The sequence below is a fragment of the Triturus cristatus genome, chromosome 3_2 (genome assembly GCF_964204655.1).
Source record: "Triturus cristatus chromosome 3_2, aTriCri1.1, whole genome shotgun sequence".
In the NCBI taxonomy this organism is placed as follows: domain Eukaryota; kingdom Metazoa; phylum Chordata; class Amphibia; order Caudata; family Salamandridae; genus Triturus; species Triturus cristatus.
In genome coordinates this window covers 599,304,596-599,376,684 of record NC_140584.1, presented here as the reverse complement: position 1 = coordinate 599,376,684, position 72,089 = coordinate 599,304,596, and the positions used below count along the sequence as shown (strand labels likewise).

The window sequence follows — 72,089 nt, the reverse complement described above, 5'->3', positions numbered from 1 at the left end:
TTGCGTTATGACAGAGGATCGGTAGGATGGATATCCCGATGCATTATCTTGCTTTACACCACCTCATTGTTTCTATGGGCAAAAGTAAATTGCGTTATGACAGTGGATCGGTATGATGGCTATCCCGATGCATTATCTTTTGTTACACCACCTCATTGTTAATGAGTGGCTGTTTGGCTCCCAATCAGACCCGGTAGTTAAAGCAGAAAGATTGACTCTAGGTTACGGTAGCCCATTACACTATCTATACAGAGGGAAGCTTCCTAGACATACACGCAGGTTATACCCAATCGGTGATTACGATCTGGAGATATATTCCTCATGCTATTCATTGGCGCCATAAGATGACAAGGGACACTCTGCTTCGTGTTGCCACCTCTCCTACACAGGTGATGGTGCTTCAGCATTCTTAAAGTAAGGGTCACATTGACATCTATGTGTAGTGTAGTACTTTAGAGACTAGCAATCTTCATTTGAATTCCAAATATATATATGTATATATTTGCAAGTAAGACATGCCATCTCCCCCTGCTTGCAGGACTTGTAGGCTAATCCTGAATTCAACCAGCTTGAGGCAAAACACACGATAAACTCACTGTGAACAATATTTGCAAACAACATATATTTTAGGATCCTCGCGAGTGACCTGGGAAGCTGATGTAGGGAATCTTACCAAACAGGAATGAAGAAATGCCATCATGTCACCTAGAGAATTAACTATTTCATCTTTCTAGATCCAATTAATTTACCTTCAAGGAGTTGACTACACTGAGAAGAAGCTTTAGCAGATTCAGAGGGACTCTCCTTCGATCTGCATTCGGTGTCACTCAACGTAGGGAGATTTACGCGATCTGGAGTTTTTGTCAGCAATTCAGTTGTTTTGGAAAGGTGTAACCGGGACTCTCTCAGAGTGTTTGGCTTTGACTGTGAATCTTTCCCTTAAGCCAGCTAGCCTTCATATTTTTGGAGCTAAGGATGCTAATGGGTACACAAAACGTCTTCTCAACGCGGGTTTAGTGCTCACCCAACTAAATAGTGCTCAACACTAGAGGGTGGTTGATAGAGGGTTGGTTCCAGGGTATGAATTAGCTGTGATAGCGCTGAGAGACCTCATCTGGGGTTATACGTGCGTGTTATAAGTGAATATTAACATAACATAACATATGAATTAGTGTGCGATTTTAGAGAATCTACCTATGAAGCTCTGGGTTTCACACAAACACGAAAAGATGTGTGGTGCCTTGCAATCAAGATTAGTTCCAGGCAGTAGTTCAATGTAGTAGTAATTGCTGCTCGGGATAGCTGGAATTAATTAGGCTGACTGAGGGGTAAAAAGGGACGGCATCGTGGCTCCTGTTACTATAGCCGAGGTTTATCTTTTTGCAATATTATTCTCCGGGTACGATTCTCTTGCTGTGTATCACTGGCCTTGCTTTCTGTTCTGTGTTGATTTATGCTGGCCATTGTTTCCCTGCTGATGTGCAATGCACCAAATTGTCAGTAAAGAGTCAGACATATTAAGAAGAGCCTCCAATAGGTTTCTAGACAAGCCCCTCCACACCCGTGTCTGTTCTGTCAGCTCTGTACAATCACAGACACAAGACACATTTTTTCATGCCAGGGTCCCTGTGTTCCATTGACCTACCCTTTACATATCGAGGACACTCAGCTGTGTATGACCCGCACCGCTCTGAATCCGGATATCTACCAATTGGCTCCCGTTCACAGAGAGGTCGGCGCAACCAAGTCATGGAAAGCCCTGAGCTGGCAAAATCGGATTCCAAAGGATGGGAGGGTGGACACAAAATGGTACAGACCTGAGACCCCCACAGCTGAGCAGCAGCGCCCCTCTCACATGCCCAGTACAGTTGAAAGGCAGGCAGTGCACTAGTTTACAAATGTCGTGCCAACTTTTGTACTGTTTTTTCAGAAGTATGAGGCTATGATAAATGTCAGTTGAGTTTTGTTCCCAATAAATTTGGAAGAAGGTGAGGTCCTCTCAGAGTTGCTGGGCAGAAAAGTAGGCCCTTGTCACAGGCGTAAGAGCGTGGCAATCACAGTGGACAAGGGTCTTGCACTCGACGCACACACTAATGTGGTTGTCAAGGCCAAATTTCACCAATTACGCCTGATGAAGATGATTCCATCAGTCCCTGGCCACTGACGAGCGCTGCTGTCGAGGCGCTGATTGCTTCTGGCCGGACTACGCGCGCCTCTGGTCTGACCAATCAGGTACTTCTCCGGCTCCAGGGAAAGCAGAAGATGGCTGCAGGCCTGATTGCCAGGCCACAAATAGACCGCAGCACTCCCACTTCTCTAAAGTATAGAGCATCTTATAGATTACTATCATTAGTACAGAACGCTTTTTTTAATTGTCTGGTGCTTGCAGCTGATAGAAGCCGCGGCTAGATGCTTCCATTTGCTCTCAGCCCTGCTGATACATTTTCGGCGCTTTCTCCAAGAGTTCAGGTTAATTGAGAGCTGTCTGTTATCATCTCACCCTGATATTTTAGAATAATCTAGCTCTTGCTTCACACTAGTTAGTATTAGGCAACGAGTGTTTTAGTAATTGCGAGTTTCTCCGCGAAAATGGGGGAATACAAGTCATATTTTGGTGTTTACCACCAGATTCTGCACGTCCCATTCACTGGGCTTTTTCCATCCAGTGCATATTGGCCGAAAATTCAGACTCCCTTACAAAAAGTGGTTTGCTGGGGTGTTGGAACTGCATGAGGTCTGGTTCTCATGAGCGAGGCCTCAACCCTTTCTTCTAGTTTTTAAGACAACTGTCAAAATAGGTTTTTCTGAGCTACATAATAATTCAGATAGATCAGAAGTCTTCAAACTTTTTGATGCCGAGACCCCCCTGTCAAACATTTTTAGGCATAAGGACCCCCTCCTGACAAAAATTTCTGGAATCTGGTACTCCTCATCCTCGACAACCATAAACGTCCCCAATTCCCATGGCAAAGCAATTAAACGTTTGCGCACCGAATACCTGCAACTAGAGACTCTCCCTGCCCTTTTTTCTTGACCTCAATTGCGGGTTCATGTTTTCTGTTTGTGACTGCTGGCCGGTTTTTCCCTCTGTCTTCCCAATCTATGGGGGTCATTATGATGGCGGAAGGACTGCCACCGCCAGTGGCGTCCTTCCGCCATCACGAAGCGCATTACCCACCTCCAAATTAGGATGGCTGTGGGTACTGCTGTGGACGGAAAGTCCGTCCGCCGCTTCACTGGCAAAGGTAATCGTCCCGATTGCCTGGTGGAGGGTGCAGGGCGCCTGAAATGGTGGTGGTGCCTAGCAGGCTCTGTCCGCCATATCAGGATGTGGGTAAACAAAGGCCTTACCATGGCGGTGATGGAAAGGCTGGCAGGGATTGGGTTTGGGGGCCCGTTGCGGTCCCCCCTTGGGGGGGGAGGGTGGTCTCGCTGCACTGGGGGGTACCCATGGTACCCCCCATCATTTCCATGCACCAAGTGGCAGGCACCACGTGGTGCCTGCCACGTAGTGCAGGGAAATGCTGCATACGCACTTTTGACATTGCGTGCGGTGCTGCAATGTATGGCGGGCGCATCCTAATCTCAGTGGTGGGACCACTGCATGTCCGGCGGGCGGTACCAGCAACGCAACGATGATGTAATGAGCCCCTATGTTTTCCCTCTCTTACTTGTAAATATCTGTAAACACCTGCAATAATAAAAGGCATTGTCATTTGCAATACCAATAGGACAAAGTTTCTAAAATGAGAGACCCATTGCATTGCAAATGCTTGTTTTTTTTTGCTCCTTATTGGCCTTCAACACCTCCTCCGGGATAGCAAGCGCTATGTAAATATATTTACAATTAGAAGCACGAACTTCATAGCTCCTCACTAAGCTTCCAGTGATTCAATCACTGAAAGCCAGTACTGGCTCCCAATCATTCTTTACAACTGCAAATTGCCCTTTGCATTTTCAGATTAACTCATAGGGTATATTTCCATCCCTTTCAGGCAAGCATCCTGGAAGGAAACCTTGTTTAGCTGTCTGACCAGTTATGGTTTCACAGCACAAGTGAACACTTCTTGAATGGCATTACAGCTTTAAGTACTTACATTTTTTATAATGAACTGTCCGGGCCGTTTTATTTATCCTAAGAGTCCAAGAAGTGAGGCCCGGGAATGCGCGACCCCCTTACCAGGGTTCCACCGCCCCCATGGGGGTCGCGCCCCACAGATTGAAGACGTCTGAGATAGATGCTGGTGGCTGCAGTCTTAACTCCGGTCATAAATATATTGCCTTTTACATTTTTAGACACAAGCTATATTTTATGGCTTTGAATAGAACCTTCTCAATCATTGGCATGTATTAATGAACCAACTAATTAATCAATTACTTTTTTGATATATTTATTTGTTTATTCATTCATTCATTCATTCATTCGTGGTTTTGTAGAGTGCCGTCTTTTAGCCAGTAATCTGTTAGACAGTTAGAGGGTAAAGCCAGTGCAAGATGATATATCTGGAAAAAAGCATTACCCTGACAATCAAGCTAAATCTTCAGACATAAACCCTGCCTTCAATATGTGATCCTCCAGTGGGCTGATTGCTTCTCTAGGGCACTATTTGAAAATAGAAACCGAAGAAGGAAGTCTGAATGGCTTTCTCTCCGATAAAGTTTTGACAGTTCATCCCCGTGATTGAGGCTGACAATGGGAGCTGCAGAAACACAAAAGATAATTTTGCTTCTAATGTCGAGTATGAGATGAGTCCTACTTCTTAAGATGTCTGGAGGCTGCTCCTAGCATGCCAGTCAGCCCATTCTCTGCACCGACTGTGCTTTCTAAGAGCGCCCCCAGTGGGCGGACGCGGAAGCACTATCGAGCTGGACGAGCAGCAAAGTTAAAGGCGAAACTGAAGTCGCAGAGATGAAGATACTAGATTCAGGCCCTAGCCAGAAGTATAAGGTTTGGGGGCAGGGCTTTAAGTGGGCCGGGTCGCGCTCGTGCTCAGTACCGGCAGTTCAAGAAAGCACGTGCTGAGAAGGGCTCTCTGTTTTTGCCCTCACCCTCAGGGTGATTTTTTTTTTAGATCTGCTTCAGTACCACCCTTCACTGCCTTTGATGTAACTTCAAAGAGACTGGTTATAGTTCTTTCACAGCCTCATCATTTCAGAACTGAAGCATTATCGCTATCATATCCAACAAAGTCATAGTTGTTCCTTATTAATATTATGCAACCAGCAACCATTGACAAAGCCAATAGTCTTGGATTGTTGTTGGTATAATGTCACTTGTATTATATATCTGGCTGCAATGACAGAAACAGCTAAAAACCAGTCTGGCAGCACACTATGCTAACACAGATTTTTAGTTTAGGTGTTGTGAAGCCACGCCCTTAATTACATCGGCTACGACCCTTTGAGAAGCCCCCCCCAGTTTTTTCATCCTACTTAAAGCCCTTTTTGGGTGGCCTGGCCCCACATAATGACAAGAGGTGGTTCTGCTGGAAAGTAATGGTTTCTATTTACAGAATCAGTTTTTTTTTTAAAGTGTTTGATTTTGGTGATATTTGAAAACACAAAGCGGGGCTGGCTCAGGTAAGCGCAGGAGGGCGGGGCAGGGCGCGGCAGGGGAAGAAGCTGACAGATGATGGAATAGGTATTATTTATTCATTTAATTATACCTATTCCTTTGTCTGTCAACTTACCCCCTCCCACTCCGCCCCACCGCCCTAAAGCATTTATCTGTGCTGGCCGACAGTGACACACAGTTTATTTTTATTTTGTATATTTGGGTACAGTATGATCCCTGAGGGTGTTTGGAGGAAATGAGCGACAAATTGTAAACAGTGGGCTGTGGCTATTCCGAAAGATTGCTGAAAATATTTGTGCCCAGTCTTACCACTTAAGCACATTAGCTAACAAACTTACACAAAAATGAATAAGATTTAAAGCCAGTTTTACAAAAAAATTACGGGTCCCTCACTAGGGATCCTTGTGATAGTTTGTGTGCATGTTGAATAAAACATGTTAGAGTGATCACTTTAATCAAAATGGCATCTAATTTAAATATGATTTTACAGCAGATTTAGGGTCATTTACATTAATTTTTGAGCGAAATGATGGCATATGGCCCGTGGTTATATATGATTTAAGTATTTCATTAAAGGTAACTTCGCATGTAGGGTTGCTGTAGGTCCGCTAAGCAATGGTAGGGGTTATGCCAGATAATCTCTCTGAAGCGTGGGTGTAGAACAGTTCAACGCTTTTCTGGACAAAAGCATCAGTGCACTATGACCCGAGTTTAATGTTAACACAATTAAACAATTGAACTTAATGTACATAAATGGTTTCAACTGATACATATTGGTGTCATCATTATGAGACCTAATGGCTATGCTTATACTCAATAGGTGTCCACCAATAATCCTCCGAAAATCTGACCATGACAAATTATTTCAGTCCTCAATCAGCTCCACAAATCATTGCCAATCTATACCAATTACAACAATTATAAGCCTGAAAAAGATGTACATTATCAATAAATAACAACCCTTAGTTTACAACATACAAACGCGCACACACACGCACCATGTGCGCGCGCACACACACACACCCTGTACTGGACCGAGCATACATTGTAGACTGATCATTTATATGCTTTCAGTGCACCGTGTCCTTAATTTTGGCTCACTGATGCCATTGCAGATTTGAAAGACCACAAAAGAGTACTCCTTCCCAAACACGTCCCCTTTGTGCTCCAGATATATAGAACAGACATTAATGCAGAATGGCGTGAGCTAGAACAGAGGGAGGCAGTCTTTACGAGAGCAGTGAAAACAGAAAATGTTTAAATGTTTAAAACCAGAGCAATGGTGTCTGGTGATGTTAGAAAGTGCCGAGCATTGCACTAAGCAAGCAAACAAAGCTTCCAAACTTCACTTCCTATATAGTGTTTGGAGAGTTGAGGAGTTATGCCAGATAATGTCTCTGAAGAGTGGGAAACTAAAAATGTGAGGCATCTCACAATTTCATGCATACACAACATACATAGCAGATCCACATGTTTACAGGATGATACACAGGGAAGAGGTGTGGTGCCGCGGCCAGGGCGACGGACTCCGGAATCGGGGATCACGGTTTGATCCCCGGCACCGGTGGCAGATTAGCCCAGCACCATGTGACTCTGGGCAATAGCTTGCTTAATCTTCCCGATGGCCCCCAGCGCCTAGAGACCCTTACTGGTGATTGTTCGTGCTTTACAAATGTGGATTATTACAGTGCTGCTAATTTACAGAGCTCTTACCGGTTTCCAGAACAGTGTCAAAAAAGCAAGACGAGCTGGTACCAGCTCTTTCTTCTGAAGACGTGAAACTGTTTCTTCCAGAAAGCGACCTCATATTCTTGCATCTGGACAGCAGTAATGTCCTGTTCCATTGCCTCCGAGACCCCACACTGGCATCCTACATTCTGCAGCACATCTCATCCACAGCTTGAAGAAATATAATCACATCATCTCCAACATGATGGTACTACATTGGCTCCATTTGCAGGCCTGCTTAATCTTTACAACTAGCTGCATCATTGACAAAATCATCAGGACCAACACCCCCACTAAAATTGCAGACCAGCTCAACATCTCTCGCGGTTCTCACCCACTGGTAGCTCAGACATGACCAGACTACAGACTGAGAAGTGTAAAAAATAAAAGCAAAGAAGCAGGGCTTATTCACCTGTGCAGCCAGGATCTGGAAAAAATTGTCTTATCCTCCTGAACCTCCAGAACGCTGCTTTAATTTGGGAAAGAGTTAAATACTCGCCTCTTAAAAGAACATTGCATCACAATGCATTAACCATCCACAACCCACCTACCAGTCCTATCACTCATTGATTTTATGCTTCTCTTTGGTCACCAACAGTGTGTTGCTGCTATTGGCTAGGGTTGTGCTATAGAAATATCATACACATAAATACATAAAGGTTACATCAATCATTCAGCCTATGTTCTCAGGCTGCAGTAGTGATCGTCATTAGCTTTACTTATATCATTGACAATGCTAACAATTTGTTCCCATTGTTCCCAAACCTCAATTTGACAGTTTATGAAAAATATGCACACTTTTACTATTAAATACATGCTTTTTATTGTAGAAAAATATAGTGACTGGACGGTGTTCTTAGGGGTTAGGATGGCGGCCGCTTGAGACGGCCGTTTTGCAGCTTCCCGAACAGGTGACAAGATTCCTCTCATACCTAATAGATTTAAGCTCTGAGTATGCTTGGCATAGTTGCAAATACCTGCGTAATCAGCAAGAATGAAATCGAATGAATCCTACCTTGCTTAGAGATAATCTTATGGGGCTTCCCATCATACATAATGTACCTAAGCCACTAACTAAATTAATTTCTTTTTCTCCATCCCTTTTAATACCAGAAGACAGTATTTTTGTACAATTTTCTAAGATAAATAGTACACTGTGTTAACCAAATACAGATAACAGGTTAATCTGCTACAATATCTAAAACAAAAAAAAGTTCATAGTGTAAAATAAAAGAAGGCAGGACACCACATGCTAATATAACAGGTTTGTTAGACATTATGTAGCTATTCTAGAGGTGGTGGGGGATCACTGAAAGCTTGAGCCAGCCTCGAGCCTGAAGTCTTCCTCTGGTTCACCTCAAGGTCCTGTTGGAACCTCGAGCCCATAACAGGCTAAGCTTTCATGTGGCTTCTGCTTGCCTCCCTTCCTCTCTATAACCAGGATGTGTTGTTAGGGCCAGGGCTACCGACTTTGAAACTGGGGAAATAGGCTTGAGTTTCGGCATCAGCTCAACATCCTGTGATTCTGGGCAAACCACCTAATCTCCCCATGCCTTAAAACAATGAATATGTACTTGTGATGTTAGTGGTGCTCATGTAAAGTGCTTCAATACCTTTAGGGCGAGATTACGCTATATAAAAACTGCAGGAAAAGGCACAAAGAAGTAAAAACAAAGTCTTAACACAAGAAAAGGTGAATACAGATGCATTTTCTGTCTGATCCGTAAACGTTAAAGGAGAAAACCTAGATAAATTGCTGCTTCTCCACTTAAATTATGTGAACTAAGGCAAATATTTGACTTCAACAAAATTATGTTTTTCTACATTAATGCGTATGTAAGCACTTTCAAATATGTGAGTTCAGAACACCTGTTGTACAAAAACCTATTGTTTTCGATTTAATAAACTAAAATGTGATGTATTAACATCAATGCTTCACATGGTAAAGACACACACTACTTTAGAATTTTTGGCAACTTTGTTATATCATAGCAAACATATCACGGGCTGTAAGATCCGAGTGAGACCCTTGGTTCGGCTCTGGCTCAGCTCTCCTTGCTAATCTGTTGGCTCACCCACCTCCAAGCTATTCAATGCAACAGTAAAAGTGCATTTAAAAAAAATGCATACTGCAATGGGGACAGGGTCAGTGATCGTGGAAGTAGAATCAAAGACATGGCTAAATATAACAAAATATTCTGTAACTATTGTGTTGATCTTTCACCATCAAATAACTACATATCAAATAATGCACACATTAACTGGAAAATAAATAAAAGTTAGATCAACCAGTGGGAAATGCACTATTTTATGTTAACAAACCTCTATTGGTTAATGTGATCACTACAGATGTATATGTGTGCAACTAGAGTCCCATACACTTGAATCCTGTTTGGTGCAGCAGGGAAAAGTGGCTTAGATTTTTTTTGCGCTAGGAGGTCCCTGAAAACACTATGGGGCAGATTTATGTTGCACTTGCGCCACTTTTGCGCCACCGTTGCGTCTCTTTTGTGACGCAGCAGCGGCGCAAATCCTGCGCCATGGTGCGGGGTATTTACAACGTGACGCATCTGGGAGATGCGTCACGTTGCAAAGCCCTGCGCCACATGTAGGCGTTCCAGGGCAGGTGGGGGCATTCCGGCGCAGGAACGCCTCCTAAAAGTGGCTGAGTGAAATCTACAAGATTTCACTCAATCACTTTTAGGCCCATGCTGCGTCAAAACCCTGCGCCTGCTTGAAGCAGGCGTAAGGATTGACGCAGCATTGTACAGATAGAGCCCCCCAGAACATTGCTGGAGCTGTGTCGCGCTTGCGACGCAACTCCAGCAATGCGCCACTTTTACGGCACAGATGCGTCACGCATCTGTGCCGTTTTTGCCCCATGGTGCGCCGCATTATAAATGCGGCGCATCCATGGTGGCGCAGCTGTGGCGCATAATAACTGGCGCATCCCTGCTGATATGCAGGGATGCGCCAGTTATCATAAATCTGCCCCTATGAATGTTTAAGTCACTGTTGCAAACGTGCATTACACACAGTATAATATAGGCTTCCACGAAATGTGAAAATAAATGTAGGTTAAAGTTAAAAGTCCTTCTAAAGTATAGGTTTCAGTACACTGTTGATTATACCTAGTGCAAATATTTTTTATAACTGTCCCTTAAAAGCACTCCACAGCTCCTCTTGTAACAACCTTACAATACACTACCAAAAAGAAAATATTTTTGTCATCACGGTGCCTCAAGGGACTCCATCAATTAACGCCTATACAGGCCCCCAAGCTGCCTTTACATTTACACATTAAACAGCTTCATACATTTGTAATTATTTCAGGAAGCAAACATCCTAACAAGAAGACTTGCTTCTTTTTAGCTCTCTGCCCCTTGCTCGGGAACCCAGCACAGTAGGCTCCCTCCCTACCTCCCACATCACTCTGGAATCTCAGTTTTGCAAATTATCTTTTGTCCTTTAACTGAAAGGCTAGTATGATAGACACTTACTGTCCATCACAAACAAAGAACAGTCCGTGTTGAAAAGTTTCTGCTTGCATATGTGCTACAGTAATAATAAACAGTGAACATTGCAGGGGTATTCATCCATTTGGCACAAGATGGCGTCTAGGCCTAGTTAGCATAAGGATACATTTCCTGGCTTTAACAAGACGTATCAAAATTGTTTTTCAAAACCAATAACATCCAATAAGTATAGACATGAAATAAATTCAGGAGTAAATGCACGTTTTGCACAATATTAACAGTGCATAATTTTATAAAGGCACAAAACCTGTACATTCCTTAAACACACTAATGATAGCAAATAATGCAGATTTAGGCCCTGGTTAGAACTTCAGAGAATTTAGGTTGGAGGCAACAGGGGGGTCAGAATCACCTTAACCTGGGGATTGCAAGTTAGTTCCCCGTAATTGGGAAATCAGACCCATGTACTGGGTCCAAATATGTGTATTTTTCCCACTTTCAGAGAAAATAACTGGCCCACACCCACATTAATTTACCGTCTGCTTGGAGCTGGTGGCAAATGGAGGCCTGACCTTTCTTTGGTGCCCGTGGTGCAGGTGGCAGGAGGGCAGAGGGTTAAAGACACTGCTGCTGGCCGAGGCACCCACAGGGGGCCACTAGAGAGGTCTGCACTCTAGTGTCGCCTGGGCACCCAACACCCGCTGCCCTCTCTGGGGGCAGGGACTCTGCTTGGAGTCCCCCCCACTATCCTGCCTGGTTGTGGCGCACAAGGGGCGTCACTTCCTGGGCGCACTGGACTTAGGGGAGAGTATATATCCCTCCCCCACCTACCTCCAGCGGCGCGCGGGGGGGGGGGGTGCCGGGCTATCACACCACAAGAGTGCGCCGCCTTCAGGGCTCCCCCTCCCTCTCGGGCTCCAAGTGCATCCTGAGCCTGCACGGATTGGCCACGGGCCAGGGCGGGCTCCGGGGTCTACTACCGGATGCGCCTGGCGATGATGGCCCGGCCTTTGCCGGAGATACAGTCGGGCTGGTGGGGGCATGTGGCGTGGTTCCCCCAGGCCAGCTGCGTCATCTCGCCCCCGGTTTCGATCCTGTTGTAGCTCCCATGAGCGGCCATGTCCTCCGCTGTTCCCGCGCGGGCTGGCGACGGCCGGCGGCAGGCGGCGAGTGTCGCTCCCCTCCCGTCCTTCCCCAGTGCAGTTCCCAGGCACCTCCCCTCCCCCCTGCTCCCGCACTCGGGGCCCTGGCAGGTCACCGGACTTTCCTCGAGTGCCCTGCTGTACAGCCCCCCCCCCCCCCCCCTTGAGGGGTATGTGCCTCTAGCAGCCTCCTCCCCCTTTGTTTTCCCTGTGCGGGGACCCGGTGGCCCGACCGCTGGGGGCCAATACAGCACAACGGGGCCCTGGGCCCAGCGAGGCCGTTTGCTGGCTCTCCTCCTGCGGGGGCAGAGGCCATGCAGACATGGCGGGCGCTCTAACTGCCAGTGCAAGCCTTTTGTTACTCCTTGCATGCTCCAATGCACAGTGTGGTGACCTCACATCCTTTGGGGTCATGAAGAAGGTTTCTCGGCGGCTCGGCCCGCATTTTTATGTCCCTGCCGAACTCACCTCAGCGTCTCCACCTGTTAAAGAACGGTGCCGTCACACAATGCATGTGAGGCGCGGCGACTGAGGGGAGAAAGACGCATTGAAAGCATCTGTGCTGTAACAGTGTGAAGTGTGCTCACGCACACGTTTATCTTGCATTTTGCAGGTACGGCGCTGTTTGGATGGCCGGCAAGTAGAGAGTTACTGTGGCCAATAGTTTTGGGCTGTGACTCTTACTCTCCAGGTTACGTGTTCAATCCCCGGTGTTCCTGTTTCTACAATTAAAGGAGTAAGCAATGGTATCTTTCTCGTCCCCGGGCCATCGTTCTGGGATCTTTGAGTCCGGATTCCAGAAAGCAGGCTCGCAATGCACGATGACCCGGCGTTGCGTTAGTGGGGCTAGGGTAGCCCAGCACCTCGTGCAAGGGTGATTATGGTACCCGTTGTTAGGTTTTGAGTCCCTCGTTTTGATGCACAGGGCACGTGGGGTCACGTGCGCCTTGCGGGGGCCAGACACCTGGTATGTCATATTTTGGTACCTTCATTTGAGGGAAGGTTCGTCTATCTAGTTTCGACCAGAACAAGTCTTTCAACGAATTTCCTTTCGCTCCACTGCGTGCTGTTAATTATTAATTCATCTTTAGCGGCCCAACAGTGGTTTGGGTATGGGTCCCTGATAGTTGTGCTTTAATTTTCTGAGCGTTCCAACATATATATAAATACTTGTCGGTGGACTACACCTTTGTCTATGCTATTTTTATCTTGGGAACAAGTTACGATGGCAGACATCCAGCATTATACATACCCGCCTTCAGGCAAACCGGTTGCCTATCTATGTGCCTACTCCACTTACCACAGGGTAATTCATCAGGGCTTGCAGTGTTGCCTGTCCCGCTTCTTCTTCATTAGCGTGTAGGTGCTAAGGCCTGGCAGAAATGTGCTGGCCTGCCTGCCTGACATGCCTCACCCCGCACCTTCTTTGTTTTTCAGCTGCTGAGGCACCTCGCAAGGTTCTAGGGGAGAAGTGCAGGCTCAAATGTTTGGAGACGAGGTTAAGGTAACAAGACGGGGGGCACAGGACTTTAGGTGGCCTCCTGGGTGGGAAGGCACAACCGCGAAGGGCGCAGGGTGTGTTATCCACAAGCCCCTTTGTGTAAGGGAGTGGACACTGTCCAGTGATCAGTATTGGAGGACAGTACTGTGCCAGTTCGTGCCTTACTCTTGGTTTTGTCTCCACAAGCAGGTCTATATCGGACAGTCAGCGCAGATAACGCCGGATTTAACCGGGGATACACGCCCGCAGCAGGTATGGGCGCAGGGGGGGGGGTGATCTTGTGCAGCAGTGTACGAAAGTTTTAGCGAGCAGTGAGATATGCATGCCCTGTCCCACTACGATTGGTGGCACATCCGGATCACAGGTTGTGCCTGCGTTTTGGGGGTGTTGGGCCTGGAGGGATGGTGCATAGGGAGGTATGGGGGAAGCTCCTTAACCTCTACCTTCATCTCCACACACAGTGACTCCGAAGCTCCTTCTGGACGGCACCAGCGATACGTTAGTTTTCCCTCTGGGCGTAAGTGCGGAGCCAAAGGGGGGGGGGGGCGAAGCGGGGTTCACCGGGACAGAAGCCGGGCAAGCCTGGCACCTTGGCCAAGGCTACATGGCTAAATATTTAACTTTTCTTCCAGATTAAGAGGCAGTCGCAGGAGACAGGATGGATAGTCAGGGATCCCCAACGCTTTTCTCGCAGAGGTCCCAAGTCGATGAGACCCAGCCAGGCACCTCTCAAGATGCGCGGATCGCAGCCTTCCTCGACTTGGCCAAGACCAAGGGATTGGCTTGGGCCACAGAACTTTTGAAGGCCAATAATCCGGAGGACTCGGGATTCACCAGCGAGGTCCCGTCCACAGAACACGAGCCCTGTGATGAGGCAGGCCCCACTAGGTCCAAGAGGACACTCAGAACCACCGTCAAAGACTTCCCGGCAGAACCGCTGCCAACCAAGAGTCGGGCCATGGCCCCCCCTCGTAACACCACCTCTCTTTTACCTGTACCCCCATCCCCGGCACTTGAACCAGTAACCCCACGGTCAGCAGCTGGCTCCCAGTGGGCTACGTGACAACTGAAGACTTGGGTAAGCTCACAGACACTTTGCGGAGCTTCATGGCGGAGGTCAGAGCGGGCCTAGCAGTGGCCAGCTCGCCCATTGGGGGGGGGAGGTGCAGTTTCAGCCCTTCCTGGTGGGGCGCCTGGGGTCCCGTCTATCACGCAAGTTTGGGAGGAGGGGTCAGCATGGCTAGCGCATCTCTTCCTCATGGTGGGGGGATCGTCCTTGGGCAGCCCCCCTGAGGCGGGTGGGCAGCAACTGGTGGTGGTGGCCACTCCGTCGCCGGCTACTGTCCCCCCCATGGTTCCGCTCCCTGTGACGATCATGCCCACCGCACCGCAGGTTGTCTCTACGATCACGTGTCCTGCAGAGTTGCCTACTGCAGCAGTGGTGCCCAAGCCTCTGGTCACAATGGCGCCAATGCTTTCCGGACGATGCTGTTTGGGGTGGGAAGTTCCTTTGGCAGCCAAAGAGGGGATTTGGAGGAGAGAGTTCATAGACATTTTTCCTCTGATCATACACGGGGCCAGAGGGGTCGATACTAGAAAGATGGGGGGTAAGGATGAGGACAAGAAAGTGCGTTTCCAATCTTGGCCAGAGAAGAATATTGCCACGTGGGGGCAATCTTTCGCCATCCTGGCGGCAGTGATAATGGAAAAATACTCGTATCAGGGGACGGGGTTATTTCAGTACTCCAGCATCATTACCAATGAGGCTGAGACAAGCAGAGGGGATGGGATGGTACCGCTGTGACTGCGAATTCAGAAGAAAATGGCCATGTGTCCAGAATTGGAGTGGGATCAAATGGAGGTGAGACTTTGGGACAAGTACATGGGAAAGCGCATATTGGAAGGGACAGTCAAGCCTAGAACTTCAAACTGTGGGGGTGATAAGCCCAAGGATCAGAAGCAGGAAGCGAAGGGCCATTCCAAGAAGTCCTTTCCGTGGGGTCATGGAGGGGGCAGGAAGCAGGGAGCAAGAACAGTGTACAACGGGACTTGCAGGTTATACAACGCAGGGTCTTGCTCTTGGGGGAAAGCATGCAGGTTCTCCCACAACTGTAGCAAGTGTGGGGCCTCACATCCAGCCACCTCCTGCACCAAGTGAGACAGTCCAGTGCTGCTACCAGGAAGACAGGATAAATAGACCAATCTCTCCCTCCAGCCCCCCTATACCACCTCCCTCCCTCCCACTCCCACCCATCAGCGATGGCCCCTCTGTGCTCTCTGGGGGTGGGTCTGCTACCCTACCCTTGGCTAAGGGTCCATCCCCCATCATCATCGCCAACCTCCTCCCCCTGATCCATGAGTATCCTAACCCCAAGGACAGACTGCTCCTAGCCGAGGGGTTTGTGGAAGGATTCAGAATTCCGTACTAGGGCCCTCTATTGAGCAGGGATGCTGGAAACCTCAAATCAGCGAGGGATCAACCTGAGGTCGTGCTGGCAAAGAGCAACAAGGAAGCTGCCCTGGGGAGGGTGGGAGGCCCCTTCCACCAGCCACCACTTAAGCACTTTGTCATCTCCCCACTGGGTGTCCCATGAAAGAGCCTGGGGCCTTTAGGTTGATCCAGCACCTGTCTTATCCGGAAGGGGATTCAGGGGATGTGCTCTGTGTCTTACTGCTCCCTGGACCTGGTGGTGGACATGGTCAGGAGGGCTGGGAAGGGAGCATGGTTGGCTAAGTCAGACATTGAGTTGACTTTCAGCCTGCTGCCGGTCCACTCTGACAGTCAACACCTCCTGGGTTTCAAGTGGCAGGGCAAAGTCTTCTTTGATAAGTGTATGCCCATGGGATGCTCCGTGTCTTGTGCCTACTTCGAGGCGTTCAGCTCATTCCTGAAGTGGGTGCTGTTGAGTATGTTCAAGGTTGAAGGCGTAATCCACTACTTGGATGACTTCCTGTTCATCGGGGGGCAGATACGCAGGAATGCAGTAGAGGCTTGCAGTGCTTTCAGGACTTGGCTAGGCACCTGGGGGTTCCGTTAGCACCTGGCAAGACTGAGGGTCCGGTGCAAGTCCTGACTTTTTTAGGCATCGAGCTGGACACGAGCAAGGGCGAGTCCAGACTCCCTGCAGACAAGGTACAGGCGCTGCGTCAGGACATTCAGGCATTGCTGGGGAAAGACAAAGCCACACTGGGTGACATCCAATGCCTCTTGGGCAAGCTTAACTTTGCAGCAAACGTGATCCCCTTGGGGAGGGTGTTTGCCAGGAGACTAGCGAGGGCAATCACAAAGGTTAAGAAGAAGCACCATTGGGTCAGTTTGGGGACAGGCTTGAAGAAAGACCTCACCATGTGGTGCGATTTCCTCACGCAGTTCAATGGGACGGTGATCTGGAAGGCACCCTGGGCGGACAGTCCGGAGCTCTGCCTCCTCACGGATGCTTCGGGTAGAGAGGGCTTTGGGGCAATTTTGGGCGCCGACTGGTGTGCCAAGCATGGCCCAATGCCTGGCGCAGGCGAAACATTACGGCGAACATCACTGTCCTTAAATTGTTCCCTATCGTCATTGCGCTACATCTATGGCCTGAGACACTATCAGACAGATAGGTCCTATTCTGGTCTGATAACATGGCGGTAGTACAGGCCATCAATGGGCAATGGTCCTCTGCCTGCTCAGAGGACCAGGGCTTGCCTACGCTGTAATGTTGAATGCAGGGCAAGGCATATTGAGGGGGTCATGAATGTGGCGGCTGATGCTCTTTCTCGTTTTCAGTGGCTCCGCTTCCGGGAGGCCGGCCGCGGGCAAGAGCACAGATGACCCCCTTCTCGGCACACCTCTGGAGGATCTTGCAGTGGACCAACGACTGAGAGCAATGGGGGGAACGCGCGCTGGCTCCAGGTACTAGGAAGCGTTATGGGGCACACCTAGCCACCTTTAGCACAGTGTCACAATCCCTGGGACTGTCTTCTCTACCATTGGAGGGCAGAGTGCAGGCATTTGTGGTTTGGGCTAGGGAGCAGGGGAGGAGCCACTCCTGGGTGTGTGGCCACCTGGCGGCCGTGAGCCATGACGCCAAGCTGATGGGGGGGCTCGACCCAACTAAATCTTTTGTCATTCGGGAAGCCCTCAGGGGGTGGGCCAGGGGCGAGCCCAGGCTCCCCGACAGCAGGGCCCCTATCGATTTTGACATTCTCAAGGGCATGCTGGGCTTCTTAGACGGGGTCACCTATTCAAAGTTTGAGGCGACTCTCTTTGCGGCAGTCTTCTGCTTGGCGTTCTTCGGCGCCTTTTGGATTAGTGAACTGGTGGCAAGATCCAAGACAGACAGTTCGGGGGATGCCTTAAGCATTCAAGACACCCTGTCCATCCGCCTTCGGAAGTCCAAAACAGATCAGGCAGGACGGCGTGTTGATGTGGTGTTAATGCCACTGGGGGCCCTCAGGTATTGCCTGGTCACCAAGGTCAGGGAGTACCTTGCGTGCCGTCCCAACGCCCCCGGCTACCTACTGATACATGCAGACCAGGGCCCCTTGACTAGGGAGTGATTCAAACACCGGTGGAATGCGGTAGCAGGGACAGGACCAGTGGCAGTCACCCGTTGGGCACGCGATCAGTTGACGCGTTTGCCATACTGAGATGGTTGCTGGTATGAGGGATCCATGCAACCATTTGGTTTGATGTGATATTTCACAAAAAGCTTGTATTTGAACTCCAAAAGCCCTGAAGAAGTTGCGTGATTTGATTGCAACGAAACATCTTGGCTTTGAAATTGATTATGGTTTGACTGAAACCATTTTTAGTTGGGACGGCTTACAGCACTAAATAAAGTTACGCCAAGCTAGTAAGTCCTACCCATTTTTTAACTATGAGAATTGTTGGTTTGATTCTCACATGGGGTCCATTGGGCACTAATATTGACACTATGCACTAACAGCTTGTTTATATTTTATTTTGACTGTTTTCCTTCTCTTTACTTTATTGGGTTGGAGACTTCCATGATAGAATACACACATTTTTTCTAGTAGGGGAGAAAGTAACCTATGATGATAAGTGGGTGGGCTGTCGAGTACCAGCCAGCAACCCCCTTGGTGTTACGACCGTGAGGTGCTTTCTCTCCTGTCTCACTTTTTTTCACTTTTTAGTCTTTGGTGGTGAGACTGATGGTATGTTGACATTTTTGGTTTATAAATTAATGCACCATGACACTTTTTGACTATCAATGAGGAGTCAATATGTGAGAGGGTTAAAAAATATGGGAAACCCCTCCAGTGTCAATAGTGAAGAGTAAGGTGTGTTTTTGGTCAGGCCACTTTTTGATGTTTACCCCTTGACTAGGTACCAGATGGAACGACTAATTAGGGCGAGCTTATCTAGGGCAGGCCTGTCTCAGCCAGATAAGAGATACTCCAGCCACTCCTTCAGGATAGGGGCGGCCAAAGCTGCTTTCAAGGCAGGTATGGAGCCAGGGAGCGTAAAGAAGGTGGGGCGGTGGGAGTCTGATTGTTACAAACGCTACGTCCGCCCTTGAAGTACCTTGTTTATTTGTAGTGTGCAGTGAATTGCAGTGTTTTCATGTAATATTTTGCGTGTTTTTGACAATCATTAAATGAGTAGAGCGTGTAAATCATGTCTCTTGACTTACTAGGGCTCCCGGAATGGGTGATCGGGCATTCATGTATCTCCAGGGTGGCTCATTGGGCGTCGCACCGGAACTGGATGCGGTGTTTCCCACAGACACAGTTTGAGTGGATGGGTTTCCATGGCATGAGATGGAGCAGCCTCAGGAACAAATTGGAGCAGAGACTGGCAGCTCAGGGGGCTCCCCCAAAACATTTAGTGATTCACTTGGGGGGAATGACCTCATTGCCATGGGTAGAAGGTTACTCTTGCAGGCCATGAAAAGTGATTTAGGTGAAATCAGCAAACGCTTGGGGCAATGTGAGGCTTTCTGGTCAGAGATGATTCCACGTAGACTGTGGCTAGGGGCGAAATCTGGGGAGGCAGTCAAGCATTCACGGAAGCGACGTAATGGGGCAATGCGCAAGTTCACTGACCAGAGGGGTATGGGATTCATCAGACACGAGATGATTCAAGAGAAGGTGAAAGGGTACTTTGAGGCCGATGGCGTTCACTTATCGCCAGTAGGCATGGACCTTTTTCTCTTGGACTTAAGTGAGATGCTAGAGTTGAGAGTTTGCAGGTAAGACCATAGCTGGAGGGCTCTGGCCGTGATGGGGCCACCTCCAGAGCTGTGACAGAGTTACAGGACGATCTGGAAGCAGGCCAGTACCAAGGGTAACCCTGCGCGGTGAAGTACTGGGTATTTTAGACCCAGCGGTGCAGGGGCACACACCCTATGACTTCTGGGTTCACCCTGTTCCAGACCTACAGAAACACAGAGTCTTCTAGGTGAAGTCAAAGATTCATTTATTGGCTGCAGACCAATTACAGGTATCCTAGAAGTACAACAGCGTGTATGTTCTCAGGAGACTGCTGAAAATCATAGAAACGGACTTCATCTTAAATACACTTTTTCTTGCCTCAAGCATACATTCCTAGGTTTTATGATACGGCAATAGACAAGTGTATATTTCAAAGAAAAGAGCAGAGTCATGATGACCATCCCACATTCCAGTTCGGCCAGCCCACAATGATTTACACAGCAAGGTTCAGATCCCACATTAGATAATCGATAGGCCCCAATAAACATGAGCATCTCCTGTTTTGGGAAACAAGCCATAAAGCAGGAACAAGCAGGTGCGAAAGTGATTAGCCGGAGGCTTGTGTGTGATGAAAGGACTTTATGGTGCGCTGAGCCCTGATGCTAATCACAGGTGGCCGGAGGAAGGGGAGCTTGTGAGACCAGTTTGACCTGGGGCAGCAGAGCCAAGCTGCCCAGGTCACAGAAGAGTCATGGAAAGGCACATGGATTGCAAGGCCCGTATTTGCTCCATTATAGCCTATGTGAGGGCAATGACAAGATGGCCACTGCTTCCAAAATGGAACCCGCGAAGTAACGTAAAACAACGTGTACACAGTGCATTCATAGCTAGAACGATATATAAAGCACTCGTACATACCGCATTAACCATTTGCGGTTTGCTAATACCAGGATAGACAGGGGTGGGGCCCGGTCCCCTACGCGGTCGCAGAGATTAAAGTACGACAGACCCTCCTTTTGCCCTTACATAGGCAATCACTATACTCATCTTAATCCGAGTCTAGGTCAATGTTCACAAAGTCATGGAGATGTTGCTGTAGCATCATCCTATTACTTAGCTCGTCCCTCGATACAGGTTTCCTTACACATAAGGTAGCACAGAGGCCACATATCGCAGGAGCACACTGTATGCACAGACAGAACAGGAAAAGAATGGCTAAGATCCTTCCAATGACCACTAGAACTTTCCAACCCCAGGCAGATATCAGTTCCCAGAACCACCCCACCAGTGACCAGTCTCCCTTATCCACGTGTATGGTTTCAGATATTTTATGGAGTTTGGAGATGGCTTGATAGACTGTTGGAGCGTTATCTGGTATGAAAATGCAACAACTGGATTGGATAACCTTACATACCCCACCGCGGTCTGCAAGAATAACGTCTAGAACCATGCGGTTCTGCAAAGTCATAAGGCGATCCGCTTGGAGCTCAGCGGTCAGATTACCAAGGGCACCAGCCGTCACATTGACAGTGGATTCAACCACACGAGTCAGTTGTCTCAGGTTCCTACTATTTACCATAGGTCCCCAAAACGGCAGGAAACCCAAAAAGAAGTCTCCTGCTTCCTGACCGGCAGTATCCTCCTTACTAATCACGCCCCTCACAACTCTGGTCTTGTGATAGTCAGCGGCAGCAGTAAATGTTGGCGGTAGCAAGTTCGCAATATAACATGTGCCCGAGAAATCAGGGGGCAACCATGTGTATGCTCGGTCATTGCAGATGAAATATGTACCCTTGGCAGTCAAAAACGCAGGGGAAAACTGTGACGGGAAAGTGTACGTTTCAGTACAGTCACTTCTTCCCAGTTGGGCTCTAGGATTCTGACCATTACCCTGTAAGCAGAACCGACCTATGTGGGGTACGACCCAGATTGGAGATGAGATTTTTCGCTGTCTTTCACCCAGACTAATACTATACCCCGTCGCGTTCCACCCTACATAAGCTCTCAGCTCTTCTTTGGGAATGGATGAGTATGCATCAATATCCCTACTCATATCGGCAATTCCTCTCACTAAGGCTTTATTATTTGTACTAGGTCTGATGGAACGCGGTTGTCGCGGGGAGTAGGCATCTAGAGCGTAGAGGAACATGGTCTGGAATGCCCATGATGATCCATTGTAACTAAAGGGCAGCACCAAATAGGGAATACCCTTGTTAATGGTATGTGGCATTAACCCACAGACCCAGCAATTGGTCGTATTCATTACTAGTTGGTGCTGGTGCAAGAGCTGGATAAACTAGTTATTTACAAATTCTGATCGTCTGGTTTGTTCGTGCTCAGGCAGAGGGTGAAAAGAGTGAGAGGAGGCAGTAGAAAGAGGTATAGGCTGTACAGTGGGCGCAATGGTCTTTTGAGAGGAGAAAAACACAAATCCTACGATGAACATTATTATACTGCACAGTGTAAATAGGCACAAAAATACAAAACATTTACTTTTTACAATTCTACACATCCTTGCTTTAAAGTTCATTTCCTCAACGGGTCTCTCCATCTTAAAAAACTCCATCCTCTAATCGGGCCGCTCGCGGCGGATGAGTTTCTTCTGCTAAGAAGTACGCCTGTCAGTCCAGGGAAACGCCCTAGACCAACCAGAACCGTTGACCTAACGTCTTCGGCCTGTACCCCAAAGTCTTGGTACCGCGACCCTGCGGCTGAGCCCGGATGGTGGTTTGAAAAACAAAAATCAAGAAAGTCCTTCAGATGGGAGAACTAAAATGTCAAAAAGGAAATAGTAAGGAAATCTTTATTTGTCCATAGGCCTTGGTCTCAAATTATAGCGGAGACGGCCAGGTGCTGTTTGGTCTTGGAACAAAAGTTCAGGCTCTGTGGTGTCCAATCGATTTGACAGTGGCACAGCCTCTTGCAGAATATTGTCACTCTCTTGGTCTGAAACTGTGCCTTTTATGCGTGCATCACTGAATGATACAAAACGAGGTACAGTGTCCGTCTCAGAGTCGGCGATACCCTCCTGGACCCACCGGTCATATGGCAGGGGCAAGGGAACTACCTTGCAGTGGGTGCCGTGGATCCAGTGTTTCCTCCCCTTCACTCGCACCGCTGATCTTGTTGATAAAAGGACAAGGTGAGGGCCGATCCAGCGAGGCTCGTCGTTGCTCTTACGCTGGAAGTTTCTAATCAGCACCCATGTGCCAGGGTCGATAGGGTGTCCAGGAGTTTCAGAAGCTTGAGGAAGAGTATCATGTACCTGTTGGTGCAAAACACGCAGTTTAACAGTCAAATCATACAGGTAATCGAGTAGTACTGGATGCTCGATTTCACTAAATTTCACTGGTCTTGGCACGCCCCATACATTAGCCGGGCGGCCAAAGACGACCTCATAGGGACTAAGTCCCACTCGTGAGTGTATGGTCATTCTGGTGGACAGGAGTGCTAAGGGCAGGGCGTCAGGCCATTTAAGACCGGTGCTCGCCTGGATTTTGGCCAGCTTAAGTTTTAGAGCACCATTGTAGCGCTCTACTAATCCAGCTGATTGGGGGTGATTTGCGGCGTGGAACTTTTGCTTCATACCTAGCCCTTCACACACATTCTTCATCACTTTACCCACAAACTCACTTCCATTATCACACCACACCATTCTTGGCATTCCAAACCTGGGAAAAAACTCCTTCACAAGAGCTTTGGCTGTGGACAGGGCAGTGTTATCTTTCAGAGGATAGGCCTCTACCCATTTCGAGAAAGCACAAACAACCACCAACACATATTTCAGGTTGTTGCACCTTTCCATGTGGATAACGTCCAGCTGCAAAACTTCAAATGGGTATGATGGGGGTGCAAAATGACCAGCTGGAGTTGGGGTTCCCCTACCAGGGTTGTATTTCAAACATAGCATGCAATTCTTGACCACATTCTCTGCTTGGAATCCCAGCATTCTGCCATACTGGAGCCAACAACTTACAAATTCCTTTCGTACTGATATGTGCCATCCCATGTGCCATTGTAACTACTGGAAGCACATATGCATCGGGCAACAACCATCGCCTATGTTCTGTCAGATCAATCCAACAACCATTCTCATCTAACTTACCCACACTTTCTCTCCACTTGCTTAATTCTTTCTCTGTAGCTTCAGCTTGAAGCGACTTCACACTCTCTATTGTGTTTTCACACATCCCAACATCATCAACCCATCTTGCGGGGCCTGCAACATACATTCTAGTCTTTACATTCTGTGCTGTTTCTTTCGCGATCTCATCAGCAAACGCATTCCCACGTCCAACATCATCTGTGATTTTCCTGTGCGCACTGCATTTCATAATCGCAACTTGTAATGGTAGGGTCAGTGATTCAAGGAGATCATTCACCAACTTGCCATTCTGAATTTTAGCTCCATGCGACGTCAGGAACCCGCGTTCTTTCCACAGTCGTCCAAAATTGTGAGCCACGCCAAAGGCGTACTGGCTATCCGTGTATATATTCACTCTCATTCCTTCAGACAACACGCACGCTCTCGTGAGGGCGATTAATTCTGCTGCTTGGGCCGAATTATGTGGCACTCGTGCAGTTTCCACGACCGTGTGTAACGTCGTGATAGCATATGCAGCAGTCGTATCACCATTAGGGAGCTTGAAACACGAACCATCCACCCATAAAGTACCATCACACTCAGTCAGGGGAGTATCTTTTAGATCTGCTCTCCCTTTCGTCTCTTCTTCTGTTCTGAACAGACAGTCATGTTGCTCATTCTCATCTAGGTCTGCTGGATTTGGCAATAACGTAGCTGGATTCAGCGTGTTGCATCTCTTTATGTGTATGTGATTTGCTAACAGTGTGAGCTCATAGCCTGATAATCGCGCACTAGTCAAGTGTTGTGTCTTGGTTCTGTTTAATAATGTGTCTACAGCATGTGGAACCATAACGATCAATGTGTTGTCCATTACCAGACCAGCAGATTGTCGGATAGACATAGCTGCAGCAGCTGTCGCTCTCAGACAGCTTGGCAATGCCCTCGCTACAGGGTCCAAGGTTGATGAAAAATATGCGCATGGGCGCGGTCTGTCACCAAAAGGCTGTGTTAACACTGATAACGCACATCCATCTTTCACGTGAACATACAATGTAAAAGGCTTACTGTAGTCAGGGGTACCCAACACAGGAGCTGAACACAATGCATTGCGCAATTCCACAAAACTTTTCTGGCACTCTTCCGACCATGGGATAGGATTCGGTGTGTCTTTGCATGTTAAGGCTAACAAAGGTTTTGCCAACAAGGAAAAATTTGGGATCCAGTGCCTACAGTATGAGGTAATACCCAAGAAAGCACGCACTTCTCTCTGTGTTCTTGGCACACTCAACTGCGCAATGGCTTGAATTCTTTCTGGGGTCAGTTTCCTTCCCTCCTTCGATAAGAGATGACCTAAGTAGGTCACTTCTTGTCGACAATATTGCAGCTTGGAGAGAGACACTTTATGATGGAAAGCAGATAAATGGCGCAACAATGACAATGTGGCTTCTTTGCAGATCTTTTCAGTATCCGCGGCGATTAGTAAATCGTCCACGTATTGAATCAGAATAGCGCCACTAGGTAAAACAAGTGCATCAAGCTGCGCTTTCAAAGCTTGACTGTATATGGATGGACTCTCACAGTAGCCCTGGGGAGCGCGTTTGAAGCGGAAGCTTCGGCCTCCCAGACTAAAGCCAAAAATGTCTCTGCTCTCTTCTGCAATTGGGATGCTAAAGAAAGCATTCTTTAAATCGATCACTGAAAACCATGCAGCAGAGGCTGGAATCATCGTTAACAAGGCAGTTATATCAGGGACAACTGGAAACTGTGGCACAACAATCTTATTAACCTCTCTAAGATCAATCACAAATCTGTAAACAGGTGGCTGTGAAGGGTCCGTTCGTTTTAAAACAGGTAAAATCGGGCTGTTGCAAACGTTGCCTCTTGTCTCTTCAATTACATCCTTATTAATTAAATCGCTGACAATGTCTAACAATGCTTTCTGGCCTTCATTAGAGATCTTGTACTGGGGAATACGTGGCAGTCTGACATTAGCCTTTAAAGTTACCACGTATGGCGGTATCTCCAAGAGGCCCACATCATTGGGACCAGTAGCCCAAAGGACATCCGGAAGGGATGACAATTCCGGCGGCATTGTATTTTTAGACAAGTACATCGGGGAAATCACTTTCCTGCCTAATGTAAGTTGTACCCCTGACGGTGAACAATACAGTGTAGCATGTAATCTTTTCAACAAATCTAACCCTAGCAAATTCTCACCACAACCTGTTGTTAGAATCAGGGGTGCTTTCAGCTCGCAAGGTCCAATAGAAAGTGACATGGGACTAGAAATCGGGTTTCTAACTGGGGCGCCAGAAAAACCTACTGAAACATTTATATCGCCAGACAAAGGTGCGCCAGGGAGTTTTGAATGCATGATTGAACTCTTTGCAGCACCAGTGTCTAGCAGAAAGGGCTCCGTTACATTTGCTGTAGTCACCCCAACATACGGTCCACTCTGATCCACTGGCACTGAAACAACTCCCTCTCTCTGTCTACGGCTGTCCTAGTAATCATTATTTTCTGCATCGCCGTCCTCTGCATAATAATCATTATTGTAGTACTGAGCTGTATTATTAGTCGCATTAGCTTGCTGGTCAAAACTATTGATGGTATTCTGAGGCGGCAGAGGACGCGCGTTCTGGGGAGCATTTCCACGCCCTCTGCCTCTAGGAGCTTGCTGACCACCCCTACCTCTTGTGCCATAAGCATTACCGTTCCGCTGCATTAATTTAGGGCAACTATATTTAAAATGACCTTCCTCTTTGCAGTATGAACATTGGTTGGGACCTACAGGGACACGTGGTTGATAATACCCATTCATTTGCTGATTGTTCTGAAATTGTTGGGGTTGGTGATAGACACCTTGGGGTTGCCTATAATTATTCTGACCTCCACGTGGCGGATAGGCCTGCTGCAAAAGGACCTTTGTCTTTAGTTCCTTCGTTTTCTTATCTGTTCTATCTTTTTCATCTTTATCTCTGTTCTGGTAATACTGTGCAGTAGCCAGTATTTGCGCTGAAGAGGAAACAGCCCAAGAACTTTCTGAATCTTTTAACTTTTTACACAGGTCAGGAAGTAAATTCTGCACAAACTTATCCACAAATAACCGTTGGCCACCCTCAGTACTCATATCTTGCCCACTGTGATCAATAAACGTTTCTTCAAACCTGGTAAAGAAGTCTGACACTGTTTCATCTTTCTTCTGCTTGCATGCAGATAGCTTGTCCCAATTTACGCGCATCGCGGGCATTATTGTCTTCATATACGTGATGATTCTACCAGGGAGTTCTGCTATTAATGGCTCAGGTTTCGCGCCACCAGTTTGTCTAGCGTCAGCGGCAATAATGTCAGCCCATGTAGCACCTAGTTCTGCATCGTGATCTGCATTACGAATTGATCCCCATAGGGGCTGTGGAACAACATTACCAAACAACATGTCTATGTCGGCCAGATTTATAACGCATGACCCTGCCATCTGTGACAACTCTTTATAATATCCTGCAGGATTTTTACGGGGATCAGGCAATGTCTGCTTAAGCGCTAACACCTCAGAACGCTTCCATGGAACATGCACCCAAACACGCTGGAAATGCGCTGGCACAGCAGCGATACCGGCACCGGCGTCAGCTGCAACTGCTTCCTTCCATACCGGGGGAACTTCTCTCATGGGGTATTGTCGCGCTTTTACCTTCTTCCCCACAAGGACATCTTGTTCAAATAATGACTGTTGACAATCAGCATTCCTGAAGGATAATACAACCGCAACTGCTTTATCTACCTCGCGATCCACAATTGTACCAGTTCCAAAATCAAACCTCACTCTACACAACTCCTGCGGGCTTGGGTCTTTACCACTATCCTCCAATTCTTCACAGAGAATTTCGCACATTTTCTCAAACACATATCTCTGTTTTGGGGCATCCCATTGATGGAAAACGTTGACAACTGATTCCACATCATACAGTGAAGGGAAAACAATCCATCTACGCGCCATGCGATCTATTACCTTTTTCTCATCGGGGTTAGGCAATTGACTGCGCAATTGCTTACGCTGTAAACCAGGAGTCGCACCAGATGACTCAAAGAGAGGAGACATTAATGTAGTAACCACATTAGCTAAGCGCTGTCGCGCTGAAGGAGAAGCTGAGGCGAAAACAGGGGGTGAAACAGAGGGGAGAAAAGAGGATGCAGAAACAGGTACTGGAGTGGTGCAAGGAAGAGTATCAGGGGAGGCAGCTGCTGAATTAGATAAAGTCGCAGGAAGTGCGGGGGCAGTTGGAAACACAACTGGCGGCCCTTGAGAAGGCTGCGCTATAGGGATAGGAGCCGGCTGCAAAGCAACTGGCGGTAGCGGCAAGGCTTGCAGTATATTGACTGGAGGTGGCATATTCACAAGCTGGGGAGGCGCCGTGGCATTCTGAGCATACGGGGGTGGCGAACTCAACAAATGCGACATCAGGGGATCTTTCTCCTTTTCTTCTAGCTCATTCTGTTTAGAGTGCGGTAAAGCTGGGTAACATTTGTCGATCCCTAACTTACGCTGCCTGTGCAATTGCTCATTCATCTGCTCCTCCTCATTGTCTTTGAATTGTACAGCTGCTTGCATTACTGTCATACCTCTCTCTCTCTTATTCTTTTTCGCTAGCTTAATTTCCTTCTGTTTGGCTTCCTTTCGCCACAAGTGGAAAGAATCAAACATCACCGGCCGGGCTTTCTTTTTAAACAATTTAATTTCCAAATTATCTAAAATATCGGTATCGAAACTACCATTTTGGGGCCATTTTAAAACACCGTCTTTTCTGGTGTAGTGGATCCACACTTCGTTATATGCAATAGGGCCTACGCCATGTTTTACATAGAGCTCATAAGTTGGAGTTCCAACCGGAGGAACCGGACATGATTCCTCCAGCTGGAAATCTCTTCCACAACCCAAACAAAATATTCTACCAAATATTCTAGAACCAGGCATCTTCGCTCACTAGTCTAGATCTAAACGTCAGAGGATTATCGATTACGATAGTCTCGTGAATACACGAGTCCTCTGGTTTTGGCGTTTGCAAACTCCAAATTTCCAAATCAAAACGATCCCGAGGGATACCAAACAAATGGGAGACGCTCCACTTATACTTAACTGAATATTGCTGATCGATGGCGTCACCAGAAGACTCTCTCGATTGTTTCGCTCTCTCAAAACTCGTCAAGGGTCCAAAACAGGTCGATTAATCAGGGCAGCAGTCCTTCGTAGCCGTCGGGACGCGGAGAACCTCGCAGAAAAGACTTTCGGACCACGTCGACATGCAGGGGTCGATGAAGTGGCGGCCTTCCTCCGGAATTTCCACACGAAGCTCCTCACGAACCTCTGGCTTGGACTGGTACCGCTAAAATCGTCCCGAGTTGGGCGCCAAACTGAAGTACTGGGTATTTCAAGCCCAGCGGTGCAGGGGCACACACCCTATGACTTCTGGGTTCACCCTGTTCCAGACCTACAGAAACATAGAGTCTTCTAGGTGAAGTCAAAGATTCATTTATTGGCTGCAGACCAATTACAGGTATCCTAGAAGTACAACAGCGTGTATGTTCTCAGGAGACTGCTGAAAATCATAGAAACGGACTTCATCTTAAATACACTTTTTCTTGCCTCAAGCATACATTCCTAGGTTTTATGATACAGCAATAGACAAGTGTATATTTCAAAGAAAAGAGCAGAGTCATGATGACCATCCCACATTCCAGTTCGGCCAGCCCACAATGATTTACACAGCAAGGTTCAGATCCCACATTAGATAATCGATAGGCCCCAATAAACATGAGCATCTCCTGTTTTGGGAAACAAGCCATAAAGCAGGAACAAGCAGGTGCGAAAGTGATTAGCCGGAGGCTTGTGTGTGATGAAAGGACTTTATGGTGCGCTGAGCCCTGATGCTAATCACAGGTGGCCGGAGGAAGGGGAGCTCGTGAGACCAGTTTGACCTGGGGCAGCAGAGCCAAGCTGCCCAGGTCACAGAAGAGTCATGGAAAGGCACATGGATTGCAAGGCCCGTATTTGCTCCATTATAGCCTATGTGAGGGCAATGACAAGATGGCCACTGCTTCCATAATGGAACCCGCGAAGTAACGTAAAACAACGTGTACACAGTGCATTCATAGCTAGAACGATATATAAAGCACTCGTACATACCGCATTAACCATTTGCGGTTTGCTAATACCAGGATAGACAGGGGTGGGGCCCTGTCCCCTACGCGGTCGCAGAGATTAAAGTACGACAGCGGCACCATAGGGGGTGCCAGAGCCAAATCCGAGGAGCCTCATGGGAGGGTCCTTTAAACCGTGTCGGTGCCCCGCTAGTCCTTTGGGCAGTTGTGGGCCTGAACAACCGGGGGTTTGCTATGCGACGCTCTGCCCTGAAAGGGGCGTGAGTAAGAAGGTACCAACGGTCACGTGATCCGGGAAGAGGATCGCTAGTAAGGGCAGCACAGGCGGGGTACGCCCCAGTGCTGTCTGGCTCATTAGGCGGGCAGGCGGCCCAGTTGGTTGCCTGCCCTTGGATCACCTCCAGAGCTGTGGCGGTGTTACAAGGCGCTCTGGAAGCAGGCCGGTACCAAGGGTACCTCTGCGCGGCACCATAGGGGGTGCCAGGGCCAAATCCGAGGAGCCTCATGGGAGGGTCCTTAAAACCGGGACGGCGCCCCACTAGTCCTTTGGACGGTTGTGGGCCTGAGCAACCGGGGGGTTTGCTATGCGACGCTCCGCCCTGAAAGGGGCGTGAGTAAGAAGGTACCAATGGTCACGTGATCTGGGAAGAGGATCACTAGTAAGGGCAGCACAGGCAGGGTTCGCCCCTGCGCTGCCTGGCTCACCAGGCGGGCAGGTGGGCAGGTGGCCCAGTTGGTTGCATGTCCTTGGATCGCCCGCAAGATAACCCACCTATTACATAACGGTGTATGTAATAAACCTGCAGCAATTTAACCCAAACAAAATATTTGTGTTGTGTGTTTATTCATGGGAAATGTATATTATGTTGGAGGGGTGGAAAAGGATGCCAATGATGATACTATGCAGGCGAGGGTAGGGCTGTGGGAGAATTTGCAAATATCCCAGTTGTGCAGCAGCGGCTGCATGGAGGGTGGGGGGTGAGACGGGCGCAGCCCTCCCATTTCCGGGATGCTGGTCCTGAATTGATGTTTCTGGGCCTTGGATTACTGTTTCCGGTATTGTGGGACTCTGTAATCCGAGGCCCGGAAACAGCAGGCTTTTCAGCATAGCCCAGACGGGAATCCTCCATGGGATACCGATCAGCGCCACTCCTAATGAGAGCCTCAGAGACACGTTGGTTGTTAATTTAATGTATGCTTGTACGTTTGTGAATGGCGTGGGCGGCTGTGAGTGCCATTGCATCTAAGGCACAGATTACTGCAATAGAAGAAAAATAAACGAAGAATCCTTCTAAGAATTCCGAGGGGGTAGGAGAAGTCAAGAGATGTGCTCATCCACTGCTTTAACTGCTCAAAAAGTGTGTAAAAATACTTCAATGTATTTTTGTAATAAGGCCCAAAGACCTCCATGAGTCTAAATACAGAAAAAAGAAAAAAAGAAACCATTTTCTAAAATGAGAAAATCTAAATAGACAATGAAAATAAACCTCCTTGTGAAGCGCACCCTTAAACTGGAAACCCAGGGGATACCACAGAAATAGATAGCCTGCCCCATGTGGGAGTTGCTAATATGTTGCTACCGTTTTTAAATAGAATAGCTTAAAAACAAAATTATCAAAAAAAGATTGTAAAAAGGCAGAGATAGAATCAGAGTAGACTCTCAGGAGGCCAAGGGTTCGAGACAACCATACATCTACGGACCGCAAATACCAGGAGTTACCCGTAGCACAAGCTGTCATGGCTGCTTGATAATGCCCCCAATTACAAGTGAGGAGGTCTCATGTGCTTCATGTGCTACTGACATTATGACCACAGTGCTGTTCTCTGCGCTCTCAGAACTTTGTACTGCCTCAGACTCCGAGGCCACAACATCCAAGAGGTAGCAGAGGGTATGGTTTACTTGCTTCACTGGTTTCCTTGCTTCACTGGTTTGCTTGCTTCACTGGTTTCCTTGCTTCACTGGTTTGCTTGCTTCTAATCTCAACTATTTCAGCAGCTCAAGCAAGACACGTTCATGCCATGCTACCTGGGGTCTCTAGTGTTATGTTATGGTTTTCAGTTTGGTTTCATATAAAGCACTATGGACACCTGGCTAGGTATCTTGGTGCTGTGAAAATAAAAATACCTCCTCGATAGTCTTCCTCGCCACATGACTTACAAAGTGAGATTCAGCTCCACATGAGAACCCTCCAAAGCAAAAAGTCAGCCTCCCATGCCTCCCATCCCTTCCCAATATGGCCGACCCGTTACACCCTGACCTCTATAAGAGGCGGGCCAGCCCAACCCATCAGCCTGTTTTTTAAGTTCAGCGCTGCAGATTCTCCAGAGCGTCTGATCAGGTAAGTTGGGCTGAGGTCCTGCTCCAGCAGGTCCCGGTGCCCGGGGGGGAGGCCCTGCTACAGCGGGCTCGCTCTCTGGTTCCCCCTCCTTCTGGCCCTCGCACTGACCCTTTAAGTTCACTGCTCTGCTCTAGCGGGCTCCTGGTGCTTGTGGGCTCTTGGGCCTTATGCCCTGCCACGCTCCATTTTTTGCTTACTGCCCTGCTTTAGCGGGCTTTCTTATTTGGGCCCTGCTGTCACCTTGTCTGGTGGGCTCTGGCAGGGTGTGCTTTCATCTCCCAGGTGGCTGCGGGCTTCCCGTTGGGTCATGCTTCTTCTCTGGGTGGGCGTTTGGTCTGTCGGGCCTCTGCCTTTCCCTGCATTTCAAGTGCTTGCTTGTCTGAGGTCCCGGCCTGCCGATCTGGGTTTCACCACCCCGTCTCTTGCGGTGGCGTTTTTGCCCCCTCTTGTGGCTAGTTACCCACTTTCGGCATCTCTTGGGGAGTTTTCCCATTGCATGCCGTCCTCCTGTTGGTGGCGGCGCACATCCATTTCGCGGCCGCTCCCCCTGAGTCCCTATCTCCACGAGCTTACCTTTGGGTGCCGGGCAGGTTTCCTCGGTGCTCCGGGGCCCGCTCGGGGGTTTTGAGGGGGTCTACGACGCCACGGGTGCCGTTTCCCAGAGCCTCCGTGGGATGGGGCCGGGCTGTTGGCTTCTCCACCTGGTCGCCCATTGGGTGCCTCGCTGGTCGGCCTCCATGGGGCGGGGCCTAGCCCCCCAGGCTTTGCTCGGGGCTGTTTCCATCAGCTGCAGTCATTTCCCATGGGAAAACCTGTGGCCTAATGGTTAAGGTGTTGGACTCTTACCTTCTTGTATAGGTGTTCAATCCCTGGTCTTTCAATGTGTCTGTTTCTTCGGATTACAATCTGGGCAATTTTATATTTTAAATAATTGCCATAATCGACGGTTGGCACATTATTTTGAGTTTGCTCTCATATTGTTGGGGAAATATTATTGTCCGGTGACCTGGTGCGTGGTTCAACTCCTGTTCTGTGTTTTTTTTGTACATCTGAACAGCTCTATCGTGGAGTCATTTTACAGTAAACTTAGGCAGTATTTGCAGGCTTACCTGTTTCCATGTACAGCCATCTACACATAGGTATGTGACGTTGGCATGTGCAGAGGCCCCACGATTGCGTTGTTTTTCGGGCCATAGGGGCCCTGTGCTGGACGGCGGGATCACTTCCTCTGGTGAGTGTTCTGTGTTCATTCCTCTATTCCCTTCAGGCTTTTCGTTCGGTATGTTGTGTCGCTCGACGTCTTGTGATTCTGGGCGGCCCACTGCATCTCCCTGGTGCTCGTGTTAGGCGCTTGTTGCCTTCGGGTCACGCGCTGTTTGAGACTAGCAGACGGGGTGGGTTCCTACACTCGTTTACAGTGGCAAGGCCTCGCTCCTTTTTTTACTGTCCTAGGAGCTTTATCTCAGTGGCTCCTCTTGCGCCTTTGGTAGCAATGGCCCTCGCAGAACTGGGGTTCAACTCCTGCCTCTGCTCTCAACATATCCCAAGGTGTTAAGATTTGCCAGCGTTGGGCGTCCTTGTCGCTATGAGACTGGGTTCTAGTCTCGGTTCCAACGTTCAACGTTCCGTGTCTCTCTGCACTTCACTTATTCTCCCAGTATGGTGGCTCTCTCTGCTTTCCGCTGTGGAGGCCTGTGTTCTTGGGTCTCGGGCTCTTCTCCTTGCGCCACTCAGCGTTTCTTTCATCTGTGGGTGTTGATTGTGGGCCTTTGGGTTGCAGTGGACTTCTGTTCTTCGGTGCCCGGATTCCTTCTGGGTGTCCGTGCTTGTCGGTTTGATGCCGTATTACGTGCGCTGCTTGACACAGTGTTGGGCCCTTCCGGGCGGTCTGTCCTTCTGCTGTGGCCCTACGGCCATACCGCCCTGTGGGCACCTGCTCTCGTCTGTTCTCAGAAGTTACGCATGGTCGGGGCTGGTTGGTGCCTGGATGGGTGACCGCCTGGGAATACCAGGTGCGGTAGACATGGTGGTTCTCGGTTCCTCGGTTGAGCGGTGTGTTTTGCCATGCATGTGCTGGTTGTTCGCGCATTTTTGGGCCTTTGGCCTGGTGGGGTGTGTGCTTCACTTCCAGATTTTGGTCCGGTGGTCCTTCCTTCCTGTGTGCTCCTGTCTGCGCCTGCTCTTCACTGTTGTGCTAGGTCTGTCCGGGCTTTCGGGGTTTCCAGGGGCTGTGGGCGCCTGCATCCTGTTCTTCCTTCTCAGGCTGCTTCTGTGGTCTCCAGGTTGGCTTTCGGCTTCTGCTCCCGTTGTTGCAGTCTCGCTTTTCTTCCATGGGCTTGTTGGCCTGGCCGCGGCGGTGGTGTCCCCTCCTCCTCCTGCTCTGTGGCTCGGCAGGCGTCCTTTGCGCCCTCCTCCTTGTCATGCACAGTTCTCAGCTGGTGCATGTGGTGCGTCTTCACTTCTACAGCCTCCTTCTGTGGGCTCTGGTGATACCAGTTTGCCGGTTGTGTGCGATGTTGTATTCCCCACACGCTCCCATGCACGCGTTGTGGCAGGTGGTGTTTTTACTGATCCTCACTGGACTGGCCTGGTGTGAATAAGTGTACGGTGCCTTTCGTCCCAGTTCTCTTGTACTGGGGTGCCTGCTTGACGTTGTTCTGCTTTCTGTCCGTCATTTGTTTTTTTTACATTGTCTCCCCGAGTGGGACGGGTTTGCCCAGTCTTGGGTCCTGTGCTCTCCTTGCCACTGGTTTCCAGCATTCCTGGCTGATTGGGTCCGGTCCCACGTGCTGTGGCTCTGCGGTTGATCTCCTGCCTTTGGTGGCTGTTCCCCTTCGTCTGGTTTTGTGTGGCCAGGTCCGCCTGGGGATACCAGGTGCTGTTGGCTTCCCGGCTGTTCATGTCTGGGTTGTCTACGCTGATGATGTCCTTCCTTAGGGTGAGTTTTAGGCTCCCTGTGCCTGGGTGACTGGCGGTGCTTGCCGGGTCCATCCGTTTGGGGTCTCCCCCGTCCGGTTGGCCCCGGTGCTCTGTGGGTTTTCCCAATTTCGCCTGGTCCCGTGGGTGTCCCTTCTCTTGCCCTGGTGGCTCCCCTCCCGCCCTGTCTGCCTGTACGGCCGGGGGTCTTTGTGTTCTGGTCTCCCCTTTCTGGGTGTTGGCGACCTCTCCACCTGTGGGGCGTGCTTGGGTCTGTGCTGGGTCGGTTGGTAAATTTTTGTGGCAGTTTCTCTTCTGCCTTCTGTGGACCGTTTCCTGGCTTGTTTTTGCCCCTGCCTCGCGGGGGCTTCTTGTTGCTCTCCTGGGCGGTTGGTGCACTGCCCAGTACCCCAGGGGGCTTGCGGGCTTGCCTCGGTCAGTGTTTTCTGGTTTGTGTCCCCGGTGATGGCTTTTCCTGTATTGACCGGGCTCCTAGCTTCGCGCCTGGGCTTGTTGGCATGGCCGGGATGTTTGTCCTGTTGATGGGGCTCGCCTGAGTGCTTCCCGATTCTGCTCCTGCGGATGGTGGCTCTGGGTTTGCTCAGTGGTCCGTGATGTGCCTCTGTGGGCACTGGCTCACTCGGTTCTGGGGTTGCGTATCCTGCCATGGTTTATTATTACCCCATGGGGCTTTTTGTTCACGCTGTGCTTGTGATTGTCAAGGGGTGCTGGTTTTCCCAGTTCTCTTCCCCGGTCGGGGCCCGGCGCTCCCTGTGTGGATTGGATCCTGTTCTTCTTTGTCCCTGGTTTTGGGGTACTGGGTCATTCCGGCTCGGGTTTTATCCCTGGGGGTGTTGTCATTCTCGAGCTCGTTCCGCCCGGCTCTTCTGTCTTTCTCGCCTTTGGTGGGTTGCTGCCTGTGGCCTTGCCCTTGTGTTCACTCCGGTTCCTGTCGGATCACCGTTTTTCGGCTGGGTCGGTCTTGGGTGTTGGAATGAGTCACTGTGGCCTAGTGGTTCGGTTTGCAGGCTCTTCCACCTAAGGTCCTGTGTTCGTGTCCCGAGGTTTTTTGGTTTTGCCTCCTGGGTACTCGCCTCGGCGGCTCATTTGTTGCATGTGGAACATTGCGGGGGCTGTTTGATTGTCCCCTGCGCTGGGCTGTCTCGCTCGCTCATTCTGCATTCCCCTTCCTTCCGGGTCCTGTATGCTTTCTTGTGCATGGGTCCCCTGGTGGGTGTTTGCCTTCCTGTTGGGGCTTGGCCTTGGTCCTCTTCGGTTCCCTTGTTGACGGGGTCGCTTTGTTCCTGTGGCCTCCAGGGTCTGTTTTGCCTTGAACCTGCCTGAACTCTCTCGTTGCTGTCAGGCTCCCATCCCGGGGTCCTTTGGGAGGCTGTGGTCCGTGTCCCGCCTGCCTCTCCTTGCTGGTGGGGCTTGGGTGCCCTTCCTTGTGCTTCTGTCCTTGTTTGCCGCCAGATCTGGAGGGCTTTGTTCTCTTCTCCCCTCCGGTCTTTGGTTTGGGGGTGGTTCGGCTCTCTCGCTGTTGGTGGTCCACCGTGCGTGTGGATGGGCTTCGGTCGGTATGAGTCTCTTGCTGCTGTGGCCTTTTTGTTGAGTCCCTGTGGTGAGGTTGCCCTCTGTTTCTTCAGTTCCTATTGTGCCCCGGTGGCTCATGTACTGTTTTGCTCCCCTCTCGCTTTGGGCTGTCCGTTGGGCGGTCTTGGCATGTTTGGACCGGCTTGCCTCTTTCTGTTCAAGGGTCTGTTTGCGGTTGCTTTTTGGCTCCGTGTGGTCCGGTGCCGTGCATTCTCTGTCCTCCTTTGTTCTTTGGTTGGGCCACGTTTTCTGTAGGCACTTTGTGTCTCTGGGGTCCGGTTTCTCCGCCCTCCCAGTGTCTTTCAGTCCCTGGCTGGTTCTTTCTGCTCGTGGTTGCCTCTCTCGTGAGTGGTTCTTCCACTATCTGGCCTGTTGGGTTTGCCCTCTTCCGTGAGGGTCCCCTCTTGGTCCGTTTGTTTCTTGTGGGTTTCCATGAAGCCGCTTGGCTTTGGTATGTGCTCACTTTGTAAGTCATGTGGCGAGGAAGACTATCGAGGAGGTAATGCCCAGGGTTACTTACCGGTAACCTTCATTACTCCGAGTATAGTCTTCCTCGCCACATGAGTTCCCATCCCTCCTTCCCTGTCTGGCTATCGGCTTTATGTTGTGCTTGGTAGTTTCAGGCTGATGGGTTGGGCCGGTCCACCTCTTAAAGAGGTCAGGGTGTAGCGGGTCGGCCATATTGGGAAGGGATGGGAGGCATGGGAGGCTGACTTTTTGCTTTGGATGGTTCTGGTGTGGAGCTGAAGCTCACTTTGTAAGTCATGTGGCGAGGAAGACTATACTCGGAGTAATGAAGGTTACCGGTAAGTACCCGGGGCAACAACCTCTACATTAGCCAGGAATCAGAGCACCTCAGTACGCCAGCAGGCCTCAAAGGGATGCCAAAACAGGTCTTCAAAGCTTTTCAAACCCTCAGCTGGTTGTCCTACCGACGCAGCAAAAGAGGGGAAGGGCATTTAATTTTACACCTGCTCCTGGAGGAAAGGCGCAACCTACCGCCTAAGTTTTCCATTAAATGCAGCTGTTTGACTTGACTATGGGGTCCCTCAAGATCATCTCTGGATGATCTTACCTTTCCTTTTAAATATCCACCTTTAACTGGTCCTGAAGATTTCCTCATAGATTGCCTTCTATAGACCCCTACACCAACAACACACAAGCAAAGCCAATACCAGGCACTCGACATCTACCTGAAAGCCATAAATTTGCGAAAGGCTTTGGGCGGGTTAAAGCTCATTGGCTCCAAAAGAAAACTATTATTCTTCAGAGGTTAATGAAATACCAACCTTTCTTCCAAATTAACAGATCCCTCTACCTATTTTAGGACAGTGGGTGTTCCCCAGCACAAGATTAAATGCCTAACAGTCTCAGTGAAGCTAAATTTCATGCTCGATTCACAAACTTGACAAGTGAGGTTCCACTTGTTAGGAATCACCAATCATGGTCTCATTGAAGAGAGATGTAGTTAGATAAGTGTCTGAAAAACAGCCATGCACACTGAACGTTTACCCAGTCTATAGCAATTGCAATTGTAATTGCCTTTGCAGAGCTTCATACCAATAAGGAAGTGTCAACGTGAATCAGTGGCAGGGCATCACGCCACACTGCGGTGGGGTCACTTTGCTGGCAGAGTGGTGATTTGCAGTAGGGTCTACATGGGAAGTGATTGTGGGATGTGGTTGAGTGACAAATGTGGTGCTATGATCTTGTCTTAGGTCACCTCACTTATGTGTTCAAAGGCGGTCAGAAGATGGAGTGAGAGATCCCAGCCTGTTTATATCAATTTTCGTGAATACCTGAGCAGGTTGCCATAGAATTCATCCAGGAACGACAGACTAAAGCATGCACTGACTACAGGCAGTCAGGGCAGATGCCATGTGCCATCCCCTTGGAGAGACAGAAGAGTGAAACAACAGGCACGAACTGCGCACAGCCTGCCATACTAAGAAATGTCTGAGTCCATATAGGCGTGACAAGAAGTAATCAAATGAATGCACAGGAGAAATACAGCGGTAGTAAATGTTCTTCAAGGACTACTCAGAAGTGAGAAAGGAGGAACCTGTAGGATAGCAGTTGTTGCAGGCAGACAGAATAAAGGCTGTATAGCAGCAGCGGCCGGCACAGGTAAGCGCGGTTGGGCGGTGAGACGGGCAGGGTGCAGTGGGGGAGAGAAGTCGACAGGCGACGGAATAGGTATTATTTATTTATTTAATTATACCTATTCCGTTATCTGTCAACATCCCCAGCCCCTGCCCCGCCTCACCGCATTTACTTGTGCCAGCCGCCGCTGCTGTATAGGGTCTGTCCAGAAGGGAGAGAAATCCATGGGTTGTGTTATGCATTTTACTAGTGGCCAGTCTCACCCTGGAATGTATCCAGGCGCTGATCAGGTGTGTTTGCCTAGACTTACGGGGGTGTTTCTTCAAAGGGTCTGGCTTGATGCTGAGAGCCCGTACACGAGCCGAGCTGTAAAAAATCTTGCCATGTAAATCATACAATAAAAAACCCTTAAAATAGAAAGTCCCTTCAGAATTCCAAAAAGTGTATTGCTTTAACATGGGGAAGCTTTGATTTTAATATGTCACATTATAGTACTAACTGAGAAGTAATTACTAAAAGTGACAGTTTTTAAAGTTGAACTTAGAAGCATTTCTGCCCCTTCCCCACTCAGGCAACTGTGCAATTAGTGAACGAAGAGGCAGGACAGTTGTCATATGAACCCTTTATGGGGCCCAGAATCTAATCGCTAGAGCAATTACAGTCTTTTAAATCAAACACAATAGATTTTTGCACAGCTGGTATGCTAAACTCAGGTATTTGACGGTGCTTTCATATGTGATAGTGAAGAAAAAGGAGGATCGGTAAAATTAAATATTTGCCTCAAATCACACAATTTGGTTAAGTGAAAGCCGCGATTAATCCAGGTTTTCTAGTTTCATTTTGTACAAATCAGCAACTAAATGCATATCTTTTTGCATCTCCTTTTATTTCAACTGTTAATGCTTAGTTTTTACCTGTTTGTGCATGAGCGTAGAGTGAGGATGGTAGGCAGAAGCCATACGAAAGCTTGGCTTGTTATGGACTCATGGTTCCAACACGACTTTGAGCTAAGCCACAGCCAGGCTTCAAGTTCCAGCCTGGCTTGCACTTTAAATGGCTTGCCCACCTCTACACAAAAGGGGACATATGCGCACACTTGCTCCATGCGGAAATCAAAAGACCACTACAAACTGTACCACCTTGAGTTCAGCCTGATGTGATTTTGGGAGGAAAAGGACAAGCTAATGACATTTTAAGTTACATGTGATATAAACTTCACGTGGACTAGTGTGTGCTAGGTAAACATATGATGACTGATTGTACGCTTCCCCGGGTCTGCATATCCACAAGGAAAGACACTATGACCTGAGAAGTTCAGACCACAAACCTTAGCTATTGGGAACAGCTGTCAGACAGGCACCTCCTTGCCACAGGTACGCCAGTTATCCAAACACTGTGACTTTGATTTTAAAATATGAATGTGTGCCAGATTAACTAGAAATCAAATTTGGGGCCTATAAGGAGCTATCTGATGAATGAAGTTTGCAACTCAGTCCGGTCAATAAATCAATATAGTTAGATGAAGTGAAAAACATTAGGTTCCACCAGAGGCGTAGCTAGAGCGTGTGGCGCACGGGGCTATCCCTCAGATTGCCGCCCCAGGGGCGGGCGGGGGCGTTGCTGGGGAAAAAGGATGGCAAGCACTTGAAAGAGGACCGAGAGACACGTAGTATCGCCGCTAATACAGAGGCGTAGCTAGAGCGGGTGGCGCCTGGGGCTATCCCTCAGATTGCCGCCCCAGGGGAGGGCGGGGACGTTGCTGTGGATAAAGGATGGCAAGCACTTGAAAGAGGACCGAGAGACACGTAGTATCGCCGCTAATAGTTACCTCGATCATGCAAGTTACATGCACATACATGACACGGTCCAAGGCTACACAGTTGAATACACCGGTGACTGGCAGTACAAAAGAGAACACAAAGACTGCATGATCTATCTGGGGACTCAGAAAAACCACATGTGACATCCATCAGAGAGCTGTGTGAACAATTACCTGGTAATCCCCTCAGCGCAATGCAAACATGCACATACATGACACTGTTCAGGGATCCATCATCTACAGCTGACATTAAATGACCATTCATCATGGTCCCCCCATTAAAGCAGTGCACTTTGTGATCTGCATGGTACATGTTCTTTGCAGCAGGCATATTAACCCTCTGTGCTACCTTTCCAGGAGTCAACCCTTCCACTAGACAAAACTCAGATCTCTCTCTAGGAAGAACATTAATCACCGAAGTTATCATGACATTTTTATTGTTTCTGAAAATTGTTGGAGGCCAGGAAGGTGGCAGCAAGTTCTTTTTAAACCATAATATATTTGCAAACACTACGCACCCACCCAAAATAGGTACCCAGTGCGGTCACACCGTTTGCACCGCCCTAACCTGCTCAAGGTTCATGTGACCTCAGTGACAGAGTCACAGTGACTGGATCACTGTTGCTCTAGGGTGTGCTGCTTCGTAGGCCTGCCCGCAAGACTGGAGATGAACTTCAGTATGGATTGTGGTGGACAGGCCTTCAAGGTTAACTCACAATTGACACCACTAGGGTACACCTGCTTGTGCTAAGACATTAAGCCTTCTAAGGTCTAGTGGGGCCTTGTAAGGTCTAGCATGGGAATATGCTCCCTCAGTAGAGTGGTCTTGTGGACTGGTCATGAAGGCTGAACCCAGTTCCCCAGTTCCAAATTTGACAGCTCTGGCCATAGTGCCACATCCTCTCCCCCACTGAACACCATACTGCCCCACTGAGAGAAACTCGCACTGCCTTCAGCTACAACCTAATTGTGCCCGCTATAAACACTTGGATGTGGCTCAATTCAAATTATGCACTTGATAAGAGTAATATGCTGCCTAAAAAACAAAAAAAGTAAAAGCAAACACTCATAGGGAATGCAAGATTAGGTAAAGCATGTGAAATGTAAGTAGAAACAACATGGTTACAATTAACGATGTCTCACTCACTATTCAGAAATCAGTGAGTGGTTTTACCTGAAAAGTTAAGGACATAACTACAGGGCCCTGAAGGGAACCGTTTTAATGTCCATTGCTTATATCCTTAATAAACGTAAGCAGTATGGTTTAAAAAGACCACATCCATAAACAGAGCCATGCTACACATTTAGTTTTCCAATCCATCCATCAACCAGGTATTGCAGTACCTCCAGGAATGGTGCACTTCCCCACCTGGGGACAACAATGCTGTTCAAAGAAAGACGAGAAAACAAAAGTAGCGCTTCACTGCAAAGTCTGTAAAGTGAGGCTGATGTGTTTGGATGTGAATAAAACCAATCTGGCCACTTTGCAACCACTCTGTCTTGCTTTATTTAGTTATGCATTTATTTTTCATATTAAAACCATCTATTACTCTCCATCCCGCTGCACTTTGGAATAGAAAAATGTCACAAAAAGGGCATTTCCCGCAAGAGTATTTTTCTTTTTTGGATCCATTTCACAGGGAAGCAACTAAATGAAAGAAGGAAAGAGGTTGTGAACCGTTTCTTCAAGTTACGGTTTTCAGTAAGTTAGGAGTAAGACAGAAAAAGAGGGAATAATAGGAAGAGAGAGGGGGGACAGCTGCCAGCACAAAAAAGAAGAGGAGATTGCCCAAGTCCAATTCCTTCTCTGCCTGTCCCCGAACGTCCACGAAAGCAAGCCGAACCTTATCTGAATGCCTTTGTCGCCCCCAAAATAGTGCAGCCTGGGGCGGACCACCCCACCGCCCCCCCTAGCTCCGCCACTGCGCTAATAGTTACCTCGATCATTCAAGTTACATGCACATACATGACACGGTTCAAGGCTACACAGTTGAATACACCGGTGACTGGCAGTACAAAAGAGATCACACAGACTGCATGATCTATCTGGGGACTCAGAAAAACCGCATGTGACATCCATCAGAGAGCTGTGTGAACAATTACCTGGTAATCCCCTCAGGGCATGCAAACATGCACATACATGACACTGTTCAGGGATCCATCATCTACAGCTGACATTAAATGACCATTCATCATGGTCCCCCCATTAAAGCAGTGCACTTTGTGATCTGCATGGTACATGTTCTTTGCAGCAGGCATATTAACCCTCTGTGCTACCTTTCCAGGAGTCAACCCTTCCACTAGACAAAACTCAAATCTCTCTCTAGGAAGAACTTTAATCACCGAAGTTATCATGACATTTTTATTGTTTCTGAAAATTGTTGGAGGCCAGGAAGGTGGCAGCAAGTTCTTTTTAAACCATAATATACTTGCAAACACTACGCACCCACCCGAAATAGGTACCCAGTGCGGTCACACCGTTTGCACCGCCCTAACCTGCTCAAGGTTCATGTGACCTCAGTGACAGAGTCACAGTGACTGGATCACTGTGGCTCTAGGGTGTGCTGCTTCGTAGGCCTGCCCGCAAGACTGGAGATGAACTTCAGTATGGATTGTGGTGGACAGGCCTTCAAGGTTAACTCACAATTGACACCACTAGGGTACACCTGCTTGTGCTAAGACATCAAGCCTTCTAAGGTCTAATGGGGCCTTGTAAGGTCTAGCATGGGAATATGCTCCCTCAGTAGAGTGGTCTGGTGGACTGGTCATGAAGGCTGAACCCAGTTCCCCAGTTTCAAATTCGACAGCTCTGGCCATAGTGCCACATCCTCTCCCCACTGAACACCATACTGCCCCACTGAGAGAAACTCGCACTGCCTTCAGCTACAACCTAATTGTGCCCGCTATAAACACTTGGAAGTGGCTCAATTCAAATTATGCACTTGATAAGAGCAATATGCTGCCTCAACAAAAAAAAAGTAAAAGCAAACACTCATAGGGAATGCAAGATTAAGTAAAGCATGTGAAATGTAAGCAGAAACAACATGGTTACCTTAACGATCTCTCACTCACTATTCAGAAATCAGGGAGTGGTTTTACCTGAAAAGTTAAGGACATGACTACAGGGCCCTGAAGGGAACCGTTTCAACGTCCATTGCTTATATCCTTAATAAACGTAAGCAGTATGGTTTAAAAAGACCACATCCATAAACAGAGCCATGGCACACATTTTGTTTTCCAATCCATCCATCAACCAGGTATTGCAGTACCTCCAGGAATGGTACACTTCCCAACCTGGGGACAACAATGCTGTTCAAAGAAAGACGAGAAAACAAAAGTAGCGCTTCACTGCAAAGTCTGTAAAGTGAGGCTGATGTGTTTGGATGCAAATAAAACCAATCTGGCCTCTTTGCAACCACTCTGTCTTGCTTTATTTAGTTATGTATTTATTTTTCATATTTAAAACCTTCTATTTCTCTCCATCCCGCTGCACTTTGGAATAGAAAAATGTCAGAAAAAGGGCATTTTCCACAAGAGTGTTTTTCTTTTTTGGATCCATTTCACAGGGAAGCAACTAAATGAATGAAGGAAAGAGGTTGTGAACCGTTTCTTCAAGTCACGGTTTTCAGTAAGTTAGGAGCAAGACAGAAAAAGAGGGAATAATAGGAAGAGAGGGGGGACAGCTGCCAGCACAAAAAAGAAGAGGAGATTGCCCAAGTCCAATTCCTTCTCTGCCTGTCCCCGAACGTCCACGAAAGCAAGCCGAACCTTATCTGAATGCCTTTGTCGCCCCCAAAATAGTGCCGCCTGGGGCGGACCTCCCCCCACCGCCCCCCCCCCCCCCTAGCTACGCCACTGGGTTCCACAAAGAAGAAAGAGCGTATTTACATTTTCAAACCATAAGAGTTTATTACAGGTTAAAAGTTTACAGAAGGTAAAATCATCAAATAAACGTCAATCAATTATGCATATATAAATGTATTAGTTAATATAAAGCTCAAATCATTCCAAGGCATATAACTAAGAAGAGGAGCTATTACAACGTCGCCTCAAAGTGAGAGTTGAAATAAATCAGTTCTCCCATAAAGAGAGTGCCCTAGTCCGCTCTAAGCTGTTTCAACATTTTCTGAATTCTCATCTACATTTCACTAGCATAAACCACTCAATTCGAACATTTGCTAAACCTACACATTCTTCCCATAAAATGAAGAATGTGTAAAAAGATACAATCTTGACCTCATTAGTTTCTCAGGATGTTCCACAATATGGCATCTCTAAACGTACTTCAAACTTACATTATATGCAACAAAATGAGATACATTGGACAAGCCTCTACTATGCCGGAGTACTGTTGCAATGAATTAGGACATTCTATGGGTATCAAGTAACAGAAAACATTTCACATTGGAAAAGAAAAGAAAAGATACATCGTGTTTGTTAATTTGGACTTCAGCTTCACCTAGAAATAAAATGTTCATATGTCATAAAACAAGATGGCAACCAGATATTCATCATTTTAAACACAATCCTACATTGCCTATGTTCAATCTAAACATGACAGATACACAGTTAATACATTTGTATGTTCACTTGCTAATGTTAATAAAATGAAAAACATTTAATATGAGAAAAAACATTTCACTATCTTACATTTAGTATTTATTGAGAATCTGAAAGTTCTCCCTGAAAATGAGAAATGTAATAATAAGCCTTCAGAATTAGTTTCTTTCAATTATAATTTACTATATTCTATTTAGTCTTTGCACATAACAATGCAAATTACAGATTCCTACAACACAGATTAAATATCATAAATTCAATGGACAATTTGAAAAATATTGTTTGCTATATTATACACAGTAATGCCTTGTGTGTGCAATATACATAGACCATCCATATAATTTAAAACCTCACTGCAACCCAAACTGTACAAGATTCCATTAGTATTTCTAATCCCGTAACCATTCCCTTACTCACAAGATGACAAGTGTTTTCTGCAGATATACATTTTATGAAATGGGTTTTGTAGAAATTGGTCAGGCCGAAGAGTAGTGTCTGCGCTGCGATAAACACAGTAGACTGACTATGAGCCTACAAGGAAACACAATCAGCATTGTGGCAGGGCCTTAATCAGACAATACACACACACAGGTCCAGGAATTAAGGATGGGGAGGGGGTTGCTGCGGCACCCCCAAACAAGCCATGCTGGTGTTCAGAAAGTGACTGTGTAATAAATGTCTTTACATTTTCTTTTCATCTTGTGGCATTTTCAATATGTTCAAAGACAGGGGTCAAATGTCAGGTGATGTCTTCTGACAAGCTGTTGCTTATTCTTAAATAGAGAAGGTGGTGTTTACTTTTCTTTCTCTGATGGCAAAGTGATAGGATTGTGTATAGTACACTATGTGACAAAATTTGTGGGTTATAGAGTTTGAAAGATACAGCACTATGATATAATTTATGTTTAACACTCAGCAAAACGTCAATACCTGTAAATGTCCTGGACATATATCTCAAAAATATATCAGCAGGAAGGAAAGCCCAAATGAGGCATATTTTTAATTGTGAGTTGTAATGAAAACATAGGGCCCGATTCACAGAACTAATTTATGACAAAATCCTAAACTTACTTCCATTTTTGTATTCACAGAAGGCACTTACTTATTTTGGTATTCACAGAAGACACTTACTCACTTCGGTATTCACAGAAGTTAGGAGTCCTAACTTTAGGACTCCTAAATGCCTTCTGTGAATACCGAAAGTCTTAAAATTAGGATTTTTCTCAGTTTAGGAGTCCTAAAGTTAGGACTCCTAACTTTACTACTAGTAAACTGAGAAAAATCCTAATTTTAAGGCTTTCGGTATTCACAGAAGGCATTTAGGAGTCCTAAAGTTAGGAGTCCTAACTTTACTACTACTAAATTGAGAAAAATCCTAATTTTAAGACTTTCGGTATTCACAGAAGGCATTTAGGAGTCCTAAAGTTAGGAGTCCTAACTATACTACTACTAAACTGAGAAAAATCCTAATTTTGAGGCTTTTGGTATTCACAGAAGGCATTTAGGAGTCCTAAAGTTAGGAGTCCTAACTTTACTACTACTAAATTGAGAAAAATCCAAATTTTAAGACTTTCGGTATTCACAGAAGGCATTTAGGAGTCCTAAAGTTAGGAGTTCTAACTATACTACTCATAAACTGAGAAAAATCCTAATTTTAAGACTTTCGGTATTCACAGAAGGCATTTAAGAGTCCTAAAGTTAGGACTCCTAACTTCTGTGAATACCGAAATGAGTAAGTGCCTTCTGTGAATACCAAAATGAGTAAGTGCCTTCTGTGAATACCAAAATGGTAGTAAGTTTAGGATTTTGTCTTAAGTTCGTTCTGTGAATCGGGCCCATAGATTTTAAAAGATCAAAATGAGTCAAGGCACTTTATTTGGTGATACATAAATGATAAATATTAATTGAAACCTGTTTTACACACATTATCTTATGTGCGGGACAAAGTTTTATCAGTATATCTTTATCTCTGTGCAAATTCAGTAGGTATTTCAATGGAAAATGTGCTGTCTGTAAAAGGCAATGTGCTACCGCATCATGTTTTAGTAATGGATTTATGAAAGCGTACTTCAAAATGCACCACCGGTCATATACTATACCCTTACATCTCTCGTGCGGAATAGGTGTGGTTAATTTGCTACACTTGTATGAGGCTTGGATGTATTACAATCCCAAAGACTTCTGTAATGCAACATAGTTTCAGCACATCACTGACACCCAACACCTCAAAAGCAAACATGGTCCACAGTTCTCGCTAAGACTTTTAGGCATCTCGCTGAGGCTATAGAGAAGCCCACGGACATTACAGACACAAGGAAATAGAGAATAAAATTACCTGGTGAGAAAGAATTTACAACAGAGTGCAATGGGAAAGCGTGATGCAAGGGCTCCAATTTTACATCAGATCACTCAATTAAACAAGCATTGACAATGCTAATAGGTCTGGCTTTAAAAGAATGCTGTATGGTAATTTGAAGCATTACAAGTAAATAGCATGGGAATAAATATGTATTACAGATGGGGGACGGTAGCAAGACCTATTCCTAACCATCTACCGAGGCCTCACCCCACCCCACACCCTCTGGTGAGATGAGAATCTTCACCCAAAATGACAGAGACAAGCTAACAACGTTCTTTCGTTAGAGAGCATAACAATTCTCTGGCCGTAGTTATTACAATCCATAAACACAACATTAAAACATTAGCATTCTTGCAATTTGTTTGCAATCTGTACAGGACTTCATTGGAATAAAATCTCCTATCTCTGGAAGGAGTCATGATTGTCCACCCCAAGGCACCTATGGCATCGACTATTCCAGTGGTCTTGGGGCTGTGATCTCCACAACAAGTTTCACATCTCGAGGCAAACTCACCTTCTCATTCAAAATAGAGGGAGCGTGGTCCAGCATGAAATCTGGACCCCAAAAACAACCATGCCAGAGCCAACCCAAAGAAGGGATCTCCCCTGGAACCCAACGGGAGATGGGCCTGTGAAACCGGGCCATACTTTGGTCCCCTGGTGCAGTCACCATCCCCGACATCCCTAGGGCAATGTAATGGAGTACCGTGTGAGTCTTTAGACAATTGTTGTAGTGGACGTCCTTAGCCGTTCTTTATATACCGCAGTACCCCATTCGCGGTTTGAGCCAATGCTTTTCAATTCCATCCTGAAGTCACCTGCACTTCTATTCCTGATGCAAAGGTTGTCCACCTGCTTTGTGTCCAAACCTGACACCCTCCCTGCCTTCCCTTACAACAGAGAGCAATAAGGAAATATGATGCCAGGGCTCCCATTTTACATCAGAGAACTCAATCTAACAAGCTTTGATAATGCTAATAGGTCTGGCTTTAAAAGAATGTTGTATGGTAATGTGAAACATTACAAGTAATTAGAACATTGGAATGCTGGAAGCTCCATTGAAAACAATGGAGTGCTCCGGGCTTATAATGGCTGGTATGAGCCCGGAGCTCCAACATTCCAATGTTTCTTTGTTCACAGCTCTGGCTGTGAACAAAGGCTTCAGGGAGCCTGAGGGGATTTGAATCCCCTCACACTCCCTGAAGGCTTTGTTTTATTTGTTAGAACATTCTGCCCTCTAGTGGCAGAATGTTCTAACAGCCTTATAGCCCTTCGTAGCAGGGCTATACCGGCTTTTAAAGTCCCTCTGCTTTGTTAAAGTCCCTCGCCTTCGGCACGGGGCTTTAACGCTGCAGCGGGCCTTTAACAGCCGGTATAGCCCGCTACGGCGGGCTATAAGGCTATAATAACATGGGAATGAAAATGTATTAGTGTGGACTCAAAGAACTGTAGAATAATATTGGTGCAGGCTAAAAGGTCACTTGACAGTTACACTGTAACACCAACCTAAAATTCCACGTAGTTTATTGATTGCCCTCCTCCCATCTGGGCTGCTGTCAGAGAAAAACAACATACATTATCTAGTTATCTAAGACACTTTAATAGCATTTTATTGTAATGTGTCTACCCCTGAAAGTTTAAGTTCAGGCTGCTTGGTAAACAAAATGATCACAGCTACGTGAAGAGAAAGCACTTTTTTTGTGGAAGCACACAGCTTCTGCCCAATCAAAACATGTACTCCTGACTCCCAAAATGTGGGCAGAACCAAAACCCCACTATAGTAATGCTCACATATTTGTTTGGAAACGCTGTTCTGTCAAACTAGACCATAAAAAGCCACCCTGGGCCGGTTCTCTCACGTTATGGCAGTCCTCAGCTGAGAATGGTCAGTAGAATTACTCATGCCAGAATTTTGTGGGTTTCACAATGCCGGTTTGCTTTTTTGTTACTTGTCATCCTGTAACTATAAAATAATGCAGTATTACACCTCATGTAATGTAGGGAAATATCCAGGCCGCATAAACTACTCCGGCATTGTAAACACTGCTGTATGTTATGATTACATTTAAAGACTTCTTGGACCCTCACTCTCCACCTCTCACACTCTTCGATAGGCCACCTTCCTATGGTAGTTGTACTCCAGCTCTCGGTGTCAGCATGGGAGGAGATCCGCACACACAAGCTGATACATTTTCGCAGCCAACACCTTGACAGTGTGAGCATTACTTGTGTTCAGTCACACCTGCACCGTGTGAATTGCCTTAATATAGAACACCCCTTCGTTTTGTTCTTTGGATTGATTCATGTTTAAGAAACCAACAGCTTCTAATGACAATGTGCTACCAAACCATGCTTTAGTAATAAATTTAAGACAGCGTGCTCCAAAATGCACCACCGGTCATATACTCTACCCTTGCCTCTCTCCTTCAGAATATACACGGTTCCTTTGCTACACTTTTTTTTGTGTGATGCTTGGATGTTTTACAATCCCCAAGACTTTTTTAATGTAACATTGATGGCCGTAACCCACTCTAAAAATAGATCCAGCACATCACTGACACCCAATAACTCAAAACCTAACGTAGCCCACCAATCTCTCTGAGGGTACAGAGAAGCCCAGGGGCATTACAGAGGCAAGGAAATAGAAAAGAAAAATACCTGGAAAGAATTTATTTACACCAGAGAGCAAGGAGGAAATCCAATGCAAGGGCTCCCCTTTTACATCATATCACTCAAATAAACAAGCATTGACATTGCTAATAGGTCTGGCTGTAAAAGAATGTTGTATGGTAATGCGATGCATTACAAGTCATTACAAGTAAATAGCATGGGAATGGATATGTATTAGTGTGGATGCAAAGATCTGTAGAATAATATTGGTGCAAGTTAAAAGGTCACTTGACAGTTACACTGTAACACCAACCTAAAATTCCATGTAGTTTAATGATTTCCCTCCTTCCATCTGTGCTGCTGCCAGAGAAAAACAACATACATTATCTAGTTATCTAAGACACTTTAATAGCATTTTAATGTAATGTGTCCACCCCTGAAATTCAAGCTTAGGTAGCTGGATAAAGAAAATGATCACAGCTATGTGAAGGGCAAGCACTTTTTTTTTTGAGGAAGCACACAGCTTCTGCCCAATCAAAACATGTTCTCCTGACTCCCAACATACGAGCAGAACCAAAATCTCTCTGTTGTACCGCTCACATATTTTTTGGTAATGCTGGGCAGTCAAGCCAGACCATAAAATGCCTCCCTGTCAGGTTACTGTAGCCCACAACTGAGAACGGTTTGTAGGTTTACTCATGCCGGATGTTAGCAGTTTTCACAATTCTGGTTTGATTTTGTTTTTTACTTGTCATCCTGTGACTATAAAATAATGCAGTATTACACCTCATGTGATGCAGGGAAATATCGAGGCCGCATAAACTACTCCAGCATTGTCAATACTGCTGAATTTTATGATTAAATTCAAAGAACTCTTGGACCTTCACTCTCCACCTCTCACGCTCTTCGATAGGCCACCTTCCTGTGGGGCATATTATCAAGCCAGGCGATACAATTATAGTAGCTTTAGCGGCAGAAAACTGCCGCTAAAACGGCGATAATGGGCTTGATAATATGCTCTATGGAATTCCAATTGAAGCTCAGGTTAGATGTCCTTCACATCTAACATGGGCTTCAATTGGAATTCCATAGAGCGTATTATCAAGCTCATTATCGCCGTTTTAGCGGCAGTTTTCTGACGCTAAAACAGCAATAATTTTATCGCCTGGCTTGATAATATGCCCCCATGGTAGTTGTACTGCAGGTCTCGGTGTCAGCATGGGAAGTGATCCGCACACACCTGCTGATACATTTTCGCAGCCAACACCTTGACAGTGCGAGCTTTACTTGCGTTCAGTCACACCTGCACCGTGTGAATTGTCTTAATACAGAACGCCCCTTCGTTTGCTCTTCCAATTGCTGCATGTTTAGGAAAACAACAGCTTCCAATGCATTTAACCTTCAGTGCTGGGGCCACGTTTCTTCTCCACTGTTTTCTTGTATCCTGGTTCAGTAGAGTTTTCAAGACAAGGCACAGAGACCACATCCAACAATCATTTTCAATGCAAAAGTTCTTGCATTTGTGAGAGTTTAAGCTATTGGTATTTTAAATGACAATGCTTTTTATTTATCTGTTACACATAAATAAAAGACACTGTCATTTACAATGCCAATAGCTCAAACTCTTGTAAATGTGAAACCTATTGCATTTCAAAGAAGGGGCTGCCATTGTACTGGCCTGCTTGGAATTGTGAAAGTGTGCATGGCGCGCTGAATGTTGCAGAAAGCATATCGTGCCTGCAGTAGGAGAAACTCATTAAAGAAAATAGTGCTTACAGTCTAAATAAGATGTTCGTGTAACAACCGAAGTAAAAGGGCCAGTCTTCAAGGGAAGTTACAAATGAAGACAAGGAGGTACTAAGGAGGGACTAACAAGCCTATTAATGAATCAGAAGCCAGCATATACAAAGGTAAATGACACAAGCCAATGACAGATATAGGTGGAGAGTGGGCGGGGCTTCCAGTAAATACTTGAATACAGCATGCCTCGCAGAGCAGCGCATGCGCTGCCCAGGTTCGACCTAAAAAGGGGAGACGTGCTTGCCTGATCTGCTGCCCACAAACCCTCAACGGATGCCAGTCCTCCACAGAACAATTTCCAAGTGGTGTGTCGACACTTGAGGCCCCCCCTTGCAATTCATGGAGGGGGCCTGCCCTCCACACTTTGGACCAAGTAAGGCGATTTAAGGCCAAGGGACCCATCGCCCCTGCAGAGTGCAAGAATTGGCCCTCTGGGTTGGCCCCCTCACCGCAATTTCCATGATCTGCCCTCTTTATGGGACATTATGTGCCCCACAGAGTCTCTATTCTTGTGCACTGCTGCCGGGGCCGGACTGGCCGTAGTGGGCATTTCTCTGTGGTGGGTTTCCCTGGGAGGCTGAACGGCGGGGGTCTCATCAGTCAGTCGGACTCCCTGAATCCGATTCGGTCTGAAACCATTCAGAGACCGAGTCATTTGGAATGCTTTCCCACCAGCATCGTAATGAGGCCTTTAGAGGTAAGTTATGTTTACTTCACATTAAGAACATTATGTGATCCAGTTTGGGTTATGTCCAGACATGGGTCCCGGGCTCACTGTGCCACTGGATTCAAGCTATCCTGGTTGAAGAGGGGTGAAACCCAAAACCGATCCTAGGATGATTGTTTCCGGTCCAGGGAGGACCTGGCTTGGCAGTTTGGGCTGGACTGTTCCCATGAGGCACAGGGTCAAGAATGATTTGCATATGGCCAGGTCTAAACTGGGGTGGCATGGTGAGCAAAAGAATGATGGATTTAACCCAGTTCTCTTGACTGGGGGAGAATGTTTCGATTTGTTCTGCATTCTGTCCATAAATTGTGTGTCTTTTACTTCCAGTTTTGGGATAGGCAGGTGCTCAGCACTACATAAATCGTACTCTTTGGCACTCGCTTTGTTTGATATTATTTAAGAAGCCATTGCAGACTCCTCTATCCTCCGGTCACCATAGTGAATTAGTGTTCTCTGTGACTTTTCTTATGCAGCTTGTACAGTCCCAAGCAATCTCACAGTGATATGTAGTATACATGTACATTGCAAAAAAGGGAGACTGATTTGGTCCATCGGGGGATTGAGAAATGAGAATAGAATCAAAGATCATTCATTGCAATGCATTAGCTCCAAATGTAGCTTTTGTTAAGGAAATTTGGGATCGGGATTTTAGGATTAGTATGGCCAATTCGACGATAGACGATAGTATCGATACTAGTTATATAGGCAATATGATTTAGAAACTACAATGTCACTGCATTTGCTGTCATAATAATTTTAAGGAGATTAACTAATCTATTTTTTTTAATTTCCTTTATTTCTTACATCAGCATCCATGGGAAAGAAGAGGGGCAGAATGGAGGCTCGTCCGAGAGGAGCTGGTGAGGAGGTGCCAACCACTAGCGCCGCTGCCAAGAGCTCTGCTAACCCCAGTAAGTCCTATTATTTATTATTATTTCCATAACTTTTACCTCTGTCCACTATTTTATACTACGTTTAATTTTACCTTGTTTATTTTTTTTTATACTGTCTCTTTTTTTTCCAACTCCCCTATCCTATTTCTGTTATCCCTGGATTATCCTTTTTTTCATATCTCATGTTTTTGTTTGTAGCCTACTTTCTCCTGTCTGTACTAGTCTGTCATTTTCTTCTGCTTTGTTAGTAAATTTTCCCTTCCCGTATATCTCGTGGTACTGTAAGATTAAGAACAGATTTTTGGTACTCTACTATCTTCTGTGAACATTGCAGGCCCAAGCAAGCTAGTATTATAAATAATATTCATCACGAATATCTGTTGAGAAGGCTTTCTATTTCTTGCTCATGCTCTAATAGTTAACAAAAGTGTGGCCATGATCATGGGCCACCCTCCCATCCCCCCATTTTTGTGCTGTGTAATTCATTTATACAGTATACCAGCAGCTTCCACTATAGTGCATCATGGCTGGAAAGTATGAGGTCCCATTACATATGCCAACCAACATGTGTCTTTCATTGACCATTATTCAACCCCTTCATTGCACTTCAGTGACTCAGAGTCATTATCATAAGCTATAGCTCTGCCCCTCCATTACTAAAAGGTTTTGGTTGGCTTGACTTCCTGGCTTTTCTAACATTGCCAACCAAGAAAATGCCCTCAGTGATATTTGTAATAGAAGATACTGTTATCCGAACTGTGGTGAGGTATTGCTGTTGTATTTTTTTTTATTAACAAAATGAAGAGGAGAATTTTCTGGCATCTACAAAAAAGTGTAATGTTTTTTTCTTGACAGTCAGACCACCACCAGTGGTGGCACATGTTCCGCTGCAGGAGAAGAGACGATTGGAGAGGTAAAAGCAGCGGCAGGGACGGATGGCGGTAAGTCACATTGCTTACTTATTGACAATTACTATTATACTTACTAGCTTCAAGGGTGTTGTTGTGACTCATAATCAGGAACCCTCCGCACCCTCCGTTTTAGCACCTACAGCGGCGGTAGAGTTCTTATGGCCTCTTCTATCGGCAACTCCGCAAAAGCTCACATAATGAATGCTAAGAATGATGGCTTGATGGAGACGGGAAAGAACGAAAGGTTAAAAGAAAGGATGGATGAAATGGTACATGAGTGAAAGGATGCATGGGTGGGTGAAAGGATGTGTGCTTGGGTATGGGGAAAATGGATGCATGAGTGAAAAGATGGTTGAAAGAAAGGGTGGATACTGAATGGATAGATATGGATTGGAAATGTTGGTGAAAGACTGGATGAAAGAAATTAAAGCTTAAATCATGGCGGGTATAGGTGAATATAGAAGAATGAAAAAATGAATGAATAGTTGTTTGGATGAATACACAAGGTAGCTCTTATGGACAGGGGCATGCTGCTCACCTACTTCACATACTTGGTTTTATGATTATCAAAGTTATGGTTCAAAGTAAGGGGTATTTTAATTTTTGGTCTACTTCCTTGACTCACTGTATTTGTTAAGCGAGGCAGATATGTATCCCAATCATTCATCACCCCCTCCCTGCCCATGGCATTTCGCCACCCATGACCTAAGTGCAGTATAGCTCAATTCATAACTGCAGTGTTAGATGTGCAATGTGCGTTTGCTTCCGTTCATGCAGCATTTTCCAAGTTTTCAATGTACCATATAGCGAACATACAAGTTGTTTCCCTTCACCCACTTAGTCTGCTCTTAGTACTTCACTCCTTCATTCTTTCCTAAATTCATCCGGGTATTCAGCCAAGATATCAAAAAATATTATCGCCATATCAAAATATTGTTTCCAAAATATCGTGATATGGAAATATCATCAGCAAGAATATCGTTGTCAAGAATATCAATTTTGAGGTTTAAAATATAGTGTTTAATCTCGTTTCCAAAAAATATAGTTGCTTAAACTATGTTTTTAAAATAATATTTATATATTATAATATATATTTCAAATGTATGTGATGTAATTTTTTAAAATAATTATTGTTTATGTTTTTTAATATGTTTGCAACATTTTTAGTAGTTATTACATTTAATTAACTACATTTTTGTCATTTTTAGTGCCGTAGCGGGTTTTGGGTTTTATGAGATCTAGAGTGGGAAGTGATTTAATTATAATACATTAATGATTATTTTTTATTCAATATTATTTATTTAATTGATATTTAATTATGTTAATTGTGTAAAAAAATGTTTTAGGTGTGGGTTGTGGGGCTGGGAAGTGATTATTTTTAATTGATCCAAAGTTAGTTGTTAATGAATATTAATTAATTGATTTATAATTAATGATGTTAATTATGTAATCAATTAGTGTTCTTAGTTGTGGGTTGTGGAGTTTATAGGGGTAAATGGTGGGGAGTAAATTATTTTAATTAATTAATAATTAGTCGTTAGATACTGTAAAGTGTTAAATTGACAATTAATTATTTTAATCATGTAATCCATTTTTATAAAGTTTTGTTTTAGGTGTGGGTTGTGGGGTTTATAGGGTAAGTTAATTTGAATTCATATTTAGTTTTTCATTAGCAATATATGTTTAATTGATAATTAAGCATGTTAATTGTGGAATTACATTTTTTTGAAAGATTTTAGATGAGGGATGTGGGTTTTGTGGGTTGTGGGGTGCGGAGTAAATTAATTTTAAGCAATAAATAATACATTTTTAAATTAACAATTAGTAGATTGATAATGATTTTAATTGTGTAAATAACGTTCTGGTAAATGTTATTAGTGATTTGTGTGGTTTGTGGGGTATATTTTGAGAAGTAAATTATTTATAATGAATTAATAATTTATATTTAATTAGTGAGAATTAGTTTGTTGATAAATAGTTATATTAATAGGGTAAATATTTTGCTTTTTAAAGCCAAGTTTTAGGTGCAAGTTGTGAGTTTTGTGGGGTTATAGGGTGGGAAGCAACTACATAAAATAATGTTGCTCTGACAGGAGTGGAAATAGTACATTTTACCCCTCTGCAAGCCAAAACTTTCCCTACTGTTGTACTGACTGGAGTGGGAATACTACATTTTACCCCTCCGCTATCCAACACTTACCCTACTGTTGTACTGACTGGAGTGGGAATAGCAAATTTTACCCCTCCGCAATCCAACATTTTCTCTACTGTTGCATTTATTGGATTGGGAATAGTAAATGTTACCCTCCACAATCCAACACTTTACCTACTGTTGTATTGTGTGAAATGGGAATTGTAAATTGTACCCCTCCACTATCCAACACTTTCCCTACTATTGTACTGAATGGATTGGGAATAGTAAATTTTACCCCTTCGCAATCCAACACTTTCCTTACGGTTGTACTGACTGGAATGGGAATAGTACATTTTACCCCTCCACTATCCAACACCTTCCCTACTGTTGTACTAAGTGAAGTGGGAATAGTACATTGTACCTCTCTGAATACAACACTTTCCCTACTGTTGTACTGACTGGAGTGGGAAGAGTACATTTTACTTCTCCGCAATCCAACACTTACTCTACTTTTGCACTCATTGGAGGGGGAATAGTAAATTTGACCCCTCCGCTATCCATCACTTTCCCTACTGTTGCATTTAATGGAGGGAGATTTGTAAATTGTACCCAGTATTATTTTTATTGTGGTGAGTGACGTGGGAGTAGTAAATATTTTAAAATGGAAGTACTCATCATGGGCCCAAACCCAGATGCCTGGAATGACACCTGGTGGCCCCCCGCACTCGGAAGCCCGCCCACCCCCACAACCTGGGAATCATCCTGAACTCAGAGCTCAAAATGGACTACCAGATCAACTCCGTCTCGTCCTTCTGCTTCCACTCCCTCCGCCTCCTACCTAAGACCTTCAACTGGATCCCCCTCGAACACAGAAAGACCGTCACTCACGCCCTGGTGACCAGCAGGCTCGACTATGGCAACGCACTCTATGCTGGAATAAACAAAAACCTCACCCGCAAGCTACAGAACATCCAAAACGCCGCCGCAAGACTGGTCCTCAACCTGCCAAGACACTGCCACATTTCCCAGCACTTGCGCACACTCCACTGGCTCCCCATCGAAGCTGGAGTCACCTTCAAGATGCTAACCCACGCTCACAAGGCCCTCCACGACACGCGACCAGCATACCTGAATAGCCGACTCAGATTCCACGCACCCCAAAGGACCCTACGAGCAGCCCAGCTCTCCTACGCCATGGTCGCCCGCACCAAAAAGACCAGATCGGGAGGCCACTCCTTCTCCTTCCGCGCGGCCAGATCCTGGAACGACCTTCCCCTCCACCTCAGACAGATAACATCACTCCCCATCCTCGCAAGAAACCTCAAACCTGGCTCTTCGACAGGCCCCCTCCTTGATGGACTGGAACCTGCAAATCCCCTCCCCACCACCCCCCCCCAGCGCCTTGTGACCCTTACGGGTGAGTAGTTGTGCTTAACAAACACCTGATTTGATTTAGTACGATAGTTTGTGTAGTTTTCCGCTGCATAGCAGACCTGGATGCCGTCATTTGTCGACATTGTGTCAAGACGGGAGCTTTAGACGGGGCAAAGAAGTGCACGTCCAAGTCAAGGAGGATTGCCAGCTACCCACTGAGGTTTCATTTACGTTTATTGACTCTCAGCAAGGCGGCTCACATGAGCAATACAATGTGCACTGCAAGTACCAAGATGCCGTGTGGCAGCATGCGCTGTGACTCGGCCCCGCCCACTGATGTGTGTACTTATGGACATTTAAGTGCACAATTCACTGAAGCTGTGCCAGTTACGTTCAGCCCAGGAAGAAGGGAAGAGTCCCGAGACACGTCGGCTGTTTATGAACTGCTTTGATCCCGCCGACCTTGTGCCTGCTGCCCTATCTAATAAAGAAAGCTGTATCTACCCGATTGTTTGGGCTCCTTCGTTGGTGGCAGAACCTTTGGATGGATATATATATATATATATATATATTTGTTATATTTTCATATTGGTTAAAAATTTAGAAATTATATTATGAACTAAAATTGGTAGTTTAAAAATTGCTTTGTAAGTAGATATATGTATATATACATTAATTATTATATATGTGTGTTAAAAGATATTACGTTTATTTGTTGTATTTGTTAAAAAATATATTAAATCTGTTTTCTTTTTTAATTAATATTACTATTTCATATATTTGATATTTATTATTTTAATTCATATATATTTCAAAAACGATATTTAATACAACGATATTCATTACAACAATATTTTGGGAACAATATTTTTGTACTTACCTTTGTAAGTATACGATGTCAATATTTATGACATCGATATTTTGGGCACAATATTTTGGTATGGCGATATTTTGAGGGTCAATATTTTGTCTGTGAACCGTTCTTCCGTCCCAGCCTACCAAAAGTTGAAAAATCCATTCTTGCCATGTGCCTCATTTTTATGGCCATGTGATTCATACACATGGCCATACATCTACAACAAATGTCCAGTTTCCTTTCTTTACTGCCAAGGAAATTAATTTGTTGGAAATAATTTGTGGTGGAGGGCAAGGCCAGTGATTAAAGTGGGAATAAGTGCCTGATTTCAAGTTGGCTGTATCGGATACTCTGTAATGAATGTGCCAAATACAGTCTATACATCCCATTCCTTTCCCTGTAGTGCAATGCATCATTTTCTCCCATGTCTACTTACAGCATACAGGATATCCAAGTTTTGTACGTGACATGTATGGTGTAGTATCTTATTCATTATTCATCCACCTCTTTGGAGCTAGGACAAAATGTGAAAGGCATTTGGAAAAGAGCAGGGCTATTGGAATTAAAGTAAGATAACTGTCCACTACAGCTGCCCCAGCTACAGACTGTGGTGAGTAGCAAAGTACCCAACATGCTGGATAGCGGCCTCCATTAATTTAGCACAACAACTTGTACTCCACAGTGCATATTGCCTTACTCATTAATCAGAGGTAATTCACTTTTAATTTATTTTTCCCCACAAAGTATGCAGTGTTACTGTGCCACACACTATTTAATTTTAAACAAGTGCCTACTCAGAGCATTGCTTACAATATGTCTTTTTTCTTTTTCTTTTGATATAGCTACTACTTGGTCCACCACCATCACTGACTAGGCAGGAGATAGCAGCCCAGCTGTGACTCAGAGGCTGGAGACCATCCAGTCAGAATACCAGCGGCTGGTTGCCCGGGAAGAGAAAGTAGCCGCCTCTAAACCAAGCCCCAGTTCATCGAGCCAGCCAGAGCCTCCAGCCTCCCCGCCATTACATCACCATTGCCAGCTAGGGTCCCTAACTGCCACTGCTGCCAGTGCCCTCCCTCACTCATTCCAGCGCCTCATCTTGCAGTGGATGGTCCATTTGGAAAGCCGTTTAGAGAGTCATTTGGGGAGGATTAAGAAGAATCTGGACCAGCTCCTGAGCAGACTTGATAATGCCGTTGTTTTGGTGAGAGGGACTGTTGTGGGTGGAGAGAGTGGGAAGGAAGAGTGGGAAGGGAGTTGGGACTGGAAGTTTTGGACTTTTTCTTCTCTAGACATTGGTTGGGTACGACTTGATTTGTTTGGGGAGAGGGTTGGGCCTGTTGTGGGTTGAAAGGGCGTTTTATTTTTCACTATCAAAATAAAGGGGAAAATATTTTTTATGCCATATATTAAGCCTGAAGTTGTTTTCTGTGTTTTACTTTTACTTTACACTGCTGTCTTTTTTCGCAGCTTATTTTTTAATCTATATATCCCAAAGTGTACGCCAGTTCGGAGGGTATGCTTGCCATTCCCTATATTGTCTACAGAAACATAGATAATCAATTACTTACCTCATCTGCAGTAGAAGTTTGTTACGTACTAAGTAAAGTAGTTCACTTCACCCCATAGTTCTCTTTCCTCGTGATAAAGTGATGACAGGCGACTTTTCCCGCTGTCAATCTTCCAACACCTTACTGGAGGGTTTCCCTTGGTGCCTTCCTTATGGCAGTGGTAGTGCGCTAACACAGAAGGCATCACAGCGAGGTGGGATTAATCAAAAGGATCACAGGCATCTAAATTGAAAGAAAAAATGAAAGTTAGTAGGTTATACATATACATTTATATCATAGCTTTAGAAAGACTGAGGACAGGCTACTACCATCATGACACATCAAAAATACCACTTATTATAACAAAACAATTGCAATATTAAAATATTCTGAACAATGGTTAGCATGGAATTTGAAAAACCAAAGTTCTGAAATCCTAATTTCAAGAAAAATGTACTCAAAGGCAAGGTTAACTATTTTATTTACACATAACAGAGGTCTGAATGATGATGTTAACGTTGAGTAATGACACTCTTACTTATGCATGGTTGTGTAAGTGGGGCTGACAAGTGTGCTATTGCTCAAGTAATAGAAATTCCCGGGGTGAATTGGTGTCACATTTAACCGCATCTGCCCCACCAAGTGCATGATCTATTTGGTGTAAATTAAGACACACCTCGAAAATAAATCACACTGCCAGGGAGAAGAGGGTTATGAGTTTGATGAATAGATGGGTAAGAGGATTTGGGCAAAGGTGTGATTAAGACAAACACAACACAAGAACAATATTAATAATGGTGATGAGAAGCACATCATCATCATCAATCTGTTGTAGAAGGAAACAAAAGAATGAGCATGGCACAGATCAGTTTATGCATTGCAAACAATCCTTCTGCTCCATAGACCCAAGTTCTTAGCGATCTAAATGTTTTGTCTTCTAGGTTTGATAAAAATCAAATTATGAAGAAGTGAATTGAACCCACCCAGTTCTAAAAATATGATTGTTAAAAAAAAAATGATACTGTATTCCCGAGGAGAATGCATCTGCATTCTCGTCGGGAATGTCTGTCACTCATGGGTGCCTGTCTGAACCGGTCCTGTATGTAAGCAGAAGTGTTGAGCTCAGCTTTCGCCTTTCGTTCATGCAGGAGAGAAGAAGACCTGTGGATTGCAAAGCAGAGGCTGTATTGCAGAGTTAAACTAAAAGGACAGAAGGAGGGTAAGCTTCATGAGGGGCATATCAAGAAGTCTCAGAGGCAGAGCAAAAAACAAGGGGACTCAGAGTTTCTCTTTTGCCACCAGTGCAACACACACACTAAACAGCATTTCCCAAATAAACACATCTGTTACCATTCCAAATAGCTGAATACTAGGCCTCAGAATCATGAATTCTTTTTGAAGTCGATAACTTTGTTCTTCTAGCTGTTGATGAGGTAGTCTCACCCTGAGTCATTCCATCCTTCTCCTGACTCCGAGTAATTCCGTTCCAGTCCCAACCCGAGCAAGTAGACGTGTAGTGAACTGCTGGTGAAGAACACTTTGAGTATTTTGTATAGATTTGTGTTTGATAACTAAAGTGACTGGTCTAGTATCTAAAAAACCTGAAAAAAAGAGTGGACCTTACAGGTCCATTTTTGCTAAGTGAGTTTTTGAAGGCCAATCACCTTCAGTAAAAATGATCATCCATCAGACAGCAAACACTGTAATACATCATCAAAATCAAGTTTACTATTAATTGAACACCCTCCATCACTGTCTGTTACCACATACAGCAAAAATCATCACTCACAATCACTCACTCATTGTTGCAATAGTTGTAGTTACCTTATCTAATCCAAGCACGGGTAGGTTAGGTAGTAGGTACACAATTTTATCTTTGATGCAGGCAACTCATTGGAATTTGGTATTGGCACTCTTGTAAATCAATGATCTTCTGGGGCAGCCCTGCTAAGCGATGCAAAAAACAGGATAGGCATGCGAGGGAGGCAGGCATTGTCTCCAGTGTCATGAAGGAATTGTGGAGGCTTCTTCACTACACATTGGACCAAGTCCAATCTAGCCATATATGTGACTAAAATGGCGGGGCAGCATAAATCTGACACAAACATAATGTTCCACTAGCTACTTTTTTTTGCAAAGTAAGAAGTTCAATTAGAAATAATTAAAAAGTTGTATTGTGGCACTAGCAACTCAGTCCGGGAAATAGAGTTTGACCTCAAAATTCAGGTGGCTCATCCAGAAGTTGGTCAGCTAACACACTTTATTCTGACCAATCATCCTCCTCCTCCTTCTGTGCTGTTTCATTCTGTGGAATGGTGTAATCCCATGGTATGAAACGTTGGTTCATTTTGATCATGGCCAATCTCTCCATGTTTTGAGGCGAGAGACTGGTCCTTCTCACTGTAACAACTGAGCTAGCTGCACTGAACACAGTCTCAGCAGAAACACTGGTTATAGGACAAGCCAGCTACTGTATTGCAAGACTGCGGAGCTCTGGCCATTGGCAGGCCTTACCATACTGATACATCAATGGGCTTTGATCCACATAGAACTCTTGTGAGTCATCCAGATACTCCTGGAACATCCTGTGAATGGTCATTGGTGCTACCAGGTGCTCGACCTCTTTAACCTTCACCTCTGCAATGGACTTAAGCCCTGTCATTTGATACCAAATCAATGCAGAGGTTGTGGACGATTCTTGTGTTCAAGTTGTTGTTGCCGTCTGTTTTCTTGTTGTTGGTGTTGACTGCTGTGAGACAACAGGACTGCCCTCTTTGGAAGTTGATGGCGGCAGCCCAGAACTGCGGAATGGGACTCTAAGTTCCAGCCGTTCTTCTTCCAGGTCTCCAGCTTGCTCAACAATCCACCCCTTCTTTATCTGGTCCTGTAGCAAGGTAGCTTGGTCCCATCGTACTGTCCTCATTGCTAACTTCCCATGTGAAAACCTCAAAAAGGAGTAGCATCTGTGTCAGGAAATTGACTAGGCCCCATTTGTCCTCATCCTTGGTCATAGCGTCCCAAATTACATCCCCTCTCTTTGAATGATATGAATTTTGGCCGGTATGTACTGATCAAACAGCCGTTGCAACATGTCATTGGCCGTGTTCCAGCATGTTGGCACCTCCTGTAGCTTTAACTCGTACTGTATTAGCATGCTGAACAATTCACAACTGCTTCTGACCTTTGAAAGAATGGCTGAAATGAATGCAAATTATTCTGCAGGAAGTCAGTATGTTGCTGACTATGTCTTCTTTTTTAAGAAAGTCTTGCACAGCCAGGTTGATGCAATGGGCCAAACACAGGACCCTGAAATAGTCACCGTCTGCCATGGCCTTGACTATGTTACTGCCATTGTCCGTAGCAACAAATCCAATTCTGAGACTGCTGGGTCGCAGCCATACAGACAGCTTGCTGTTAAATTCGTCAAAGATGTTTTCAGCTGCATCTGATTTCTCCACGGCGAACATGGCTACTGTTGCATTCCTCCAAACACTCTTAAAACTTTCTTCAGGGCCAAGAGTAGATAACTTTTGCTTTACCCGTGCAAAAGAGATCCAGTGTGCAGTGATGCACATGTAATCAGTCGCCTGACAACTGGTCCACATATATGTTGTCAGGTGGTTAGTGTGAACAACACTTTGCTACAAAGCTTGTCCAACCAAATACAGCACATTGTGATGCAGCACTAGAACAGCAACTCTGGCAAAATAGGTCTGACTTGGAACCTTTCATTTCAGGCAGATGGCTGCCACAAGAATCCCACTCCTTCCACAAAAGAAAGAGGGAAGCGGTCCAGTGCTAACATTTTCGCCCGCTTCCCATCGTACAAACGTGCCGCTGGGTGGTTGTGGTCATGGTCTCCTGCCTAAACATGCCCGTAATAGTAGACTGGATTTACTTCTTTTCTGTGGCCACTGATGCAGGCGACTTTTGAGAAGTAGATGGTGGTAGCCCCAGTAAGCGTTGTGGTGGGGCAGTCACTGTATACCATGGTGCCTCCATCTGACTCTCTTTTTGTGCCATTGTGAAGTCACTGAGGTGGGTGATTCTGCTGGTGCACTGCTTGGGTGAGGGCTGCTTTGAGTGAAGTCGTCACCCTTTTCTTCCTCATTACCTCCCACCACGATTGGACTTGTAGTTGATGTTTCCTGCCTCTCCTCACCTTCACTACCACAACCATGTTCAGCAATGTTTTAAGGTGCTCCTCCTACCGGATTGCGTGATATTTTTTCATATGGGTTGTTTGGCCTCCAGTACCATGTGTGAACCAGCCTTACCTCGATGAACACTCGTGTGGCACATGGTACATATTGCAATGTTCTCCTCCTGTTTGCTAATCGTAAAAAATTTCCCAAACTGGGGCGAAGCACTTTTTTACTGTCCCACTGCCAATGCCTAAAGAAGAACTGGAGGCAGGTGGGTGTGTATTCGATTGCCTCTCTGCAATGCATACTTCAACTGAGGTAGGGGTTGGTGCAGGTCTCAGATGGGACTTTGCAAATATGGGAGCTGGCGGTGCTACCTGTACCACATCCCTTGGAGCAGGTTGACTAGTGATGTTGGACTCCTCTGTGCTAACTTCCACAATTACTAGCTTGTTGTCATCCTCTTCATCATCCCCTTCCATAATTATAATGCTTTCAGGAACTTTTCTTTTCCTTTGCTTCTACTGGCGTCTCCCAGACTCTTCCAGGGTCCACTCCTTATCCCTATTATCATCATCAGAAGTGGTGCTTGGAGAAGATAGTAGAGTCATAACCGTCCTTTTCCTTGCTGGAGATCTGGGAGCCAATGATCTGAAAAGAGGAGGTTGTTGCTTGACAGGAAGCTCGTCTGCATCGCCATGATTACAGTGGCTGCCTCACTGACAAACATGGTCTTGGGCTTAGGTTGGGGTGGGGAGGTTGATGTGGTAGTCCTGCTCCCAGGTTCCTCCCCACTGACCGGCAGTGGCGGCTCATAGAGGGAGTGCTGCGGGGTGGTGGGTGGGGTGTGGGAGTGGCAGGGTGGGGCGGTAGTGGAGTCGGGCATACGATGGCCAGGAGTAAAGTAAGTAAATAAAACTATTTACCTTGCGCTCGCTGCATCGCCAACTTGGCGATGCAGCGAGCACAAGATGAATAATTGTATTTATTTATTTACTTACTTCACTCCTGGCCGTCATGTGTCCAATTCCACTACCCCCCACCCTGCCCCTCCTCTGCCCCGCAGCACTCCCTCTGCGAGCCGCCACTGCTGGCCGGTCTGGCAGGCCCACAGCTCCTAAAAAAGGTGGTGGTCGGCACGCCAGTGGTGGAAAGCTGCTTCTTCTCACTGATCACGTTCTTCGGAGCAACTTTCTTTGGGGTCATCTTAAAGCTTTAATTTGGCAGTGGCACTAAGCTGCACAAGCGGAAGAGACTGGAGGACTGATGTCACTGTACAGGCTTTCTGTTTGGCAGTACTGCAGGTGATATCTTTTCTTCTCTTGTGCACCCAAAAGCAAACAAGCAAGAATTTTTGTTTGCAAAACGTGCAATTGTTGCAGACAAAAGCAATATTAGTGTGGTTGTTACTTAGGTAATGATAAATCAACCACTTTAAATCCAAACCACCACACTATACCCTAACATTTAATTTCCAATCAGGATAGCACAACATACAGATGTAGCTCTTTGCTTTATGTCCATCAATTCTAAAGGAGAGATCTGTGGCACTCAGGGAAATGCACGGGCAAAGAGAATAATAATCTTTAAAAAAAAATTACGCTTAGTGTGCTCCTATGGCAGGCAATGTGGTGAAAATGTACTGAACTGTGTAAGTGTTCCTTTGAAAAAAGAAGAAAAATGAAATGCAAAATGACTAGTCCGATACTGAAACTGCAGGCCAGCCACCATAATAAATTTGAAAAATCGAATGAAAGTACACATAAATACTGGTGCATGCCCTCTATCTAACAAACACCTGTATGCAGGAGTTTTTGAACTTACTTGTGAAATCTCAAATGCAAAGTCCTTAGATCCATTGGTATATATGCAGCAGACAAAGAGAGCGATCTTTCCAGCTTCAAATCCAAACGAAAAGTGATCAGGAGATGGGCAAAGCACTGGGAGGACCTGCTGGACAGGAACAGGTAGTTTATGAAGCTAGAGTCTCTGGGGCACTTCCTTCCTGTTGGGAAAAAACGTTATTTAAAAAAAGGCTTTTTGCACCAAATAACAACTTGAACGGTTCATTGGAGATGAAAATCCACTTGAAAATCTCTTTTTGAGTAGATTCAGCTGCTTCTAAAGCACAAAAGCTACTGGAGTTGTGTTCACGATCACGAGTGGCACTATATGGGCGACGTCACAGATGGAAGCCGTGTAAGCGGGCGCAAAATCTCGTGCAGGCTTGCTAGCGGCCTGAGAATATTGTGGCGCTAGCAAGCACCATAACCAAAGCTTGAGCACTCGAACGGAAACAGAAAACCCGCTTTGCGCCAGAAGGCAGAATCCAGGAACTCCGCACTACTCTGCGTAGCGTGGAGTTCTCGAATTCCCCAAAACTCTGCGAACTGTACGGAGTTTTGCACCCAAGCCTAACCAAGAGCAGCATCACTGAAGGACCCCACGTTTCATTCTTAATGAGAAGTAGGTTTAGGGATAGTGAGACTGAATGGCCACAGGATGAAGATTTCTCAAATATGTATCCAAAAGCTGTTTACAATTCCTCTTGTTACTAATCTAACTCTCTGGACCTTGCTTGTTTAATTTTTTGTGGTCAATCACAGTGGTTGTCTTCCTTAGCTAAGTGTGCTGCCAATCAGCTTTGATGGGGAACTTTGATGTTTTTTAGCTTAGACAGTCCCTCCTCTTTCTGTCAGGATGATTCTCTTAACTCATTTGTTTGGCTGCTTCGAGGCAGTGCTCCTTGTTGCCTGTACCAATGCTTCCACTGTTCTTGGATGAAGCAGAATCATCACAGTAACTTTATATTAATAGATGCTTGACATTATTCATGCTTCTGGAAAAAATGCTTTGGAGACAGGAACAATGGTGTGTGGAATGCCCCTCCTTTAGCTTGTTTTGGATCAGGTCTATTTTCTTTGTCCTCACCCATGTGAAGCCAATTTTAAAAACCATATTTAGATTTCAGGAGGTCTCAAGACAATTGCGGTCAATATATATTTCCTAACTGTTGATAAAAGGATGTCAGAATGCATTTGAACCTCAGCTTCTCTTGAAAAGGGACTTTACTTTATGTAAAAATTGAATGCAGTACAAATTATAAACAATTACACATTTTATGATGGATTGGTATACTGGGCTCTGGGTTTTGCATCAAGGCATTTATTCAAATTCAGAGAAAAGGCATTCTCTGAAGAAATGCCCACAAGCACCGATTACTTCTATTACAGCCCCTTAGATTAACAGGATCATCCCAGCTCCATGGGTTCTGGTGGCTCAGAATACTAATGCACCCACTCCACGGGTCTGTGTTTGACCTCATTGGTCACAGGTTAAAATCTTGGCAAGTCCATACTTCTGAGGTCTATAGAATGAGTACTATAGTGTTGGTTAGGCATAAACATCTGTTAATTGTGCCAGGAAACACTCCAGGGGTGAAAGGCACTCCAGAAATACTACTGTTATGTTTTGGTATGACTCTAATCGTAAGAGAATAGTGAAATACTCCTACCCCACTCCCCTGCGAGGGTCCGTGCTACAGAAAAGTCTGAGAGGAGTAGGGACAGGGTTGAGAATACTCTGAAATGAAAGTAAGCTCTATAGGTCCAAATGTAACACTAGGAGTCCACGTAATGTCGAGCTACCTCATAGTCCTACCAAAAGCACTTCCTGAATTGAATCAGGGAATTTTAAAAAGACATGTTAGCGTCTTGGTATCCCTGTAGTATCGTTCCTCACTTTGTAGATTTTGGTATTCAGATTATTGTTCATTGGATCACTTAACGTTTGCTATTATTTTTATACATTATATTTTTCTAGCAATTGGAACTGGGGAATGGCCTTTGTACAATTTAAATATGAAGTTAGTAGCTTGGCTAAATGCACTCCCATTCAAATACCCTCTTTCTCACCTCCATGTCCTACAGAGACCAACCAGGTAACATCTGCATTCCGGAGGCAATGAAGGGCCACACAGAGTTTCCATTGATGTTTATAGTGTGCATCCCACTACATGTTTAAACATCTGCCTCCTGCAGGCAATGCAGACCAGCGCCCTGGACCCCTGTGCATCCTAGCATTTATCAGGGACATATGTAAAAATTAGATATTGTGGCCAAAGCCAGACTATGGGCCTCATTACGATTGCGGTTGGATGAGCGTCCAACCACAATTGTTTCGGGCTCGAACCGTCCGACAGGGAGCCGTGCAGGCAGACGTAAACATGTCCTTTTCTATGGTGGCTTGTGCTGCAGCCCAGAAAAGGGCTGCAGCACAAGCCGCAGTAGAAAATGGCTTGGTTCAAACATCCATGCACCCTGTGCCATGTGCCAGGCACCCTTTGGTGCCTGGCACACGGTGCAAGGCTGTTTTGGGGGGAACCACCTGTGCCCCCCTGCCACTTAGCGGAGGCCGATGGGAGGGCCTGCTGGGGGCCCCAAAGTCACTTTCCGACAGCCTTTTCATGGCAGTCAGACTGCCATGAAAAGGCTGTTGGAAGCTGACATCCTAATCCATACCATTGTAGAGATTAGGCTCTGACCGCCGCCCTGTTAGGCTCTTTGATCCTGTTGGAGGTGGCAGTCTTTCCCTCTGCCCGATGCGCTCTGACCGCCGGTATCCGAATCCCTCAGATGTTGGATGGATCGTGAACCAACGGCCTGTCGTTGGGTATCCACCGGAAATCATAATTACCCCCAAAGTGTTGTCCATCGAATGGTCATGAAGTTTGGGTAACAAGCAATTCCAATCTAACAGGTCTTGGACACCTTCACCAGGAAACCCCAAACTCACACAGATTCCATGTGCAATGTGAAGAGATTCCCCCTCTTCCATGCACTGTACAGAGAGACGTCTGTGCTGGAAGTGAACGGCAACATATGCGCACACCTCTCAGATGCATGGATTATACAACACCAGCCAGAGCAAACTCTGCCTACCAAACACACTCTTACACCGACATCTGAAATGCAGCCCTTTCCCGGGTGCATTCTGATAAGTGAGTGTTTGATTTCTTTGTAAAATGAATGTGTAGTTTAATTTGTGCCCTTGCCCTGTAATAAATACTGAGATCCGTCGCCAAGCCTTCATCCCTACCACTGACATGGCCTGTCCATTTAAGCGTTGTGACCTGTCCATATAGGCATTGTGGCCTGTCCATGTAGGCGCTGCGTCCAGTCAACATAGGCATAATTAATTGGGCGACAAATGTAATTAAGAAAATACCATTTAAAAAATGGAAGTTAAAAAAAAGGTGCAATGCAGCTTGCTTGCTTTGCCAAGGGTGCCTTTTTCTAACAGCGATGGGTGTGTAGCTGTTCTGCCATCTCACAAGTCCCTTTATTAAAGAATGTGATTGAAATAACATCCAACACGCATTCCCCGAGGGCCAGTACCTCTAATATTGCCATAATACAATTATCTGCAGCGCCCTGTGCCAGGGGTGACATCTCCCTAGATCTGAAGGACAGTGACACACAAGCTAATCCTAAAGAGGCCTAGGATCAAATGATCAGATCTGAGGGGTTTGTTCCAGGGTCCTTGTTGTCTCTGTGATGTATTTGGCTGCTCTCTAAACGCCCAGATGGTGAGGAGATGCGAGTCATTAGTGTATTTACTGCAAGCCTTTGAAATGTACATCAATGGCGACTAAAGCTCTCAGTTCATTCTCAAATCTGGTGCAGCACAGGCTGCAGTAGTGCAAATGTTTCGCTTAGAAAACGAGGGGCATATTTACAATAACTGGCGCACCCCTGCATATCAGCAGGGATGTGCCAGTTTTTGTGCGCCACAGCTCCGCCGCCATGGATGCGCCGCATTTACAATGCGGCGCACCATGGGGCAAAAATGGCACATATGCGTGACGCATCTGTGCCGTAAAAGTGGCGCCTTGCTGGAGTTGCGTCGCAAGCGCGACGCAGCTCCAGCAATGCCCTGGGGGGTCCTATCTTGTTAATGCTGCGTCAATCCTTACGCCTGCTTCAGGCAGGTGCAGGGTTTTGACGCAGCATGGGCCTAAAAGTGACTGAGTGAAATCTTGTAGATTTCACTCAGCCACTTTTAGGAGGCGTTCCTGCGCTGGAAGGCCCCCCCCCTGCGCAGGAACGCCTACATGTGGCACAGGGCTTTACAACGTGACGCATCTCCCTAGATGCGTCACGTTTAAGTAACCCGCACCATGGCGCAGGATTTGCGCCGCCGCTGCGTCACAAAAGTAACGCAACGGCAGCGTAAATGAGGTGCAAGGGGCTTGTAAATCTGCCCCCAAGTGCGTCGCAGTCACGCAGAACTGGGGCAACACTGACTGGTGTCGCAAACTTCCCTCTCACACATAGGAGACAGCACAACCGCAAACGTACAACTGACCGAAACATGGGTGGCACAGCAACTGAGGACAATAGATGTACCCCTGATGGATGGCACGACTTAGAGTTAGGGACCACTGGAGGGGCCCACAACAGCAGCAGTTGGGGGGTGGGATGGGAGGGGGGGGAGTTCCCTGAGGTGGGAGGGTAATGCTATATTGAGTTGGATGAGGAATGTAGCTGTTGGGACAGAAAAGCAGAGGCTCCCATGGGGCATGATCCAGGCACCGCTGTGAGGCGATAGTTGTGTTACATTGCTTAACTGTCTATATATGCCGCCCGGCCCCCGGGATGTGGGCTGAATGGCTGTGTGCATTGCTAAACCGAAGAATATGATCGGAGATTGTAGGGGGTGCCGGTTGCCCCGATGGTTATGTTGCTGAAAATGTTGCAATAAAAAACATGTTTTAAAAAAAAAAAAAAAAAAAAAAAAATGGGTGGCACAGCATGGACTTCAATTCACCAAGATGCCAGAGGTAGCGGACGTGACATCACACAATATTTAACCCCAGTGCCATCACAAGAAGGGACCTCATTTGACCTTTTACCTGATGTCATCCTAGGACGTGACTTCACTGAAACTAAAAACCACAAAATAAGATCAGTAGCTATTTTAGATAGCACATATATTTCAAGTAGGATGCATAGATGTGACCTGTCCAGTTACAACCATCATTCTCCATAGGTGGTCACAGGCAATTACAGCCTCAAATGCCCAGGCACAACTGATGAATGCTCAGGCATTCCTCATCAATCCTCTCCTGTCCATCATCATGCCACAATGGCTTACAACCCTTCTAACTGTGCCATATAATGAATATTTACTTGCTAGAAAAAATGGCGGTTTTCCTTGTCCATGTCTCTCTTTTTATTTCTCCCTCTCTCTCCTTTCATATCTTTCTCTCCCGTGTCAAATATTCGTGTAGCATATTTTTTACTGCCATTTTCTCTCCTCTCCTGTTTCTGCAAGTTGTTATCTTCCTCCACTTCTTTTTTTTTATCATTTGACTCTGTTCCGGTTGTCCCCCCTCTCTTTCTCAGCTGCCCCTTTCGCATCAGCTGCAGACTCTTTATCATCTACTCCTTTTTTCACCTGTCTCCCCATATTAGCCAACTGTTTCTCACCTGGGTGTTTCTTTATCAACTCTGATATTCCTCTCATGCTCTCTCAGCTAAACTTCTCACCTATCTCTTTCTTCTTACTCTTGTCTGCTTCC

At 46.1% G+C, this 72,089-nt stretch overlaps 1 long non-coding RNA gene across 1 annotated transcript; it reads left to right on the top strand.

The window, feature by feature from the left end:
- The first annotated feature begins 53,504 nt into the window (after positions 1-53,504).
- On the top strand, positions 53,505-59,842 carry LOC146857805 (uncharacterized). Its single transcript, XR_014979613.1, has 3 exons — positions 53,505-53,555; positions 54,393-54,478; positions 59,655-59,842. It is a non-coding gene; the product is annotated as an uncharacterized LOC146857805 (long non-coding RNA).
- Positions 59,843-72,089: the final 12,247 nt, after the last annotated feature.